The 72,089-nt window shown below is 43.4% G+C and overlaps 1 protein-coding gene across 1 annotated transcript; it reads right to left on the reverse strand.

The window, feature by feature from the left end:
• Positions 1 to 12,704: 12,704 nt before the first annotated feature.
• Positions 12,705 to 51,505, reverse strand: LOC311098752 (roquin-1-like). Its single transcript, XM_084139303.1, has 20 exons — positions 51,432 to 51,505; positions 44,784 to 45,168; positions 34,583 to 34,703; positions 31,299 to 31,538; positions 30,768 to 30,943; positions 30,250 to 30,450; positions 29,687 to 29,819; positions 27,704 to 27,822; positions 26,249 to 26,361; positions 25,697 to 25,939; positions 25,304 to 25,506; positions 24,718 to 25,100; positions 24,027 to 24,185; positions 23,512 to 23,667; positions 22,757 to 22,976; positions 22,004 to 22,097; positions 21,782 to 21,878; positions 21,389 to 21,535; positions 16,316 to 16,416; positions 12,705 to 16,196 (listed from the first exon to the last, which is right to left on the reverse strand). Exons 2-20 carry the CDS (start codon positions 45,012 to 45,014, stop codon positions 16,037 to 16,039), a joined length of 3,297 nt encoding a protein of 1,098 aa, XP_083995429.1. The 5' UTR covers positions 45,015 to 45,168; positions 51,432 to 51,505; the 3' UTR covers positions 12,705 to 16,036.
• Positions 51,506 to 72,089: the final 20,584 nt, after the last annotated feature.

Genomic DNA, 72,089 nt, shown 5'->3' on the forward strand with positions numbered 1-72,089 from the left:
GAAGGAAGTGACCCCACCACTCAACACACCCTGCAATTCCTTTGCAGTCAAGTCTAGTATCCCCAAATACTTCTCTGCAGCTGACACCACAACCTCTATTTTCTGGGACTTATGTTTTATCCCTGCAGTACAGTTGATAACCATTGCTATAAACCAGTGGAGGCAGCTGAGGGGTGGACGCCTCATAATAATGTCTGGAATGGAGCAAATGGAATGGCATCAAACACATGGAAACCATGTGTTTGATGTATTTGATACCATTCCACTAATTCTGCTCCAGCCATTACCACAAGCCCGTTCTCCCCAATTAAGGTGCCACCAACCTCCTGTGCTATGAACTCTAAGAAGCCAATCTTACTGAAGCATATATCACCCCTTGGCCTATCCCTCTGTGCTGGCACAGATCCACTACTCACACGGATCCTCACAGGATCCCTCCCCCTTGAACCCTCTTCCTCTACTTTCTTCACTGCTCAGCAAATGAAACCCCCTGCACTACTATAAGCCTGGTAACTGCAACCTGCATATCTCGTGCACAGGAGTTCCAGGGGAGAGGCTATAGGGACACACCTGGTGTCCAAAATGTATGACATATGTTGTGCTGTGAGAGTTGAGTTGGGGCGAACGTTATCAGTTCGGTCAGTCGTCCTGGGTGCCAAGCTCAAGGTCCTAAACGATATAATAACCGTGATCGTACTGTGCAGCCGTCTTCATTGACCTGGCCAAGGCTTTTGACTCCGCCATTCCTTCCAGTTCTCTGCTGCCAATGACTGGAATGAACTGCAAAAATCTCTGAAGCTGGAGACTCTTATCTCCCTCACTAACCTTAAGCATCAGTTGTCAGAGCACCTTACCGATCACTGCACCTGTACACAGCCCATCTGAAATTAGCCCACCCAACTACCTCATCCCCATATTGTTATTTATTTTGCTCATTTGCACCCCAGTATCTCTATTTGCACATCATCTTCTGCACATCTATCACTCCAGTGTTAATACTAAATTGTAATTATTTTGCACTATGGCCTATTAAATTGCCTTACCTCTATAACTTGCTACATTTGCACACACTGTATATATATTTTCTGTTGTATTTTTGACTTTATGTTTTGTTTACCCCATATGTAACTCTGTGTTGTTGTTTTTATCGCACTGCTTTGCTTTATCTTGGCCAGGTCGCAGTTGTAAATGAGAACTTGTTCTCAACTGGCTTACCTGGTTAAATAAAGGTGAAATAAAAATAAAAGTCAGTGAAAGTGACTCGAAGTGGAATCGTGTTGATTTTGTTGCGTTTCTGCCGTCCAGAGGGAGCGTGCGCTCCATTTTGAGGCAGAGCCATTACCAGAAAAAGTCAAGTTAGTTATCCCATGAGAGTGTTTATCCCGAACCCATTACCGTGTTTTAGGTGTCAAGCCTATGGTCATGTGGCAGCAGTGTGTAGGAGGGAGATTCCTAGATGTGAGAAGTGTGCAGGAGGACATGAGACAAAGGAATGTATAGTATCAGTGGAAGATGTTGTGTGTGTAAACTGTAGGGGTACCCATGGTGCTGGAGATCAGAGGTGTCCGGTGAGATAAAGGCAGGTTGAGGTTGCCAGGATTAGAGTAGTGCACAAGGTGTCATATGCTGAAGAGTGAAGAAAATAGTAGAGGAAGATGGGTCCAGGGTGAGGGATCCTAAGAGGATCCATGTGAGTAGGTCGAAGCCAATAGCGAGTGATAGGAATAACAATTGGGGGGAGTTCATGGCCATGGTTGTCAATTGTACCGCAGGAATGGAATGTAAATCACAGAGGATAGATGTTGTGGTGGCAACTGCAGAGAAGTACTTGGGTGTATGAGATTTTACTGAAGAAGAGTTACAAGATGTTTTGAACGGTACTGTCCCGTCCTCTCAGGCTGTTGGCCTAGAGTAGGATCAGAGAGTGCCGAAGTAGTGGAATAGTGGTGAGGTTATAATGGGTGCAGGGTTAGTTGGTACTTGGTATAGCAATTTTTTCACAAAGTGCAATGAATTCATACTACAGAATAGTAGGCTGATACACAGCCAATACATTAGGTGGCGGCATGCACCTATAACATTTGTTTGCAGACCACCATAATACCAAAGAAGAAGAAGAAGACGACGAAGAAGAGTTAGCTAGCTAGCTACACTGAACAAAAATATAAACGCAGCATGCAACAATTTCAAAGATTGTACTGAGTTACAGTTCATATAAGCAAATCAGTCAATTTAAATACATTCATTAGGCCGTGGATCAGAAAACCAGTCAGTATCTGGTGTGACCACCATTTTCCTCATGCAGCGCGACACTTCTCCTTTGCATAGAGTTGATCAGGCTGTTGATTGTGGAATGTTGTTCCACTCCCCTTCAATGGCTGTGCGAAGTTGCTGGATATTGGCGGGAACTGGACACGCTGTTGTACACGTCGATCCAGAGCATCCCAAACATGCTCAATGGGTGACATGTCTGGTGAGTATGCAGGCATTTTCATTTTCCAGGAATTGTGTACAGATCCTTGCGATATGGGGCCGTGCATTATCATGCTGAAACATGAGGTGATGGCGGTGGATGAATGGCATGACAATGGGCCTCAGGATCTTGTCACGGTATCTCTGTGCATTCAAATCGCCATCGATAAAATGCATTTGTCTGTATGAATGAAATTAGTGGGTCCTACCTTGATTACTATTTTTTTATTTTATTTTTTATTTCACCTTTATTTAACCAGGTAAGCCAGTTGAGAACAAGTTCTCATTTACAACTGCGACCTGGCCAAGATAAAGCAAGGCAGTGCGATAAAAACAACAACACAGAGTTACATATGGGGTAAACAAAACATAAAGTCAAAAATACAAACAGAAAATATATATACAGTGTGTGCGAATGTAGTAAGTTATGGAGGTAAGGCAATAAATAGGCCATAGTGCAAAATAGTTACAATTTCGTATTAACACTGGAGTGATAGATGTGCAGAAGATGATGTGCAAATAGAGATACTGGGGTGCAAATTAGCAAAATAAATAACAATATGGGGATGAGGTAGTTGGGTGGGCTAATTTCAGAATGGCTGTGTACAGGTGCAGTGATCGGTAAGCTGCTCTGACAACTGACGCTTAAAGTTAGTGAGGGAGTTAAAAGTCTCCAGCTTCAGAGATTTCTGCAGTTCGTTCCAGTCATTGGCAGCAGAGAACTGGAAGGAATGGCGGCCAAAGGAGGTGTTGGCTTTGGGGATGACCAGTGAGATATACCTGCTGGAGCGCAGACTACGGGTGGGTGTTGCTATGGTGACCAGTGAGCTAAGGTAAGACAGGGATTTGCCTAGCAGTGATTTATAGATGACCTGGAGCCAGTGGGTTTGGCAACGAATATGTAGTGAGGGCCAGCCAACAAGAGCGTACAGGTCACAATGGTGGGTAGTATATGGGGCTTTGGTGACAAATCGGATGGCACTGTGATAGACTACATCCAATTTGCTGAGTAGAGTGTTGGAGGCTATTTTGTAAATGACATCGCCGAAGTCAAGGATCGGTAGGATAGTCAGTTTTACGAGGGCATGTTTGGCAGCATGAGTGAAGGAGGCTTTGTTGCGAAATAGGAAGCCGATTCTAGATCTAACTTTTGATTGGAGATGCTTAATGTGAGTCTGGAAGGAGAGTTTACAGTCTAACCAGACACCTAGGTATTTGTAGTTGTCCACATACTCTAGGTCAGACCCGTCGAGAGTAGTGATTCTAGTCGGGTGGACGGGTGCAAGCAGCGTTCAGTTGAAGAGAATGCATTTAGTTTTACTAGTGTTTAAGAGCAATTGGAGGCTACGGAAGGAGTGTTGTATGGCGTTGACGCTCGTTTGGAGGTTTGTTAACACAGTGTCCAATGAAGGGCCAGATGTATACAATACTATAGATTTCTGTAGTCTGAAATTATTACTTGGAATAAACTGAAAGCTAAAACTCTCCTTGTCCTGGAATGACATGCTAGCTAGTGATAAAGGCAAGCTATCTACTTCTGCTAGCTAGCAGCATATCTACTTGTAACTACACTGAACAAAAATATAAACGCAACATGTAAGTGTTGGTCCTATGTTTAATGAGCTGAAATAAAAGATCCCAGACATTTCTTAGATGCACAAAAAGCTTATTTCTCTCAAATGTTGTGCACAAATTTGTTTACATCCCTGTTAGTGAGCATTTCTCCTTTGCCAAGACAATCCATCCACCTGACAGGTGTGGCATATCAAGAAGCTAATTAAACAGCATGATCATTACACAGGTGCACCTTAATAAAAGGCCACTCTAAAATGTGCTGTTTTGTCACACAACACAATGCCACAGATGTTTCAAGTTTTGAGGGAGCATGCAACTGACATGCTGACTGCAGGAATGTCCACTAGAGCTGTTGCCAGATAATTTAATGTTAATTTCTCTACATAAGATGCCTCCAACATCATTTTAGAGAATTTGGCAGTACGTCCAACCGGCCTCACAACCGCAGATCACGTGTAATCACGCCAGCCCAGGACCTCCACATCCGGCTTCTTCACCTGCGGGATTGTCTGAGACCAGCCACCCGGACAGCTGAGGAATTTCTGCACAAACTGTCAGGAAGCTCATCGTCCTCACCAGGGTCTTGACCTGACTGCAGATCAGCGTCGTAACCGACTTCAATGGGCAAACGCTCACCTTGGATGGCCACTGGCACGCTGGAGAAGTGTGCTCTTCACGGATGAATCCCAGTTTCAACTGTACCGGGCAGATGGCAGACAGTGTGCATGGCATCGCCCATGGTGGCAGTGGGGTTATGGTATGGGCAGGCATAAGCTACGGACAACGAACACAATTGCATTTTATCGATGGCAATTTGAATGCACAAAGAAACTGTGACGAGATCCTTAGGCCCATTGTCGTGCCATTCATCCGCTGCCATCACCTCATTTTTCAGCATGATAATGCACGGCCCCATGTCGCAAGGATCTGTGCACAATTCATGGAAAAGGAAAATGTCCCAATTTTTCCATAGCCTGCATACTCACTAGACAGGTCACCCATTGAGCATGTCTGGGATGCTCTGGATCGATGAGTACAACAGCGTGTTCGAGTTCTCAACCATACAACAGCGTGTTCCAGTATCTCAACTTTGCACAGCCATTGAAGATTAGTGGGACAACATTCCACAGGCCACAGTTAACAGCCTGATCAACTCTATGCGAAGGAGATGTGTTGCGCTGCATGAGGCAAATGGTGGTCACACCAGATACTGACCTTTATTTAAGGTATATGTAACCAACAGATGCATATCTGTATTCCCAGTCATGTAAAATCCATAGATTAGGGCCTAATTCATTTATTTAAATTGAGTGATTTCCTTATATAAACTGTAACAGTAAATTCTTTGAAATTGTCGCATGTTGCTTTTATATTTTTGTTCAGTGTAAATACTCACATTCACTGAACATTTAGTAGCCTATTTAAAACTCAAACATTCATTTCCCAAGTGATTTTTATATAATCCTACTACAGGCTCTATTCTTCATACCTTATACTCCAAAGCATCCAACATTATAAATGCCCACCGTAGCCAGCTCCTATTTGAGAAGAAATCGGGTTTAGAAATCAAACTCTGGTTATCTTATTGCAGAGCACATTGTACAGCTGTTTTTAAAGAAGACTGTATTGCAAGGTATCCTATGTGTAGGCTATGCCATATGTATTGGCCAATATGCATATGCAGTTGTCATTTTTAAACCTCCATTCTAGCATTCATGACACACACACATCTATCTACATGCTTTTATTTGGGTTTCTATGCAAAGTATATTCAATGTTTCTGTAAACCTGCAGCTAGGTACTTGAAATGAGTCATAATCATGACAAAACATGATTCAACAATTGAATTCACTGACAGAGAAATAGCTAATGAAACACAAATTGTCTGAGCGATGGAAGCAGGGAGAACAGTTCGTGGCTCGGGTCCCTGATGATCTTCTCGGCCTTCCTGCGACAGCTGGTGTTGTAGGTGTCCTGGAGGGCAGGCATTGTGCACCCAATGGTGCGTTCGGCTGAGCATACTACCCACTGTAGCACCTTGCGGTCAGCGGAGTTGCTGTACCAGGCTGGGATGCAGCCAGACAGTATGCTCTCGATGGTGCTCCTGTAGAACACTGTGAGGGCCCTCGGGAACATGCCACATTTCTTCAGCCTCCTGAGGTTGAAGAGTCGCTGTCGTGCCTTCTTCACCATGGTGTCCGTGTGGTTTGACCATTTCAGCTCCTTGGAGATGTGTACGGCAAGGAACATGAAGTTTTTGGATGTCTCCACGGCGACCAATACTACAAGTGACCAATACTACAAGTTATTTCTCCCTCGCCCATTGAAATAAACATCACTTTCTTTTAAACAAGTTTTAACTAGCGCCATGCTGTTGTTGCCTGCTAGCCAGCCAGCAGTGGCATAGTGGTGCCTGGAGAAGTGGGTATACTCTAATTTTGCCAAAAGTTCCCATCAGGAGACTACTTTTGAGGTCTGGGAAAATCTAAGGAATTTTGATTTTTTAGTGTAGTTACCCTTCAATTCAAGTGTGCAGGCACCTAGCACCGTTGTTTGGTTAGGGGTGTTTCTGTAGCACGAGTTGGAGTTTGCAAAGCAAATGGACACTGGATTGATGCAAATAATCATATCATTCTGCCAGGTAGGCGTAAGCTACTTTGTAGCTAGTTAACATTTAAGGTTTTTGGGAAAGCCTTTCCATCTACCAGAAGATATTAAGCCTGTAATAGGATCGCTGGACGTTTTACTTCATACACTGCTCAAAAAAATTAAGGGAACACTAAAATAACACATCCTAGATCTGAATGAATGAAATAATCTTATTAAATACTTTTTTCTTTACATAGTTGAATGTGCTGACAACAAAATCACACAAAAATTATCAATGGAAATCAAATATATCAACCCATGGAGGTCTGGATTTGGAGTCACCCTCAAAATTAAAATGGAAAACCACACTACAGGCTGATCCAACTTTGATGTAATGTCCTTAAAACAAGTCAAAATGAGGCTCAGTAGTGTGTGTGGCCTCCACGTGCCTGTATGACCTCCCTACAACGCCTAGGCATGCTCCTGATGAGGTAGCGGATGGTCTCCTGAGGGATTTCCTCCCAGACCTGGACTAAAAGCATCCGCCAACTCCTGGACAGTCTGTGGTGCAACGTGGCGTTGGTGGATGGAGCGAGACATGATGTCCCAGATGTGCTCAATTGGATTCAGGTCTGGGGAACGGACGGGCCAGTCCATAGCATCAATGCCTTCCTCTTGCAGGAACTGCTGACACACTCCAGCCACATGAGGTCTAGCATTGTCTTGCATTAGGAGGAACCCAGGGCCAACCGCACCAGCATATGGTCTCACAAGGGGTCTGAGGATCTCATCTCGGTACCTAATGGCAGTCAGGCTACCTCTGGCGAGCACATGGAGGGCTGTGCGGCCCCCCAAAGAAATGCCACCCCACACCATGACTGACCCACCGCCAAACCGGTCATGCTGGAGGATGTTGCAGGCAGTAGAACGTTCTCCACGGCGTCTCCAGACTCTGTCACGTCTGTCACGTGCTCAGTGTGAACCTGCTTTCATCTGTGAAGAGCACAGGGCGCCAGTGGCGAATTTGCCAATCTTGGTGTTCTCTAGCAAATGCCAAACGTCCTGCACGGTGTTGGGCTGTAAGCACAACCCCCACCTGTGGACGTCGGGCCCTCATACCACCCTCATGGAGTCTGTTTCTGACCGTTTGAGCAGACACATGCACATTTGTGGCCTGCTGGAGGTCATTTTGCAGGGCTCTGGCAGTCCTCCTCCTGCTCCTCCTTGCACAAAGGCGGAGGTAGCAGTCCTGCTGCTAGGTTGTTGCCCTCCTACGGCCTCCTCCACGTCTCCTGATGTACTGGCCTGTCTCCTGGTAGCGCCTCCATGCTCTGGACACTACGCTGACAGACACAGCAAACCTTCTTCCCACAGCTCGCATTGATGTGCCATCCTGGATGAGCTGCACTACCTGAGCCACTTGTGTGGGTTGTAGACTCCGTCTCATGCTACCACTAGAGTGAAAGCACCGCCAGCATTCAAAAGTGACCAAAACATCAGCCAGGAAGCATAGGAACTGAGAAGTGGTCTGTGGTCACCACCTGCAAAACCAGTCCTTTATTGGGGGTGTCTTGCTAATTGCCTATAATTTCCACCTGTTGTCTATTCCATTTGCACAACAGCATGTGAAATGTATTGTCAATCAGTGTTGCTTCCTAAGTGGACAGTTTGATTTCACAGAAGTGTGATTGACTTGGAGTTACATTGTGTTGTTTAAGTGTTCCCTTTTTTTTTTTCTTGCAGTGTATTATGAGCCATGTTTTACCTTGCTTCAAAGTAGCCTATAGCCAAAATCCCACCAGAGAACCGTGGAGACAAATATTTTATACAGACTTGCTCATATGCGTTCTCCTGTTCTATTTGTTTTCTTTCAATGTCTAGCAGCCAAAGGCATTATAGTAGTCATATTAGCACCCCATGATAGTTGTTGCATCTTTAGATCTCCCCTCTTTCTACATTAACGGATATTTCCATCTCTGTCCATGAAACCACTAGCATTTTAGAACAGTGTTTTCCGCAAATTGCATTTTGGGACATTCACACGTTGCTGCGCCTAAAATGTGAAGAAATAATAGCTTATCAACATTTGAAGCTAAACATTCTGATCTGTTCCATCAGCCTTATTCATTGATATGGTGTATACCTCCACTACACGACTTTGAGACACTTCATGGGGATTGAGTATACTCAATGCCCACTGAAAAATAAGTGGGTATACGGTGTATACCCTCCACTACACCACTGCCAGTCAGCATAAACTAGGTAGCAGGGAAGGGCTCATCGGGACGACTGAGTGAACGTCTCCACTCGACTCTCAGCTGCGCAAGTTGATATACGCCATCAATTTGGGCACCAGGTGTGGCCGTAAAGCCTATCCCTTCCCGTGTAACATTGCATTATGATTTCACCCCTGCCCTGTGTGTATCCTATCCTGGCATGCCTACTTACTAGTCAAGTCTCCCCTTGAGCATTCGCCAAAGAGAGCCACAGAGTTGGTTCTGATACTCCTTAATCCTCTCGATCATGTTCTGTTTTGATCCATTGAGTTGGTGGTGGGCAGAGTTCATCTCTCTGTCCTCCACAGTTTGGGTTGGATAAAGATGAGGGCTAACTGGCATGGCCAGAAAGAGAGAACGTGGTGTTATGCATGTTAATACTTCCACTCAAAAATGTCGACTAATTTCCCCATGGGAAAGTAAAACAAGACGCCAATAGCAGAGTTAGCAATATCATTTAATCCACCCCCCTCAGCATAGAATCACTGTTGTACATAAGTTAAATTTTAATTCTCAATTTCACAGGTTCATTTCTCTCAAAAACTTCCAGTTTGACCTCCCTCTTGTATCAAACAAAAAAAGCAGATTGTATTATACAAAAATGCAAACCAATTTTCACACAGTGAATTCTCTTACAAAGTCATAAAATGGTGTAATAACGGCTACATCCACATCGGAGGAAGATAATTCTAAACATTCCTTAATGGAGTATAATATACATATAAAAACGTATTTTCTTGCTGAAATCAAAACTGCACCTTAATTTAAGAGATATCTTACAAGGGAGTAATTATATAAAAAAAGCCATTGAGTTTTCCCAAAAGTTAGGAATTAAAATGTGAGCCCAAAACAGCAGCAAGAGTTCTGTGGTTTGGGGGAAGAGTTCATTGGCTGTGTGAACGAGGGGTAGGCAGCAGTTTCACTCAGAAACAAATGAAAGCATGAGACTGACATGAACATCATTGCTATTCCCATAGAAACCATATCATTGTTAATTCTACACACATATAGGCTTTAAAGGGACAGTTCACTCACAAATAAAATTTTGTTGCACGTTTTAGACCTCAAGTGGTTTAACGTTTATTCGAGGTCACGTCCCACAGCATCGATTGTGTGTGTATACACACGCACGTACGTACATATATACACACACACAAATACATATTCATACACAAACACACATCTATATATACACATATACACACACACTATTATGCATACCTACACACATATACATACATATATATGCATACATACGTATATATACACACATACGTATATACACACACATACATATATACACACATATATATGCATACATATACATACACACATATGCATACACATACATATACACACATATACATACACTCGTATATATACACACACACATATGCATACATATACGTATATATACATGCATACATACGTATATATACGTATATATGCACACACATACACACGTACGTATATATACACACGCACATATACACGTACGTATATATACACACGCACATATACACACACACTTATATATACACATACACACGCACATATACACACGCATACGCACGTACGTACACACGTACGTATACACACACGCACACGTACACACGCACACACACGCACGTACATATGCACACACATACGTATATATGCACACGTACGTATATACAGTGGGGGAAAAAAGTATTTAGTCAGCCACCAATTGTGCAAGTTCTCCCACTTAAAAAGATGAGAGAGGCCTGTAATTTTCATCATAGGTACACGTCAACTATGACAGACAAATTGAGAAGAAAAAAATCCAGAAAATCACATAGTATGATTTTTTATGAATTTATTTGCAAATTATGGTGGAAAATAAGTATTTGGTCACCTACAAACAAGCAAGATTTCAGGCTCTCACAGACCTGTAACTTCTTCTTTAAGAGGCTACTCTGTCCTCCACTCGTTACCTGTATTAATGGCACCTGTTTGAACTTATCAGTATAAAAGACACCTGTCCACAACCTCAAACAGTCACACTCCAAACTCCACTATGGCCAAGACCAAAGAGCTGCCAAAGGACACCAGAAACAAAATTGTAGACCTGCACCAGGCTGGGAAGACTGAATCTGCAATAGGTAAGCAGCTTGGTTTGAAGAAATCAACTGTGGGAGCAATTATTAGGAAATGGAAGACATTCAAGACCACTGATAATCTCCCTCGATCTGGGGCTCCACGCAAGATCTCACCCCGTGGGGTCAAAATGATCACAAGAACGGTGAGCAAAAATCCCAGAACCACACGGGTGGACCTAGTGAATGACCTGCAGAGAGCTGGGACCAAAGTAACAAAGCCTACCATCAGTAACACACTACGCCGCCAGGGACTCAAATCCTGCAGTGCCAGACGTGTCCCCCTGCTTAAGCCAGTACATGTCCAGGCCCGTCTGAAGTTTGCTAGAGTGCATTTGGATGATCCAGAAGAGGATTAGGAGAATGTCATATGGTCAGATGAAACCAAAATAGAACTTTTTGGTAAAAACTCAACTCGTCGTGTTTGGAGGACAAAGAATGCTGAGTTGCATCCAAAGAACACCATACCTACTGTGTAGCATGGGGGTGGAAACATCATGCTTTGGGGCTGTTTTTCTGCAAAGGGACCAGGACGACTGATCCGTGTAAAGGAAAGAATGAATGGGGCCATGTATCGTGAGATTTTGAGTAAAAACCTCCTTCCATCAGCAAGGGCATTGAAGATGAAACGTGGCTGGGTCTTTCAGCATGACAATGATCCCAAACACACCGCCCGGGCAACGAAGGAGTGGCTTCGTAAGAAGCATTTCAAGGTCCTGGAGTGGCCTAGCCAGTCTCCAGATCTCAACCCCATAGAAAATCTTTGGAGGGAGTTGAAAGTCCGTGTTGCCCAGCGACAGCCCCAAAACATCACTGCTCTAGAGGAGATCTGCATGGAGGAATGGGCCAAAATACCAGCAACAGTGTGTGAAAACCTTGTGAAGACTTACAGAAAACGTTTGACCTGTGTCATTGCCAACAAAGGGTATATAACAAAGTATTGAGAAACTTTTGTTATTGACCAAATACTTATTTTCCACCATAATTTGCAAATAAATTCATTAAAAATCCTACAATGTGATTTTCTGGAATTTTTTTTCTCATTTTGTCTGTCATAGTTGACGTGTACCTATGATGAAAATTACAGGCCTCGCTCATCTTTTTAAGTGGGAGAACTTGCACAATTGGTGGCTGACTAAATACTTTTTTTCCCCACTGTATACACACGTACGTATATATACACACATACGTATATATACACACAAGCAGTCAAAAGTTGGAACACCTACTCATTTACTACATTGTAGAATAATAGTGAAGACATCAAAACTATGAAATAACACATATGGAATCATGTAGTAACCAAGGAAAGGAAGACCCAGAGATACCTCTGCTGCAGAGGATAACTTCATTAGACTGTTGGAAAAGCATTCCAGGTGAAGCTGGTTGAGAGATTGCCAAGAGTGTGCAAAGCTGTCAAGGCAAAGGGTCGCTACTTTGAAGAATCTCAAATATAAAATATATTTTGACCTGTTTTAACACTTTCTTGGTTACTACATGATTCCATATGTGTTATTTCATAGTTTTGATGTCTTCACTATTATTCTACAATGTAAAAATAAAGAAAAACCCTTGTATGAGGTCTGTCCAAACTTTCGACTGGTAGTGTGTGTGAATATATATATATATATATATATATATATATATATATATATATATATACACATATACACACACACACACACACACACACAGGTATATCCCCTAAACTCAAAATAAGTGGAAAAGATGGGCACTGAATTATGTTCTGGAAACTAGACTGCGTCCATCTTTGCCATTGATTTGGGGATTGAGGCTTATAGCTGGATCTTCACAACAGATGGCATGGGATGTGGCCTCAAGTCAACATTAGACCACTTTTGAGATCTAAAATCATTAGACAAATTTGAAGTGAACTCTCTCTTTAAGGCTCAAGGATATTAAGAGTATTTCCCAAAGCAGAATTAACGTGTGTGGGCAAACTAATTTTCATGACTATTCTGAAACAAATGACAACCTGTGTGTGGATGAGTACCATGCCAAATTTGACAGTAGTTTCCCTGTGGATGGACAACATGATGCTTCGCCTTGTGATGCGATACATAGATCACTGTAAGACTTGGAAGTAAGTGATTTCACTCAACGACAGGAAGAAAAACAAACCCAACTAGTCAATTACATTTTCCCAGCAGAAACAAATGTTTTGTTTTAAATATGACAAAACATGTGTCTCTGCCTGTGTCATGTGATCAGTGATGTGGTGGTGACAAAACGAGTGTGCCAATTAAGATCACTTTCAATTTGGTTAGGGTGCTTCCAAATTATCTCATACTGTTGGAATGGATGGCCTAGGAGTATTCCTTGAGAATATGAAGCAAGCCTTTGACTAAATTAAAGGCTTACCCGGATTACCTCTTAAAAAGAGAAAACCCCAACACATTTCTAATATTTCCACACCGTCACCCAGTAAAGCACACTTCACTTTGAAAAAAAGACTGTGTACATTTTCTGCAATACAACCTAACAAACATTTTTTGTTGTAAATTTTCATCATTAAATGTGTCTTCTTTCGGAAGCATATTTCAATAGAGAAGTTATCTTTGTTTGAACACAAAAAGATCAAGTGAACACACGTCAATGCGCACAGATGTCCTTCAACTGGGAAAGGATAAAGTCTGTTGGCAACCAGTGGAGAAAAAAAACATTTAGCTGATTCTAAGTAGAGATCATTTAATATAAATGCTGAGCGAGTAGAAGAGGTGGCACGTTAATAGTGCTTAGTATATTAATGTATGTATACATACTCATATGTATAAGTGAGTTGTGTACCTAAACAATAAACTGTAGCAAAGAGCAGCCCAAGAGGCATGAAGTGTGGTTGGAAAAAAACGAAAACCTTAAAACTGACCCTGGCTCCCAACTTTAACTTCCATCAACACCCACCTACCACCTACCCAGACAAAAAGCTGAACGTTTTTTCCAATCCCAAATTTTGAAACCTGATCGCCACCTGTATCCATGCATTCTTAACCGTTTGAGCACTGGGACACACCTCTTTGCGTTTCAGCGCAGCTTTTTTCAATGGCCAATCATGACGATTGTTTACAAAAGGCAGAGAGCTCCTTAACGAGCATCAGCGATAAATAATTTCAATGACAGGGACAGCAATAATAATGATAATACCAGAAAACTAGATTGTGAAAAATATCAATAAAGGTCAAGACTTTGGGTAGAGGCTTTTTGAGGGGCAAGACACTCTGGCTGCTTGCTTTAAACCTAACACGTGTAGGCCAAGGTTCTGGGTTTTGAATGTACTAAGATACCCTCAATATGTGTCTTGATACAGACTTGTTCTAAAATGAACTAATAGTGTGCGGTTAAAAACACAAAAGGGATAGGAGGATTTTTTTTTAAGCCTGTAGAATTACTAAATTATTTAAGACACTTCGCTACTCTTTCATTGTTGATATTGATGCACAAACCATTGAAATTACTGTTTGGCAGACTACAGACAATTTTTACACATTAAGACCAAAAATTAGCATATTCAACAATTTTACTTCCCCTCCAATTACAGACTAGCGTTCAGGCAGGCCACAGCCCCTTAATCGTGATTTATGCAAGCGGAAAAAAAATAACAAGGGAACGCAACTTCATAGAAGTAAAGGAGAACCAATGACAAGATAATCCCAATGGGGAGGCCTTTTCAATGACCGGATGAGGAGCTCTGAGGAAGACGAGGAACAAAAACACCAATCACCCCATATGATTCAATTCACACTGGGAGGGGATTCAATCTCTCGCACCATGGAAAATGTCCTTCCTACAATGTGAAAATGCATGTTTTGTTACACTCCCTGGAATTTGCATTCCCACACTGCAAGTTTGATTGAATTCCAGCCCATCAAAGTGCAAACAAGACATTTCCGCAGCAAGTCACACCACATCCCACGAGAAGCACATAGTATGTTCCCTTATAGAAAACATGAGAAAAGCTCATTATCAAAAAGATTCATTTTGCAATCTTTAAAACAGAATGCTTTGGTTAATAAGATACTGCTTTTCAAGTATGAAACAGACATATGATGTATTCATAAAATGCACTAATAAAATCATACTTCTCATGGCGGGTTAAAAACGGCATGTGGTCTCGTGGCTTGAAGCGACACAGTCTTGTTTGGCTCTGAGGGTTGACTGAACGTTGGTGGAATGTTTTCGCTCTCCCTTTCCCCCCTCATCTGGTCAACGACATCTTACGATTCTGGGGGGTGGCATATTCCTGAACACTAGCGGTTACACCTTTATTACTGAACGCGAACAGAACGGTTACTACACTGACTAAATGTTAGTTAGAATGCCTACGTAAGCTGTCAAAGGTATCAGAAAGAAACAACGTGTCATATCAGGTTATAATGAAGTATAACAGACACTTACGTGATACTTATGACAGCTGACATAACTACGTCGTAAAACACCAAGACTTCTGATATTGTTATGTTGTACATAAGACCAAAACGACCATAACTTGAGTTAGGATCCGATACTAAGTTGGTTACGAAATTGAACGTTTACATTTCACAGGTCCCTGCAAGTTGCTTACCCTTAGGGTACCTGGTAATTGGCACAAAAATAGAGGGGGAGAATTGAGAAATACTCTACCCTTCGATCCACTACGAGTCTTGGTATGTGATTTCTATGTAGGGGGGATAGGCTTCTTTGAACAATTATCATCATTATCACTACTATCGTCATTATCATCTGCTTTCTTTGACAGATATACTTTGAGAGCCTTATTTTGTAGTCCCAGAAAAGAAAAACGACAAGAGAAAGAAATGTCATCAAATGCCCTGGTTTCCAGGCGATGAAAGTCACACCCAAAAAAAAAAAAAGAAGCTCATTCACAGAACAAAAAGAAAATTCATATCACGGCAGATACTGCTCATCTTCTAAATAAAACGAGTATGTGTGCATGCTTCAGACCAAAGGGTCTGAGAGTGTGTTTGTCGTGTGTGTCACAGTGTGTGTGGTCTAGGAGCAGGAATGGACCACACCGTTCTTCTGCAGCTCTGAGCCCCCGGGCCCTGGCTCAGAACACAGGCTAAGCGATGACGCCTTAGTGGTCAGTGACAGCATGGCTCCGCCCACACCGCCGCTCTGCCCTAGACCGCTGGAGCCATTCGACACCTCACTAGAGAGAGAGAAACAGAGAGGATTAAGATCATATTTATTATTACTACGTGGTATTATCCTTCACGTGTATAAAGACTGATGACATGCTGTTCTGCCAAGTTGTGTGTCTCCACTCACCCCAGGGCCAGCGCAATTTCCTCCAGCTGGGCCTTGTGGTCCTGCTGGCCATTCTCAGCAGTCTTCTTCTTGTACTGGACCTCATGAGGCACCTGGCTGTCCTGTTGAGACCACATCAATACACTGTCAACTAGGGCTGTGTCGGTCACGAAATTTCATCAGCCGGTGATTGTCAAGCAAATAACTGTCGGTCTCACGGTAATTGACCGTTAATTAACATAAACACATTTAGCATCTCCTGGCTTCCACACATAGCCTACAAGCCACTGATGCAGACCTTTGGAACATCTACATTTTAAAAAGTCTAATAAATCCATGTAATATAGCCTACACCTTCACAATAAAGGTCTGCATCATTATTTATTTTAAACGGGTCTAAAGAAGCATGATATGAAGAACATGTAGTCCATTTCAGAAGAACAGAATAGCATACTCTGAGTTGTCCTTATGTCAGGTCCTGATCTGGCTATGCCAAATGGCTTTGGGCTACACTAGTTTATTTAGCAGACAAAATGTGCTTAGAATTCCGTGGCATTATTTTATAGTATGAAGAATACAATTGAACAAAGCTGAATAAAATAGAAAGGATATTTTCTGTGCACACACGGCTATTCTGTGTTGAGCGGTTCACAAAGAAATACACTACCGGTCAAAAGTTTTAGAACACCTACTCATTCAAGGGTTTTTCTTTATTTTTACTATTTTCTACATTGTAGAATAATAGTGAAGACATCAAAACTATTAAATAACACATATGGAATCATGTAGTAACCAAAAAAGTGTTAAAGAAATTTATATTTTTGAGATTCTTCAAATAGCCACCCTTTGCCTTGATGACAACTTTGCACACTCTTGGCATTCTCTCAACCAGCTTCATGAGGTAGTCACCTGGAATGTACTTCAATTAACAGGTGTGCCTTCTTAAAGGTTAATTTGTGGAATTTCTTTCCTTCTTAATGCGTTTGAGACAATCAGTTGTGTTGTGACAAGGTAGGGGGGTATACTGAAGATAGCCCTATTTGGTAACAGACCAAGTCCATATTATGGCAAGAACAGCTCAAATAAGCGAAGAGAAACGACAGTCCATCATTACTTTAAGACATGAAGGTCAGTCAATACGGAACATTTCAAGAACTTTTAAAGTTTCTTCAAGCGCAGTTGCAAAATCCATCAAGCGCTATGATGAAACTGGCTCTCATGAGGACCGCCACAGGAACCACCCGAGCCGCTGCCTGTTGACCCCGCTATCGTCCAGAAGGCGAGGTCAGTACAGGTGCATCAAAGCTGGGACCAAGAGAATGAAAAACTGCTTCTATCTCAAGGCCATCAGACTGTTAAACAGCCATCACTATCACATTAGAGGCTGCTGCTGCCTATTGAAATCACTGGCCACTTTAAGAAATGGAACACCAGTCACTTTAATAATGTTTACATATCTTGTACTACTCATCTCATATGTATATACTGTATTCTATAATATTCTACTGTATCTTAGTCCATGCCGCTCTGTCATTGCTTGTCCATATAGAGTGGGGAGAACAAGTATTTGATACACTGCCGATTTTGCAGGTTTCCCTACTTACAAAGCATGTAGAGGTGAAAGCATGTATACAATGAGTGGAGAACAGGAGGGCTTCTTAAAGAAAAACTAACAGGTCTGTGAGAGCCGGAATTCTTACTGTTTGGTAGGTGATCAAATACTTATGTCATGCAATAAAAAGCAAATGAATTACTTAAAAATCATACAATGTGATTTTCTGGATTTTTGTTTTAGATTCCGTCTCTCACAGTTGAAGTGTACCTATGATAAAAATTACAGGCCTCTACATGCTTTTTAAGTAGGAAAACTTGCAAAATCGGCAGTGTATCAAATACTTGTTCTCCCCACTGTATGTATATATTCTTAAATTCCATTCCTTACTAGATTTGTGTCTATTGGGTATATGTTGTGAAATTGTTAGATATTACTTGTTAGATATTACTGCACTGTCGGAGCTAGAAGCACAAGCATTTCACTACACCCGCAATAACATCTGCTAAACAGGTGTATGTGACAAATAACATTTAATTTGATTTGGATGGAAGACCCAGAGTTACCTCTGCTGCAGAGGATAAGTTCAATAGAGTTACCAGGTACCATGCTTCAGAGTTCAAGTAACAGACATCTCAACATCAACTGTTCAGAAGAGACTGCGTGAATCAGGCCTTCATGGTCGAATTGCTGCAAAGAAACCAATACAAAAGGACACCAATAATAAGAAGAGACTTGCTTGGGCCAAGAAACACGAGCAATGGACATTAGACCGGTGGAAATGTGTCCTTTGGTCTGGAGTCCAAATTGGAGATTTTTGGTTCCAACCGCCGTCTTTGTGAGACACGGTGTGGGCGAACGGATGATCTCCGCATGTGTATTTCCCACCGTAAAGCATGGAGGAGGTGGTGTTATGGTGTGGGGGTGCTTTGCTGGTGACACTGATTTTTTTTTTTAATTCAAGGCACACTTAACCAGCATGGCTACCACAGCATTCTGCAGCGATACGCCATCCCATCTGGTTTGGGCTTAGTGGGACTATCATTTGTTTTTCAACAGGACAATGACCCAAAACACACCTCCAGGCTGTGTAAGGGCTATTTTACCAAGGAGGAGAGTGATGGGTGCTGCATCAGATGACCTGGCCTCCACAATCCCCCAACCTAAACCCAACTGAGATGGTTTGGGATGAGTCGGACCACAGAGTGAAGGAAAAGCAGCCAACACGTGCTTAGCATATGTGGGAATTCCACAAATTAACCTTTAAGAAGGCATACCTGTAAATTGAAATGCATTTAAACACTTTTTTGGTTACTACATGATTCCATATGTGTTATTTCATAGTTCTGATGTCTTCACTATTATTCTACAACGTATAAAATAGTAAAAATAAAGAAAAACCCTTGAATGAGTAGGTGTGTCCAAACTTTTGACTGGTAGTTTAGACTGCTTAATTTAGAGTTATTAATGTAACTTTAGTTGTTTTACAAACGTTGGGCTATATGTTTAGATTTTTAATACATTGTATTAAATTGTAAGGCTGCATGATGTGACTAATGATGATTTGAAAAAAGTCACTTGAAAGGCATGAGCTCTGCTTAGTTTTTTGTGCAGGCTGTACACACTTCATTAGTCTCTCATTCACAATTTGACAAGCACTTGATAATGCCTAGAATTTCACGGCGGTATCACCTTTGTGTGGCCGTAATGCCCCCTAAAGAAATCCATGCCTATTGCGGCCAGTGGCCGTTGTGCCCTTCTCCCTGAGTGCTGAGCGCTCCGAAGCACCTCTCACTCACATGGCTCTCCATCACGTGATCAGGTCTTTGTCACAGGCTACAAGTGAAGACAGACACATCGAGGATGCAACTGCGCACGTCCTTATCCAATTCCGAAGTGCATATTGAAGATATTGGAAGAACTGTCCATATTTACCTTTCGTCAGCCAACAAGATGAGTAGGCCTAACGAACAGCAAAAGCACTAGCCTATGTTTAATTTACTATCCCCCATAGTACAAAAGTCAACCTATTCTATTCTGTGGGGGAAATAAATATTCCAAACATAGTCTGGGACAGTTGTGGGATGCGAAAGATCCCAAATTAATACATCCACTAGCATCAAAAAACCTTTATCATACAATCTGGCTGGCGCAACAGATCAGAACATTTAGTTTAAAATGTTGATAAACTATTAGGGTATTTCTTCACATTATAAGCGCAGCAATGCACACACGGCAGTAGGCTATAAGCGCGAATGTTCCATTAGCGGGAAAACACCATTATCAAAAGTGACCGCAAATGTAATTATGCATGTAATGCTTTTATTATAAAGGTGCATTTTTATGGTGAAAATTATCTTCCCCAAACTTGAAACTCACGCGCTGCATATGTATGCCAGTTAGGCTCTACACCCCTTGTAAAGCAGATTAATGTGCTTAATTTTAAGAAGTTATTTGGCCACTTTAGTTGTGATACAAATCTTAGCAAAACATATAGGCCTATGGGCTAGGCTACATGAGGTGTGCGACTATGATTAGAATATATATATATATATATTTTTAAGGCGCTGTTTCTTATGCTGGGCATCATTCACAAGTGATAGGCTAATATTGTCAACCATCAGACTATTCTTGATTTAATCTTGTCTTTACATATACTAAATAATATATGTGTGAAATTTGTTTTGCTTTAGAATAGACCATTATCATGCACCTGTCTCGAAACAGGGGCAGCAGGAAAAAATACATGACATAGCGAATGGAGGACGCTTTCCCGTGGTTTATTTTCATGCCAGCCAGGTAGGCTATACTCCTGTTGTAAAGAGAAGCAATGTGCTTAATATTAGGAAAGTTGAGAAATAAATATAGTAGGCCTAGCCTATAGAAAGCTGACGGGATCCTCATCTTTTTAGTAGAGGCCATCACTGTTTTCTCCCGCAATTGTATAGCCTATAGAAATGTTGTGCAACATGAGCTCAAGGCTCTCATGAAGTGATTGATTCGATTTTCGGATTACATTTACATTGATGTCAGAGTGATTAGAGGGACAATATAGTGCTGAGTACCAGGCATTTAGCAAGTTTGGTTGGCTACTAATGACCATCAGCAGCATCAGAGCTTGGAGAAGCCTAATTACCGTGACTAAACGTCAAGTGGAATTTGACTGCCTTCATGACTCGTGACCGCCAGTGTTTTGCGGTAATACGGTCACCACAACAGCACTACTGTCAACTCACATGTCATGGGGCAGGTGTCTGTGCTGTGAAATCTGTTGTGAATGTATTGTTATGTTTTTAAAATTGTATAACTGCCTTAATGTTGCTGGACCCCAGGAAGAGTAGCTGCTGCCTTGGCAGCAGCTAATGGGGATCCATAATAAATACAAATACATGAACACAAACCAGCCATAATACCACACGACAAGGTGCACATAAGGCTAGAAATAACTCTTTAGGGCGTTGGGAGCAGAGCAGAATGATTCCCCATTGTAATACAGACAACCTACTATTCTCCCCTCATCCATCCATCCCCCTCTCCCTCACCATGGCTATCTCGCGGGTCCTCTTGCCAATCTCCCTCTCCACCTGGTGGAGCTCCATGCTGAGCTGTTCGCTGGACACTGAGGCAGCGCTGCTGGAACCAGGCCACTTCCCACCCTGCTGGCCCTGGTTCTGACCTGGCTGGGAGAGCTGGTGGAAGAAAAGGAGGGAGTCAAGGGTTAGTAAGGTCAGTCTTTTTCCTACTATTAACCCCTTCTCTACCATTACTTACAAGCTCCGATGCCCCGCACCCAAAACAAAATCTAGGTTTTTGCCTCAATTGATTTCAATACAAAATGATGTTGCCAGTCCTGGATTCTGGTTGAGGGTGTCTACATATGAGTATTACAAGTGTTTGTCCCATCTCTGTGTGTGTGTCTGTGTGTGTATACACACCTCCATGCCGTGGATCTGGGACTGTTGGTTGATCTGCTGGTTGACCTGTTGGAGCTCAGTCTTCAGCTGCTCTCTGTCCTGAGTTGGCATAGGCAGCCTGAGAGAGAGAAGGGAACCATCAGTATTACTGATAAATATGCATTAATAGATGGAAGGAGTGAATGAGTGATTGATGAGAAGATGGATAAATGGATGGATGAATAAGAGGAGTGTTTGCCGTACCTTTCACTGAAGTGTCCCTGAGAGGAGGAGCCAGTCTGGTGGGAGGGGTAGGAGGCTCCGCCCCAGCCTCCGTGGTTCCCATAGGAGTACTCCGCTGTTGGCGGGACAACGACACGTTAACCACCAATCATGTCTTAGAAACATGGTTAAACTCTGGGTCCTATCCATTGAGGCACGCAACGGAAAACATTTTGCAACTGAAAGCGAAATTAAGTGTTCTTTAAAGGGATAGGTCACCCACATTACAAAATGACTTGTGTCCTTAACCTGTTAGCAGCCTATGGACAGGGTAGCCAGCAATCCATGCTTTGGTTTAGGTTACCTGGCACAAGTCCCATTAAAGTCATGGGACCGATAATACAATTTTTTATGCATCATGTTCAAATCATTTTATAAGTGACTGATGAGCTTCACAGACAATGAGACTTTCGGATGATTTGGACATGATGTGCGAAAAATGCTAATATCGGTCCATGACATGAATAGGATTTGTGCCACAAATGCTAAAATGTTAGCATTTGGAAACAGTGCCAGGTAAATAAAACCAAAGCATGGCTGGCGGTCATACCTTGTCCATAGACTGCTTACAGGGTTAGGAAACCAATATGTCATATTGTAATTTGGGTGAACTATCCCTTTAAGTCCAGGTAGTCTATCCCTGTTTCCTTCTGTTTGGTGCTTAATGAACACGACCCTGATGAAGGTGTTGACAGTGAATTGCCAAAGTAAAGTTGAAAGTGCGAGTAACCTTACCGGCTATGGCCATGTGCTTGGGGTTGTGTCCCTGGGCGGAGGCCTGCATGGGGCCTGTCGTCTGGTAGCCTGTCTTGGAGGTGCGTGAGATGGCCCCGAAGCGCGACACAGTGGGCTGGGGGCCGAAGGGGATGATGGGGTCGTCGTCCTTCACCTCCGTCCCCCGCCTGACCTGGGCCTCCATGGAGGGCTCCCCCCGCCTACCTTTACCGTCCACATTCTAAAGACAGAGGGGGGAAGAGGGGACAATTTACAACGATCATTTAGCAGGCCCCTTATTTAGTCAGTAACAGGCCCTTAATTTAACAGAGAGTCATTCTACAAACAGATGAGGTAGAGAAATAAATAAAAGGGAGGGTTGAGAGAGACGGTTAGAGCACAGGGGCACATTCTAAAATGTAGCCATTTAACAGACGCTCTCATCCAGAGTGAAATACAACCATTAACAATGGAGAGGGAGAAAGCTGGGGAAGAAGAGAGGAAAATGAGAGCAAAAGGCAGAGGGGCAATGAACAATTTAGCCATTTAACAGACGCTCTCAACCAAAGCGAAGGACAATAAGTAATAGGGGAGAGAAAGGTGAAGAAATAAGAGATGAAAAGAGAGGAAGAGACGAGGAACAATAGAGCTCATGTAACTGACTGCTAAAATCCTCCTCAAGCACAACATTGTTCCTGTGACATCTGAACCAGTAACACTTTCAGACACATACCGTCTCACTAAGACCCACCGGCACTATTCCACCTGTCACTCACCATCATCTCCATGGCGCCGGGCGCCATGACGTCTTTGGGCTTGGAGTCCTTGGTGCCGATGTAGGAGACGATGGTGTCACAGGACCAGGGAGAGTACTGGCCCGCGTAGTCCGGCTCCCTGTACTTCCCAAAGGCTTTGGAGCTCTCCTCCCCATACTGTGGAGACAGACACAGGTGTGTTAGCAAGTTACTTGTATACCCATGCTAACTAGGAAACAGCATTTAAACGTGCTAAAACATAGGCATTTTAGAAAAGTGTATACAGGGCGGAATAATATAAAAGTTCGAATTTTACTGAAACAGGCTCATCGCTAACAGCATCAGAAGCCCTGTTTTTAAACTGTTATAAATAGACAGTAGTTTCACTTCCCAATTAGATAATGGCATGACATTAAAACTCCCAGTGGGGAGCTTTGAAGGCCAACACTTGTCACTTAACAGTTTGTTACTGGACCAGGCAAAACTGACTCTTGTGTGTTGACCCTGAATGACATACGGTGTGTGTGGGTCCTCACCTCTTGGGGGTAGTCGCTGGGGAAGGTGTGAGGGAGGGTGGGCGAAGCAGCGAAGGGTGGGGGAGAGATGACCTTCCTCTCCTCCAGCTGGGCCATCAGCTCCTTACGGCGGTGGTGCAGGTAGTCTAGGCTGGGCTGGGAGGAGCGCCCGTACTGCTCCTAACAAACCACAGGACAACATTTATAATGATTAGTTACAATGACATTTAAAGTACAGGTAGTCCAGGGTGGGCTGGGAGGAGCGGCCTCGTTAACTCACCTCGGGACACAGTTCATGAGACAACTACTCAATATTTCCATAATGACACTAAACTATATACAGTATATCTTTTTTTTCTTGATTAGTGCCACACATATAAAAATGCACACCATCATCATCTTCTGGACAACTTCTAACGACATAAATGTATAACTCGAGGGAGATGCAGCTCATAGCTTATGAGTCATAAGACAATAACTGCATAGTAGTCAGTGTGTATGTTCACCAATGGTCACCAACCTGGAGTGTTAAATGGTTTGCTAGCTTTTTGCTGAGCCCAGTGCTAACACACCCAGATTCAAGTGATCAACTGCTCATCAAGACCTTGGACTGGTTGAATAAGGTTTTACTGCTGGCCTGGACCAAAAGCCTATTTACCTTGTAACTCTCCGGGACCAGTGTTGCTGACCACTGTGAAGGAACCAAACTTACCCTGACGTAGGTCCTCATGGTTTGGGGCTGGGCCACCGGTGGGTAGTATCCCTCTGGGGGGAACCTCTCCCTGGCAGCCTGCTCCTGGTGGTAGGGGGGCCCTTCCAGGGGCGCGGGGCTCATCCGGACCATGTCGTCCCTCTGCGAGGGGTAGGGCTGGGGGGGAGGAGGGGGGCCGGGGTAAGGGCCGTGGCGGCCCCGGGTGTCATAGTGGGGTGGGGGAGGGTAGGAAAAGGGAGGGCCCGAGTGGGGGGCCGGGTAAGGGCGATCGGGTGGGCCGTAGCCGTGGTCCTGGTAGGGGGGTCCAGCGGGGTCGCCGGGGGGAGGGGGGTTGCGGATGTAGCGCTGGGGGGCGTACTGGGGGGGCTGCTGGTAGGGGTAACCTGTGGGGCGAGGGGGAAATGTTGACATGTTGATTTTCTTCACACTTTTGTTTGATATTGGTCATTGAGCAATATCATATGTTCAAAACGCAATCATCATTGAACGCACTCATAACTTTCAGAGGCATTTGATTGAAAGTAAAAACACGACATAGAAACATCAAATGTTTCAACAGTAGAAAACAAGCGTTTAGCAGCCTCACCTTGGGGATACTGCGAGGGCTCGTACTGCGAAGCAGAGGGCGGGGGGCGAGAGTCGGAGTAGTACATCTCAGGTACCTGCTGCTGGGGGTACATCTGGGGCACCACGCTACCGGGCATCTGTTTGGGCATGGACATGTGGTCGCCTGGCCCCCTGGAGTAGCCCATGGCATGGGGGTACCCTTGTTTGGGCCCAGAGTCCAGACTGAGGATAGAAAAACAGAGTGAGAGTGCTGGATACAATGCTACATGAATGAATCAAGTTTTTGCGTCAATTAAAACAGATGTTTATTTAACTTTTTTTGTTGTTGCTAAAAACACACATTTTCTTCTGTTACAAAACAGATTAACCAAATAGATATAAGGTTGGCTGAAAGGAGGGGTTTCCCACTTACGAGTCAGGGGGCGATCCCGGGGCGCTGTTGCTCCCACCGTCCATCTTGGGCTTGCGCAACAGGTTGTAGGTCACGAGGTCAGTGCCACGAGCGATGAGCTGGGGCATGGAGGGTACGGCTGAGCCGTTGGTGAGGGGCGAGGGTTTCCGGGTCACCCCCACGTCCAGAGAGAGTCCGTCGTCAGACAGCAGGCCAGATGAGCCGGGGAGGCGAGCTACCAAACGCTTGTTCATTTTACGGTACCTACGAACAGAAAATAGTTATACTTCTGGCCTTGGTGGCTTGCTATAAACACAAAATACAGTAATTTTACAGTAGCTATAAAACAGAAAAGTTATCCTACTGTATTTAAAAATCTACAAATATCTACACCAAGGGGAAGAAGTTTTAAAACCGTGGCATACAAATGATAACTATCAAACTCAGAATGAGGTTATCAGAGCAGAATATGTTTAGGTGTGTTGATTTAAATGGGAAAGAGGGCAGAGTTTGTGCCATTCCATTTCAATCAAAAGGGTGGTGGTTGTGTTTATATTTCTGAAGGAGACTTACTTCTCCAGCTCCTCCTGAGAGTGGGCGAAGGTACAGCTGGCTCCTCGGGGGCAGCCTCCCTTCTGCTTCATATCCCGACACATGTAAGTCTTGTACTTACTGTGCTGGGGGGGCTGAAGAGAGAGAAAAATGTGTTAGAGTAACCACGTTTCCAGTCACAGTTTTTATGCGACAGCTGTGATGGAAACAGGAAGTTTCCGTAGAATTTTATACATGCCACAGATCATTTGTTTGTTCGACATGGTGGGATCTTTTTGTGAGAAATGGCAGTGGAAATGCATTTAATGCGCATATATTGTTATAATAACCATCATATCGAAGTAAACTTGGAGTCACGCGATAATATGGTGTGTGGTCCTCACACTACGACTCGGGAAACCATGTCGTTTATTAGGCTGCAGATTAAATAAGTTATGAACTTCCAATAAATAGAGAGTTTTATTCTGGTGACATGATGATCGATGCTTAACTGCCGTTTGACAAATAAAATATTCTCACTCTTACCCATTTTGGAACCTTGCACCTAAAAGCGACATTTCTATTACTCTATACAGTGCCTTCAGAAAGTAGTCACACCCCTTGACTTTTTCCACATTCTGTTGTGTTACAGCCTGAATGTTATATTGATTAAATTTAGATTTTGTTACTGGCCTACACACAACGTCAAAGGAATTATGGAATTATGTTCCTCCATTTTTACAAATTACTTACAAATGAAAAGCTGAAATGTCTTGAGTCAATAAGTATTCAACCCCTGTGTTATGGCAAGCCTAAATAAGTTCAGAAGTAAAAATGTGCATAACATGTCACATAATAAGTTGCATAGTGTTTAATATGATTTTTGAATGACTACCTCATCTCCGTACCCCACACATACAGATAATTGTAAGGTCCCTCAGTCGAGCAGTGAATTCCAAACAGATTTAACCACAAAGACCTGGGAGGTTTTCCAATGAAGGGCACACCAATTAGTAGAAAGGACATCGAATATCCCTTTGAGCATGGTGAGGTTATTAATTACACTTTAGATATATATTCCAAAACATGCATCCAGTTTGCAACAAAGCACTAAAGTAATACTGCAAAAAATGTGGCAACGATATTCACTTTTTGTCCTAAATACAAAGTATTATGTTTGGGGCATATCCAATAAAACACATTATTGAGTACCACTCTCCATATTTTCAAGCGTGGTGGTGGTTGAGTCATGTTATGGGTATGCTTGTAATCGATAAGGACTGGGGAGTGTTTTAGGATAAAAAAGGTTCCTATCACTCAGAAGTTCAAAATCTGTAACACAACAAAATATGGAATAAGTCAAGGGGTATGAATATTTTCTGAAGGCAATGTATATATATTATTTTCTCTGGCATGTCGCACTTTGGGTCGTGAGTCATACTTTAAGGCTGCTGTAGAGTGATCAGCCATAGTGAGCCGGAGGGTGAGCTATGGTACCTGCTGTGGGTCAGCTCCCTTCTTGCTGTGGTTCTGGATGAAGTCCACCAGGCCGTGGACCACCGTCTTCACCGCCACCAGACCCTTCTCCAGCTGCTCCCACGTGGGAGGGGGGGCATCTAGAGACCCAGAGGGTGCAAATTAATTACTTAAAAGTCATACAGTGATTTTCTGGATTTTTGTTTTAGATTCCGTCTCTCACAGTTGAAGTGTACCTATGATAAAAAATTACAGACCTCTACATGCTTTGTAAGTAGGAAAACCTGCAAAATCGGCAGTGTATCAAATACTTGTTCTCCCCACTGTGTGTGTGTGTGTGTATATATATATATATATATATATATTTCATAGCTGGTCAATTAAATCGCACAAAGTCAAAGAACTACGAACACTGCCTCGCTGGCAGCTATGCACACGTTTAGAGCTGAGCAAAAGATTCATTTTTATTTATTTTATTTTATTTATATTGTTTTGTTCACAAGCCAAGTTATTTTTCTATGTTTGAGTTTCAACTGTTAGGGAAGGGAAGACAACCCTTCTACTAGTCAGATTCAATCTCACAGGCACAAACATGAGGAGCCGCGTTACCACGGTAACCTTCTGCCCTTAAAGGGGCAGGTGAACATTTGTCTCATCTGTCATATTTTGGTTAAAAGACTTAGGTCACATTTTTTTATTAATCAATATACCACATTACTTCTTACTAGTAATACATGTATTGTTTTAGAAACATTACAAAGCTTGCTCATCCGCCATCTTTTTGTGTTGGTGTAATTTTAGTGGGAAAATATCTGGTTAAAAATCTGAGTGGCTGGTAGATTTTTTAAATCTACCTGCCACAGCAGCTTGTGGACCAAAAAGTAAATGTTATGCCCTTATATAGACCCCACCTGATAGAACACAGGTCTTCTCTCTATCAGTACTAGCCTAGTTAAAGTAATAAGAAAGCTGACTGAAAAAAGAGGGGTCACACACACATATGACAATACGGCTGTGTTTACACAGCCACTAAGAACCCAAATCTGATTTTCTTTCCATATCCAATCTTTTTTTCTGACTGTCCACACTCAGATTTACATGTGACCCATATCAGATTTGCACATTCACACTGATGTATCCTCTGAAGTAGCACACCGATGCAAATCTCATTTCCTGTCACTGTTGTCATGGTAACGACAGGTCATGTGCAAAGAACAACAAAAACACTTCAGAGCAAAATGATCTTATCTGAGCGTGCAGACAGAGGTCGCAAATGGAGGATCGGGTTTGTATCAGGATTTAGATCCACATATGCAGGTGGAATAAATCATGTGGTTAAACATGAGGAAAAATATCAGATAGGTACCAGATATGCAAATAATTGGCAAAAGATCTGAATTGTGCTGCCTACACTCCCTATCTTTCATACATAGGTTACTGCTTAAAGGGCTCTTAAACAAAAGTGAGTCAATGAAATGGTACTTAACCATGATTGGAATGACAGATAGTCAAAACCCATGTTTGAGATGAGTCATAAGGGCCAATGAGTCATGCCTATTTGAATCAATATGATAACATTGGACAACTTCTCCTTCTCCCTGACTATATCCACGTGCAGCTCACAAACACAACCAACCTGTTCTACACTGATTGATTGATTCTTTACCACTTAACTAATGGAAAGTACTGGGCTGCATTTAATTCGAGAACGTTTGAGATAACTCCCTCCCCTATGCCCTTGTTCCCTGCCCTTCGAGGATTTGATGGGACCGAAAAGGGGAATGCAATAGCTCGGCCAAGTTCCTGGTAATGCTTTCAGCCATTTAGTCCCATAATGCGGACAACACAAAAACAGAAGAGTTAGAGAACAATTTTGAATGCAGAAAGGCAGCCCTGGTGCGTCTGTGGTTCGAATACCATCTTCTGTTGCATGCATAATTCTCAAGCTTTAGCCCTGATTGGGGTGTGTAAATGTGCATGCGAGCCAGCGTGTGTCTCTCTCACCGGGGCTAGGGTCGATGTTGGCCAGGAGCTCCAGGTGTGGTCGAAGGCGGTTAAGGTTGGCGGGGTCGCCCGTCCTCTGCAGGGCGATGGTCAACTCCTGGACGCTCTGGGCAAACGAAGCCGGCGTCTGCAACTAGGGGGGGGGAGACACGGGATATTAATGTAAATCCTATCAGCATTTGAGTGCCTGAACCTGGATTTTCTACCAGTTTTTGAGTGGATATGATCATTCCTGTTCTGCTTTATCTTATCAGCATTGTTTGAAATAACATGTTTTCTATTGTGAAGGATCAGAGTGGTGCTCCTTTAGTGGAAGATTATTACAATGGCTATTTTGTGGTTTCATGTGTGCACACAGACGGTTATATAGACAAATACACAAACTGATAAGTAGATGTTTACATGAGTGAATGTGGGATTTTTGTGAATGTGTAACTGACTCAAACACCTTGTTGATAATGGACTGTACGACGTATGTGACAGCTACTTCTAGGACTAGTAACATATAGACGCAAACAGACGCAGACACCTTGTCGAAGACACACATAGAGACACACAGATACCTTGTCGATGATGGACTGCATGTGGGACTTGTGTGACTGGTCCCCGTAGAGCAGGGAGGACCACTGGTCAGGGGCGATGCGGAGGCCGCCCTCCATGGCGATCTGGACAATCTGGGAGTCGTGTTCGCGCCGCAGTGCCTCGTACGTCCGGAACTCCTCCTTCAGCTGCATCAGCGACGAGTCCTCGTCACGCTTGGTCACCTAGGTTAGAGTTCCCGAAAAATATTGGGTCAGGATCTACTGATTGGTTACAGAATTTTAGGGAGGTCATAGCCCAAAACATGTTTGTGAACCACGTGTCCTATGCTGGGTCATATTCATTGGAGCACACTGAAGCAAACGTTCCAAAACACTATGCAACGGAAAACAAAAGTGTTTCTTATTGGAGAACTTTAGATGGTACCTCTCCATTTCACTCCGTTTTGTGACCGCTTTCTTCCGCTTTGCGCCAAATGAACAAGAACCAGCTCTTAGAACGGTGTATGTGTGTTTGGGTGTGTAGGTAGAGTCAGACCTACCTTAAAGCAGGAGGCCCTGTAAAGGAGTTGCACCACGTGGCCTATGCTGGTTTTGGAGGCCTGGGGGAAGCGTGGCTCCAGCCGCTGGACCACAAACAGTACCAGGACCTTCCTGGACAGGGCTGAGCCTTCCTCCAGAGCCAGCAGCACCAGCTTCAAAGCCTCCTCCTGCATGGCTGGGAGGGAGAACACGAGTGGGTTTAGACCACAAGCACACCCACAGCATTTGAGAAGACATTTATGCAAGTTTGACAACATACAAACATTTAAACTAGTAAATGTCATTGTATAAGACAACGTTTCTCTAACCTATCCTTGGGGACCCCCAGATGTTTCACACATTTGCTGTCGTCCTGAACTAGCAGTGATTCAACTAGTCAAGAGCTTGAGGATTAGTTCTGGATGATCTGGGAGTTTGCTACGGAGTAGATGAACTGGAAAATGGAATGGCTAGGGGTCTCCGAGGAGAGGTTTGAGAAATGCTGGTATAGTCAAGGCGGGTGTGTGTGTGTAAACTTAATCTCATCCTACCTGGGCCCAAGAACTGGCAGCCCCTGGCCCGGACGGCGGCCCACAAATTGGACGACAATTGCTGGGGGTTCTGGTGCTGCAGGATGAGCTCTGTGACCGTGCGCTCCCCCAGAGACCTGGCTGCCCTCATGGCCCGCACCCGGCCCTCCTCCTCCACCAGCTGACAGTGGACCAGGGTCACCAGCTTCCTCTGCATGGGTCGACTCAGCATACTCAGGGTCGTGCTGCTCAGACCCACCCCTGGTGAGAGACGGAGGGAGGAAGGGAAGGAGGTTGGGGGGGGGGAAGAGAGAGAGACACCATGAAATGTTTTTAATTAAATGTTTTATTGCAGATAGATTGTAGCTTCCATCAATGTAATTGTCCGCATCATTTCCAATACCGCATTTATTTTGTTAAAAAAATAATAATCATATAATCTCTTTTAAATATATTTTCCTTTATTATTTTCCCTAAACCTACAACTCCTCCCCTAATTGGAGTAAACTAATGGACAACAACACTTGGGCTTCTACTTCCAGCTTAGACATACTAAGTAGACATGGAAAGTGTTCAGACCCCTTGACTTTTTCCACATTTTGTTACGTTACAGCCTTATTCAGAAATTGAATGAATAGTTTTTTCACCCTCATCATCAATCTACACACAATGACAAAGCAAAAAAACTGGTTTTTAGAAATATGACATTTACATAAGTATTCAGACCCTTTACTCAATACTTTGTTGAAGCACCTTTGGCAGTGATTACAGCCTCAAGTTTCCTTGAGTATGATGCTACAAGCTTAGCACACCTGTATTTGGGGAGTTTTTCCCATTATTCTCTGCAGAGCCTCCCAAGCTCTATCAGGTTGGATGTGGAGCATTGCTGCACAGATAACTTCAGGTCTCTCCAGAGATGTTCAAATCGGGTTTAAGTCCAGGCTCTGGCTGGGCCACTCAAGGACATTCAGAGACTTGCCCCGAAGCCACTCCTGCGTTGTCTGGGCTGTGTGCTTAGGGTCGTTGTCCTTTTGGAAGGTGAACCTTCACCCCAGTCTGAGGTCCTAAGCGCTCTGGAGAAGGTTTTCAATCAAAGATCTCTATTTTGCTCCGTTCATTTTCCTTCGAACCTGACTAGTCTCCCAGTCCCTGCCGCTGAAAAACATCCCCACAGCATGCTGCCACCACCATGCTTCACTGTAGGATTGGTGCCAGGTTTCTTCCAGACGTGACACTTGGCATTCAGGCCAAAGAGTTCAATCTTGGTTTCATCAGACCAGAGAATCTTGTTTCTCATGGTCTGAGTCCTTTAGGTGCCTTTAGGCAAACTCCAAGCAGGCTGTCAGGTGCCTTTTACTGAGGAGTGGCTTCCGTCTGGCCACTCCACCATAAAGGCCTGATTGGTGGAGTGCTGCAGAGATGGTTGTCCTTCTGGAAGGTTCTCCCATCTCCACAGAGGAACTCTAGAGCTCTGTCAGAGTGACCATAGGGTTCTTTGTCAACTCCTTGATCAAGGCACTTCTCCCCCAATTGCTCAGTTCGGCCGGGCGGCCAGCTCTAGGAAGAGTCTTGGTGGTTCCAAACTTCTTCCATTTAAGAATGATGGAGGCCACTGTGTTCTTGGGGACCTTCAATGCTGCAGAATTATTTTGCCACCCTTCCCCAGAGCTGTGCCTCAACACAGTCCTGTCTCGGAGCTCTACGGAAAATTCCTTCGACCTCATGGCTTGGTTTTTGCTCTGACATACACAGTCAACTGTGGGACCTTACATAGAAAACATATGCTTAAAGTACTTTGCTTCCTCTTTCAAAATATTGTTTGGTGAATCATGGGTGGCATTTGTAACAAGTTTCAGTAAATTATTTTTGGTAGCTTTTCTATGTTGAAGATTTAAAAAATAATTTGGTGCATTTGTATTAAATTGCATGACCTCTAAAGGCACATTTAAACACGTCCCATACAATAAGGAGATCTGCATTATCTTTGTTATGTCGGAAAAAGTCAGTTATAAATTATTCTGTCAAAGTTATCATCCAATAGGCTTTGATTGAATTTCCAATACCCTCGCCCATGTGGAAATTCTGTAAGAGTAATGTATATGCCAATTATTTGATGGTCCGAAACGCGTTCTGTCCCCATCAACACTTTTTTTTTTACTTTTGGTTCCAGCGAGAATGACATACGGAAGTAGTCAAGACGACTAGCTTGACTGAGCCTCCGCCATGTATATCTCACTAGGTCAGGATATTTAAGCTTCCATATATCCACTAGTTACAATATATCCATGATATTTGTGATTTCCTTAAGTGCATGAGGGTGATATTTTGTAGTGTGATTTGCTTTACTGTCCATTGAGGTATTCAAAACCGTATAATTATCTCCCATCATAATAGAGTATTGTATTGCTTGTAGGTTTGATAAATTACTATATACATTTTCAAAGAAGCGTGGATCATTATTTGGACCGTATAGATTAATGAGCACAATCTGTTTATGGCCAAATAATATATTTAAAATAATAAATTTACCTTGCAGATCTGTTTGGACAATTAGCACATTCGGATCAAAATTACTGTTAATATCATCACCCCTTTTCAATTTCTTTGCCAATCGGAGAAATATATTTCAACATAAATTGTTGAATGAGTTTAATGTAAACAATAGATATTATATTCCTTCTCTTTTAGCCAGGTAAATACTTTTATCATCTGCTAAGGCATTACATTATTTCACCATAATGAGATACAAGTTCCAATTCTATTATCATAATATATGTTTGTAAACTTACTATTAAAATGTACCATAATGATTGAATGTCCATATAGCTGTACCATGATATTCACATTGCTACTAAGTAAATCTCCAATTGTTCTCCACTATTCCACCTGCTAAAACCCCATCCCAAGTTGGGTTGTCCTCCCAGTGACCCGGCAGACCACCCCGTCCCCCCAGAACCCCGAGAGACCGGGACCAATCCTTAAAAAAAGAGCACAGAGTGCCACCCACAGAACAGATGCAGATAAACCGCCAAAAGCATTTCCATCACCCTCACCTCGATCGTATTACATAGTTATGAAAAATGTGTATCTTAAATTCCACAATTAACAAATAATATGTGTAATAATGTAGGCAGTTCATGCTTAGGATTGTTACCTATAACCAGGATTGCCATTACAAAAATATTTGGCAAGCAAGTAATATTTTAGCAAACAGTTATTGTGATTCATGAATTGGTAATTATTTATAATATTGTCATCATTGTCCAGAGTCAGAGTTGGTTCAACACTCTGTGTGCGCGTGTTACCTCTGGTGTTGCTGAGGGGTTTGAGGTAGAGGGCCAGCTCCTCCACACACTGCCTGGCCTCCTCATAGTGCTGCGAGTCCTCTGGGCTGGTGATCAGGGCCACCGGCTGGACATTGGGAACCTGGAATTGACGGGACACACAAGTAGCACAATAGAATATTAATATATGAAAATAAACAATTAAACACGCGTCATCTTTTATAGGATGCTGGGCTGGTACAGTGAGGGAAAAAAGGTATTTGATCCCCTGCTGATTTTGTACGTTTGCCCACTGACAAAGAAATGATCAGTCTATAATTTTAATGGTAGGTTAATTTGAACAGTGAGAGACAGAATAACAACAAAAAAATCCAGAATAACGCATGTCATTAATGTTAATGTTTAGTCAGCCACCAATTGTGCAAGTTCTCCCACTTAAAAAGATGAGAGGCCTGTAATTTTCATCATAGGTACACGTCAACTATGACAGACAAATTGAGGGAAAAAAATTCCAGAAAATCACATTGTAGGATTTTTAATGAATTTCTTTGCTAATTATGGTGGAAAATAAGTATTTGGTCACCTACAAACAAGCAAGATTTCTGGCTCTCACAGACCTGTAACTTCTTCTTTAAGAGGCTCCTCCGTCTTCCACTCGTTACCTGTATTAATGGCACCCGTTTTAACTTATCAGTATAAAAGACACCTGTCCACAACCTCAAACAGTCACACTCCAAACTCCACTATGGCCAAGACCAAAGAGCTGTCAAAGGACACCAGAAACAAAATTGTAGACCTGCACCAGGCTGGGAAGACTGAATCTGCAATAGGTAAGCAGCTTGGTTTGAAGAAATCAACTGTGGGAGCAATTATTAGGAAATGGAAGACATACAAGACCACTGATAATCTCCCTCGATCTGGGGCTCCACGCAAGATCTCACCCCGTGGGGTCAAAATGATCACAAGAACGGTGAGCAAAAATCCCAGAACCACACGGGGGGACCTAGTGAATGACCTGCAGAGAGCTGGGACCAAAGTAACAAAGCCTACCATCAGTAACACACTACGTCGCCAGGGACTCAAATCCTGCAGTGCCAGACGTGTCCCCCTGCTTAAGCCAGTACATGTCCAGGCCCATCTGAAGTTTGCTAGAGTGCATTTGGATGATCCAGAAGAGGATTGGGAGAATGTCATATGGTCAGATGAAACCAAAATATAACTTTTTGGTAAAAACTCAACTCGTCGTGTTTGGAGGACAAAGAATGCTGAGTTGCATCCAAAGAACACCATACCTACTGTGAAGCATGGGGGTGGAAACATCATGCTTTGGGGCTGTTTTTCTGCAAAGGGACCAAGACGACTGATCCGTGTAAAGGAAAGAATGAATGGGGCCATGTATTGTGAGATTTTTAGTGAAAACCTCCTTCCATCAGCAAGGGCATTGAAGATGAAACGTGGCTGGGTCTTTCAGTATGACAATGATCCCAAACACACTGCCCGGGCAACAAAGGAGTGGCTTCGTAAGAAGCATTTCAAGGTCCTGGAGTGGCCTAGCCAGTCTCCAGATCTCAACCCCATAGAAAATCTTTGGAGGGAGTTGAAAGTCTGTGTTGCCCAGCGACAGCCCCAAAACATCACTGCTCTAGAGGAGATCTGCATGGAGGAATGGGCCAAAATACCAGCAAGTGTGTGAAAACCTTGTGAAGACTTACAGAAAACGTTTGACCTGTGTCATTGCCTACAAAGGGTATATAACAAAGTATTGAGAAACGTTTGTTATTGACCAAATACTTATTTTCCACCATAATTTGCTAATAAATTCATTAAAAATCCTACAATGTGATTTTCTGGAGAAAAAAATTCCTCATTTTTTCTGTCATAGTTGACGTGTACCTATGATGAAAATTACAGGCCTCGGGCGGCAGGTAGCTTAGTGGTTAAGAGCGTTGTGCCAGTAACCGAAAGGTTGCTGGTTCTAATCCCCGAGCCGACTAGGTGAAAAACCTGTCGATGTGCCCTTGAGCAAGGCGTTAACCCTAATTGCTCCTGTAAGTCGCTCTGGATAAGAGCGTCTGCTAAATGACCAATTTATTTATATTTATATATTTTTAAGTGGGAGAACTTGCACAATTGGTGGCTGACTAAATACTTTTTTCCCCCACTAAATTTATTTGCATTTTAATGAGGGAAATAAGTATTTGACCCCCTCTCAATCAGAAAGATTTCTGGCTCCCAGGTGTCTTTTATACAGGTAACGAGCTGAGATTAGGAGCACACTCTTAAAGGAAGTGCTCATAATCTCAGCTTGTTACCTGAAAAGACACCTGTCCACAGAAGCAATCAATCAGATTCCAAACTCTCCACCATGGCCAAGACCAAAGAGCTCTCCGAGGATATTAGGGACAAGACCATCGCCAAGCAGCTTGGTGAGAAGGTGACAACAGTTGGTGCGATTATTCGCAAATGGAAGAAACACAAAAGAACTGTCAATCTCCCTCGGCCTCCATGCAAGATCTCACCTTGTGGAGTTGCAATGATCATGAGAACGGTGAGGAATCAGCCCAGAACTACACCGGAGGATCTTGTCTATGATCTCAAGGCAGCTGGGACCATAGTCACCAAGAAAACAATTGGTAACACACTACGCCGTGAAGGACTGAAATCCTGCAGCGCCCGCAAGGTCCCCCTGCTCAAGAAAGCACATATACACACCCGTCTGAAGTTTGCCAATGAACATCTGAATGATTCAGAGGAGAACTGGGTGAAAGTGTTGTGGTCAGATGAGACCAAAATCGAGCTCTTTGGCATCAACTCAACTGGCCGTGTTTGGAGGAGGAGGAATGCTGCCTATGACCCCAAGAACACCATCCCCACTGTCAAACATGGAGGTGGAAACATTATGCTTTGGGGGTGTTTTTCTGCTAAGGGGACAGGACAGCTTCACCGCATCAAAGGGACGATGGACGGGGCCATGTACCGTCAAATCTTGGGTGAGAACCTCCTTCCCTCAGCCAGGGCATTGAAAATGGGTAGTGGATGGGTATTCCAGCATGACAATGACTGGCAACAAAGGAGTGGCTCAAGAAGAAGCACATTAAGGTCCTGGAGTGGCCTAGCCAGTCTCCAGACCTTAATCCCATAGAAAATCTGTGGAGGGAGCTGAAGGTTCGAGTTGCCAAACGTCAGCCTCGAAACCTTAATGACTTGGAGAAGATCTGCAAAGAGGAGTGGGACAAAATCCCTCCTGAGATGTGTGCAAACCTGGTGGACAACTACAAGAAACGTCTGACCTCTGTTTTGCCACCAAGTACTAAGTCATGTTTTGCACAAGGGTCAAATACTTATTTCCCTCATTAAAATGTAAATCAATTTATAACATTTTTGACATGCGTTTTTCTGATTTTTGTTGTTATTCTGTCTCTCACTGTTCAAATAAACCTACCATTAAAATTATAGACTGATCATGTCTTTGTCAGTGGGCAAACGTACAAAATCAGCAGGGGATCAAATACTTTTTTCCCCCTCACTGTAAGTGTGTAAATGGGTTAATTTACACAGTCAAATAATCTAAAAGACCTTTATTGTTGGTTTATAATATAATGAGATTACTTAATAATCAATAGTTATGTGTTGGAGCATTGAGTGTGCAGGCTCTACTTTCCCTATATGCAGTGACGTTTACTGAAAAAATATATAAACGCAACATGCAACAATTTCAAAAGGTGTTACTGAGTTAGTGTTCATATAAGGAAATCAGTCAATTGCAATAAATTCATTAGGCCCTAATCTATGGATTTCACATGACTGGGCAGGGGTGCAGCCATGGGTGGACCTGGGAGGGCATAGGCCCACCCACTTGGAAGCCTGGCCCACGCAGTGATCGTGAGGGGATATAGAGAGCAGCTGTTGCATCCAGAGGTATCTCTGCATGAAAATACATGATCTAAGTGATTGATAGTTGGTATTAAGCAGTCATAAAAAAGTATGACATACTTACTTTGAAGAATTACAAAAGAGTGATTTTGTCAGACAGCATAGGCAGCAGCTATATAGAGATGAGATTACTTAGAATGAAATAATAAAGTAATCAAATAAAACAAATGTAATATACACAACTGCACTGACCACACTAATTACCACACCCGCCACCTAAGCCCCTTTTTGAGCCTGGAAAACCCCTGTAGCTCTTAGAACTATATGTCAATGGACATAGACACACACTGAGCAGAGAGAATTGACCAAACTTAACAGCTATAGCATCTTTGACTCACTTGGCTGGCTATGTGTTGACACTTCCAGTCAAATTTTAAATCACAGATTCTCACTCTTAACAGAGGAAACAGTGTGTTGACAGCACGTCTTGGCAGTAATAGTAATGTTACCTGACAGACCATCTGGCAACTTCACAAATAAATGTAGTATCAATATCTGCCACACCCCTATGCATCAGGGCTATGCAGGGCTATATTAGTGATCCCACAACACTACCATCACCACGCCCAAAAAAACAATCCAATAAATAGAGACGCCCTGGTGAGTAACATCTCAAACAGAAACTGCCCTTTGTGATTTAATATAGTCAGGTTTCCATTGACCCAGGTTTATTTGACAAAAGCAATAGTGTAATGGAAACGGCAGATATAGAAATGTGTTAGACGGGGGTGGATTTGTTTTTTGTTAAACTTTATTTGCAACAGAAGATCAACATTTATTAGAAAGAAACAGTTTATTGCCAAATAAGTTTGAAAGCTCCACTCCACATTTAATTATAAATGCCCACTGCTTGCAAAATCAATTTTTTCAACTATATAAAAAAAAAAAATGTTTCTTTGCAGGACAAGGATTGTCCTGACTTTCAAGAACGCCTGAATTGCTTCAGCTTGCTTTTCTGGTTGGCTAGCAAGTTTCACCATCCAATTTTTTCAGAACTACAGGAGTGCAAGTTTCATCAATGCACGGACCGTGGCGATACGTTGGCACACAATTATTAGAATACGGCAAATATTAGTCAATTATTGCATTCTATCCATGCTGGATTTCGCGGGCTACCTGAGGTGGGAGTGCATATAGGCTGTTGGCAATTTATTAATGCACAATTTGCCTAAATGGGTAATGGAAACACTTCAACCACTATTTTTATTTGACACAAGTTTTTTTTTAACGTAATTTTTATAGGTGTGACGTCATTACATCTAGCAGTTTTTATCAACAAGATAGTTAAATGGTAACGCACACTTGCGGGCAATTGTCGCATGTATTTTCTTTGCGAACTTCCTAAATGTCGACAACAACAAAAATCGCTGGACAAGTTAATGGAAACATAGCTAGTGGTGATAAATGAATAGGCTACTACTCTCAGACCATCTCTGACACACCTTTAAGTAGGGATGGGCATTTGAAATCTTTTGACTGTTCTGAATACACATGATTTTTTTTCTGAGTACTTGAACGAAAAAAAGAATTCTATTTTTAGAACATACGGTCCGCACTGTGGGAAAAAATGGCATGCATTTATCTATATACCAACAGTGCGCAACAATGCCTAATTTATCATAACCATTACAGATAACAAATCCTAATAGCGAAATTTCCCCATAAATCATTTCTATGCTCACTTTGAGGCAAGCAACACTGAAGCATGCATGAGAGCATCAGCTGTTCCAGATGGCTATGTGATCACGCTCTCCGTAGCCGATGTGAGTAACTTCTAAGCAGGTCAACATTCACAAGGCCGCAGGGCCAGACGGATTACCAGGACGTGTACTCTGAGTATGCACTGACCAACTGGCAAGTGTCTTCACTGACATTTTCAACATGTTCTTGACTCAGTCTAATACCAACATGTTTCAAGCAGACCACTATAGTCCCTGTGCCCAAGAACACTAAGATAACCTGCCTAAATGACTACCGACCTGTAGCACTCACTTCTGTAGCCATGAAGTGCTTTGAAAGGCTGGTCATGGCTCACAACACCATTATCCCAGAAACCCTAGACCCACTCCAATTTGCATCCCACCTCAACAGATCCACAGATGATGCAATCTCTATTGTACGCCACACTGCCCTTTCCCACCTGGACGAAAGGAACACCTATGTGAGAATGCTATTCATTGACTACAGCTCAGCGTTCAATACCATAGTGCCCTCAAAGCTCATCACTAAGCTAAGGATCCTGGGACTAATCACCTCCCTCTGCAACTGGATCCTGGACTTCCTGAGGGGTGCATGCGCAGTCCCCTCCTGTACTCCCTGTTCACCCATGACTGCATGGCCAGGCACGACTCCAACACTATCATGAAGTTTGCAGATGACAACAGTGGTAAGCCTGAACACCGACAACGATGAGACAGCCTATAGGGAGGAGGTCAGAGACCTGGCCGTGTGGTGCCAGGATAACAACCTCTCCCTCAGCGTGATCAAGACAAAGGAGATGATTGTGGACTACAGGGGGGAAAAAAAGAGTACTGAGCACACCCCCATTCTCATCGACGGGGCTGTAGTGGAACAGGTTGAGAGCTTCAAGTTCCTTGGTGTCCACATCACCCACAAACTATCATGGTCCAAACACACCAAGACAGTCGTGAAGAGGGCACGACAAAGCCTATTCCCCCTCAGGAGACTGAAAAGATTTGGCATGGGTCCTCAGATCCTCAAAAAGTTCTACAGCTGCACCATCGAGAGCATCCTGACTGGTTGCGTCACCGCCTGGTATTGCAACTGCTCGGCCTCCGACTGCAAGGCACTACAGAGGGTAGTGCGTACGGCCCAGGACATCACTGGGGCCAAGCTTCCTGCCATCCAGGACCTCTATACCAGGCAGTGTCAGAGGAAGGCCCTAAAAATTGTCAAAGATTCCAGCCACCCTAGTCATAGACTGTTCGCTCTGCTACCGCACAGCAAGCGGTACTGGAGCGCCAAGTCTAGGTCTAAAAGGCTTCTTAACAGCTTCTACCCCCAAGCAATAAGACTCATGAACAGCTAATCATGGCTACACGGACTATTTGCATTATTATACAACTTTTTTTTAAACGTATCTATTTTTTACTTAACACTTTTTTTTATTAAAACTGCATTGTTGGTTAAGGGCTTGTAAGTAAGCATGTCACTGTAAGGTCTACACCTGTTGTATTCGGCACGTGGCAAATAAAATTATTTGATATATGTAGCCAATAAATAAACAAGTGCCATTTAAGATGAATTTACTAAAACCATAATATCAACTGGTTATATTATATCGTGGAACACAATCTTCAAAGGCAGTAACCTCAGCAGTCGCACTTGCTTGTAGAAGCCTTATATTAGGAATCAAAAGGACTACGTAATGGTAACTTAGGTAATTAAATATAATCTGAAATCAAATTGTCCCATACATATTCAGTCAATAAAAACAAGTACCATTTGAGAATAATTAATTGAAACCGTAATGAACTGTGTTATCTGCTTGGCTCTGGCAGGGTCACGGCAGTGCTTTGCAGTGGCAAAAGATGTGATGCGAGATTTCTGCTGCTTGTCCCCCTCAGAACGTTTCTTTGTGCTTGATAAGTATTTGACTTCTTATGGAACTAGCTGATCTGTGATAGGAGAGCTTGATATTGCATAGTTTGCATTGCACATGGGTTTCATCAGTTTGATCAAAATACCTTTCTTCCAAACCTCACTGCGTTTGGCCACCACGCTGCTAGTGCCCACTTCCCACTATGCGCCTGAAACAGACCCTCCATAGCCAATCAGAAGCACTTGACATAAAATATTTGTCATTTACAATATCACGTGCACAAGTAAGGTGAAATGCCTTTCTTACAAGCTCTAAATCCAACAATGCAGTAATTAATATCAATGTAGTTCTAAAAATAACAAGGTAGAACAAAAACACAATAAATAAAATAAGAAATTATTACACGAGAAGTAAGTAAGCTATATACAGGGACAGTTCCAGGGTCAGAAGATATATACAGGGTCAGTTCCAAAACCATATTTACAATGTGCAGGAATACTGGAATGATAGAGGTATATACAGTGGGGGGGAAAAGTATTTAGTCAGCCACCAATTGTGAAAGTTGTCCCACTTAAAAAGATGAGAGAGGCCTGTAATTTTCATCATAGGTACACGTCAACTATGACAGACAAATTGAGAAAATAAAATCCAGAAAATCACATTTTAGGATTTTTAATGAATTTATTTGCAAATTATGGTGGAAAATAAGTATTTGGTCACCTACAAACAAGATTTCTGGCTCTCACAGACCTGTAACAACTTCTTTAAGAGGCTCCTCTGTCCTCCACTCGTTACCTGTATTAATGGCACCTGTTTGAACTTGTTATCAGTATAAAAGACACCTGTCCACAACCTCAAACAGTCACACTCCAAACTCCACTATGGCCAAGACCAAAGAGCTGTCAAAGGACACCAGAAACAAAATTGTAGACCTGCACCAGGCTGGGAAGACTGAACCTGCAATAGGTAAGCAGCTTGGTTTGAAGAAATCAACTGTGGGATCAATTATTAGGAAATGGAAGACATACAAGACCACTGATAATCTCCCTCGATCTGGGGCTCCACGCAAGATCTCACCCCGTGGGGTCAAAATGATCACAAGAACGGTGAGCAAAAATCCCAGAACCACACGGGGGGACCTAGTGAATGACCTGCAGAGAGCTGGGACCAAAGTAACAAAGCCTACCATCAGTAACACACTACGCCGCCAGGGACTCAAATCCTGCAGTGCCAGACGTGTCCCCCTGCTTAAGCCAGTACATGTCCAGGCCCGTCTGAAGTTTGCTAGAGTGCATTTGGATGATCCAGAAGAGGATTGGGAGAATGTCATACGGTCAGATGAAACCAAAATATAACTTTTTGGTAAAAACTCAACTCGTCGTGTTTGGAGGACAAAGAATGCTGAGTTGCATCCATAGAACACCATACCTACTGTGTAGCATGGGGGTGGAAACATCATGCTTTGGGGCTGTTTTTCTGCAAAGGGACCAGGACGACTGATCCGTGTAAAGGAAAGAATGAATGGGGCCATGTATCGTGACATTTTGAGTGAAAACCTCCTTCCAGGGCATTGAAGATGAAACGTGGCTGGGTCTTTCAGCATGACAATGATCCCAAACACACCGCCCGGGCAACGAAGGAGTGGCTTCGTAAGAAGCATTTCAAGGTCCTGGAGTGGCCTAGCCAGTCTCCAGATCTCAACCCCATAGAAAATCTTTGGAGGGAGTTGAAAGTCCGTGTTGCCCAGCGACAGCCCCAAAACATCACTGCTCTAGAGGAGATCTGCATGGAGGAATGGGCCAAAATACCAGCAAGTGTGTGAAAACCTTGTGAAGACTTACAGAAAACATTTGACCTGTGTCATTGCCAACAAAGGGTATATAACAAAGTATTGAGAAACTTTTGTTATTGACCAAATACTTATTTTCCACCATAATTTGCAAATTAATTCATAAAAAGTGATTTTCTGGATTTTTTTCCCTCATTTTGTCTGTCATAGTTGACGTGTACCTATGATGAAAATTACAGGCCTCTCATCTTTTTAAGTGGGAGAACTTGCACAATTGGTGGCTGACTAAATACTTTTTTCCCCCACTGTATGTATAGGGGTAAGGTGACTAGGCATCAGGGTGTATGATAAATAAAGTGTAGCAGTAGCGTAAATGAAGATTATACGTGAGTGTCTGTGCAAAGTCAGTATAAATGTGTGTGCATATTATGTGTGTGTTGGAGTGTTAGTGTGTGGGAATGTGTATTGGGTAGAGCAAGAGTTATGAAATAAATCGGACAAATAGTATTACAGTATTTAAAGAAAAATATGATCTCTGGTTAAAGATTGAGTTTTGACATCCGTTCGAGTACTCATGCTCATCCCTACCTTTAGGCTACCAGGTACATGCACCACAACTACTGACCAGAAAGGTCTCTGAACACAGATCCCAAGTAACTCCCTATTAGCTAGGTCTTCCTCTTATCATTCCCTACTCGGTTTCATCACCCTAAATATCCCCAATCAGCTCCTAACTATCACATGATGGATTAATCTCCAATAGTATTCTGTTGGTAGAACTGCCATCATCCTGTATCCCTAACCCTATAGACCTTGTTACCACATCTGAAATACAAAAGGGGGAACCCTGTGGTGGGACAGCGCAAAGAACAGATTCTAACTGGATTGAGCCACCCCCCTCCACCCATGATGCCCCTCTCCCGGGTCTCACGACTCACCTGTCCCCCCACCAGCTGCAGCAGGGCTGTGTTGACAGGCAGCTGCTCGATGTCGGTGGCGATGGCCGTCTGGTCGAAGGGGCAGGCCTTGCGGTGCAGCTTGTTCAGGCACATCTTGCAGACTGTGTGACCACAGCCCAGCGAGATGGGCCGCCGCACCGTCTCCTCGAACGTCTGAGTGCAGATGGGACACAGCAGGAACTCTGTCCATTGTGGAGCTTGCACGGGCATGGCTGGGCAGTGTGTGTAGGGGTTGGGTGTGTGCAAGTGTTTTTTTAACAAAGAAAAAAAATATTGGAAGATTCCACTGGAATCAAGATTTTTCTTCCGAACTCAATTGTTCTTCAAATGTCACACATCGTGGATGCGTGTCAAGTTACAAATCCTGAAAGAGAAGGAAAACAATCACAGCGGGTTAAAAGCAATGATTTATATATACACTAAATGACTGACAGGTGGCGTTGTGTTGAAGTCACCATGTCTCCATCTTGGCACTCCCCCAGCATTGTAAAAAATATTTTGGAAGCTATATAAATGCATTTATTATTCATGTCTCAAATCAAATGTTATTTGCCAATGCGCCAAATACAACAGGTGTAGACATTACAGTGAAATGCTTACTTACAAGACCTTAACCAACAATGCAAAGTAAAACCAATAAAATAAAAGCAAATAACTAAAGAGCAGCAGTAAAATAAAATAACAGTAGAGAGGCTATATACAGGGGGGTACCGGTAGAGAGTCAATGTGCTGGGGCACCGGCTAGTCGAGGTAATATGTACATGTGGGTAGAGTTAAAGTGACTATGCATAAATAATAAACAGAGTAGCAGCAGAGTAAAAAAGGGGGACGGGGTGGTGGGGCAGTGAAAATTTTCCGGGTAGCCATGATTAGCTGTCCAGGAGTCTTATGGCTTATGGTAGAAGCGGTTGAGAAGCCTTTTGGACCTAGACTTGGCGCTCCGGTACCGATTGCCGTTCAGTAGCAGAGAGAACAGCCAGGGTGACTGGAGTCTTTGACAATTTTGAGGGCCTTCCTCTGACACCACCTGGTATAGAGGTCCTGGATGGCAGGAAGCTTGGCCCCAGTGATGTACTGGGCCGTACACATTACCATTTGCTCAGTCCTCTTTTTTTCCCTGTAGTCCACAATCATCTCCTTTGTCTTGATCACGTTGAGGGAGAGGTTGTTATCCTGGCACCACACGGCCAGGTCTCTGACCTCCTCCCTATAGGCTGTCTCATCGTTGTCGGTGTTCAGGCCTACCACTGTTGTGTCGTCGGCAAACTTAATGATGGTGTTGGAGTCGTGTCTGGCCATGCAGTCATGGGTGAACAGGGAGTACAGGAGGGGACTGAGCACGCACCCCTGAGGGGCCCCCGTGTTGAGGATCAGCGTGGCAGATGTGTTGTTACCTACCCTTACCACCTGGGGGCAGCCCATCAGGAAGTCCAGGATCCAGTTGCAGAGGGAGGTGTTTAGTCCCAGGATCCTTAGCTTAGTGATGAGCTGAGGGCACTATGGTGTTGAACGCTGAGCTGTAGTCAATGAATAGCATTCTCACGTACAGTTGAAGTCGGAAGTTTACATACACCTTAGCCAAATACATTTAAATAAATGTTTTCACAATTCCTGACATTTAATCCTAGTAAAAATTCCCTGTCTTAGGTCAGTTAGGATCACCACTTTATTTTAAGAATGTGAAATGTCAGAATAATAGTAGAGAGAATTATTTCTTTCAGCTTTTATTTTAAGAATGTGAAATGTCAGAATAATAGTAGAGAGAATTATTTCTTTCAGCTTTTATTTCTTTCATCACATTCCCAGTGGGTCAAAAGTTTACATACACTCAATTAGTATTTGGTAGCATTGCCTTTAAATTGTTTAACTTGGGTCAAATGTTTCGGGTAGCCTTCCACAAGATTCCCACAATAAGTTGGGTGAATTTTGGCCCATTCCTCCTGACAGAGCTGGTGTAACTGAGTCAGGTTTGTAGGCCTCCTAGCTCGCACACACTTTTTCAGTTCTGCCCACACATTTTCTATAGGTTTGAGGTCAGGGCTTTGTGATGGCCACTCCAATACCTTGACTTTGTTGTCCTTAAGCCATTTTGCAACAACTTTGGAAGTATGCTTGGGGGTCATTGTTCATTTGGAAGACCCATTTGCGACCAAGCTTTAACTTCCTGACTGATGTCTTGAGATGTTGCTTCAATATATCCACAGTTTTCCTTCCTCATGATGCCATCTATTTTGTGAAGTGCACCAGTCCCTCCTGCAGCAAAGCACCCCCACAGCATGATGCTGCCACCCCCGTGCTTCACGGTTGGGATGGTGTTCTTCGGCTTGCAAGCTTGCCACCTTTTTCCTCCAAACATAACGATGGTCATTATGGCCAAACAGTTCTATTTTTGTTTCATCAGACCAGAGGACATTTCTCCAAAAAGTACAATCTTTGTCCCCATGTGCAGTTGCAAACCGTACTCTGGCTTTTTTATGGCAGTTTTGGAGCAGTGGCTTCTTCCTTGCTAAGCGGCCTTTCAGGTTATGTCGATATAGGACTTGTTTTACTGTGGATATAGATACTTTTGTAACTGTTTCCCCCAGCATCTTCACAAGGTCCTTTGCTGTTGTTCTGGGATTGATTTGCACTTTTCGCACCAAAGTACGTTCATCTCTAGGAGACAGAATGTGTCTCCTTCCTGAGCGGTATGATGGCTGCGTGGTCCCATGGTGTTTATACTTGCGTACTATTGTTTGTACAGATGAACGTGGTACCTTCAGGTGTTTGGAAATTGCTCCCAAGGATGAATCAGACTTGTGGAGGTCTACAAATGTTTTTTGAGGTCTTGGCTGATTTCTTTTGATTTTCCCATGATGTCAAGCAAAGAGGCACTGAGTTTGAAGGTAGGCCTTGAAATACATCCACAGGTACACCTCCAATTGACTCAAATTATGTCAATTATCCTATCAGAAGCTTCTAAAGCCATGACATCATTTTCTGGAATTTTCCAAGCTGTTTAAAGGCACAGTCAACTTAGCGTATGTAAACATCTGACCCACTGGAATTGTGATAGTGAATTATAAGTGAAATAATATGTCTGTAAACAATTGTTGGAAAAATTACTTGTGTCATTCACAAAGTAGATGTCCTAACCGACTTGCCAAAACTATAGTTTGTCAACAAGAAATTTGTGGAGTGGTTAAAAATGGAGTTTTAATGACACCAACCTAAGTGTATGTAAACTTCCGACTTCAACTGTAGGTGTTCCTCTTGTCCAGGTGGGAAAGGGCAGTGTGGAGTGCAATAGAGATTGCATCATCTGTGGATCTGTTGGGGCAGTATGCAAATTGGAGTGGGTCTAGGGTTTCTGGGATAATGGTGTTGATGTGAGCCATGACCAGCCTTTCAAAGCACTTCATGGCTACAGATGTGAGTGCTACGGGTCAGTAGTCATTTAGGCAGGCTATCTTAGTGTCCTTGGGCACGGGGACTATGGTGGTCTGTTTGAAACATGTTGGTATTACAGACTCAGTAAAGGGATATGTTGAAAATGTCAGTGAAGACACTTGCCAGTTGGTCAGCACATGCTCGGAGTACACGTCCTGGTAATGTGTCTGGCCCTGCGGCCTTGTGAATGTTGACCTGCTTAAAAGTTTTACTCACATCGGCTACGGAGAGCGTGATCACATAGTCATTCGGAACAGCTGGTGCTCTCATGCATGCTTCAGTGTTGCTTGCCTCAAAGCGAGCATAGAAGTGATTTAGCTCGTCTGGTAGGCTTGTGTCACTGGGCAGCTCGCGGCTGTGCTTCCCTTTGTAGTCTGTAATAGTTTTCAAGCCCTGCCACATCCGACGAGCGTCAGAGCCGGTGTATTACGATTCAGTCTTAGTCCTGTATTGACTATTTGCCTGTTTGATGGTTTGTCGGAGGAATAGCGGGATTTCTTATACGCGTCCGGGTTAGAGTCCCGCTCCTTGAAAGCGGCAGCTCTACCCTTTAGCTCAGTGCGGATGTTGCCTGTAATCCATGGCTTCTGGTTGGGGTATGTACGTACGGTCACAGTGGGGCAACGTCATCGATGCACTTATTGATGAAGCCAGTGACTGATGTGGTGTACTCCTCAATGCTATCTGAAGAATCCCAGAACATATTCCAGTCTGTGCTAGCAAAACAGTTCTGTAGACATCTGTGTCATCTGACCACTTTTTTATTAACCGAGTCACTGGTGCTTCCTGCTTTAGTTTTTGCTTATAAGCAGGAATCAGGAGGATATAGTTATGGTCATATTTGCCAAATGGAGGGCGAGTTAGAGGGCTGTAAAACGGCAGCCATCTTCTCCGGCGCCATTATCTACATTTGTTTTTGCCACATTTATTATATTACAGACACCTTAATGAATACTTGATATGTGAACTAAACATAAAAATACAAAATGAAAACATTTGAGGCTGCTAATGTTACTGTCCCCACTACAACAAAAAATACTTAAATACATGTCATTTTCTCCTTTAAACATTTAATTGAAATACTGTAGAATTCCATTAATTCCTATGGAGGACCGCTCCTACTGGGGGAGTGCCAATATGGCCGACCGGTGGCTTCACAGCCTATCCATTGCCAATACATAGCATCAGCAATCCTGGGTTTATAGAGGGAAATGGTAATGGCGTCTTTTTGTAGGCACTAATGCCGCCATAGTTCGTTGGACAAAGCCTATGAGGAAAATGAATGCCGTTTTTGGATAAACGCCGAAAATAAGGTATGTGGTAAACACATGCTTAGGAGATCTTTAAAACGTTTGAATCTATGAGAATCTTTATCAGCTAACGTCACTTGTGAATTTTGAAGAATATGTTTTAAGAAAAAACACAAAGCCTTCATAATTCATAAAGGTCATGACTGCTATTATGTCATAGAACAAAACGTATAAGATCTCGTAAACCTGTGTTAACCTCAGACCTTATTTTCGGCGTTTAGTCCAAATCCCTATTATTTTCCCCCATAGGGATGGTTAAACGAACCAGTGGTAACTCATTTCCGGATTTTAGGACTACAAACTGGCGAACTCTATATACATCATTGGTTAAACGTCTGTGGATTATTTTGTGTTGACAGTGACTCTTGCACAATGTAACATTAGCTGAGCCAATTACCTTCATACAACAGATGACTCAACCCAACATTGTTTACATTTATGGCTGGCAACAAATTGCATAGCTACACTCCTCAAAACATAAACAGCCCAGTTACAGGAGCTGACAAAGTGGATCTAGTTTCTCTTCTTGGCACAGGTCAAGCAATAATTATGTTACATTTAACTAACTAACGTTAGCTACAACAAAATAACGTTGGACAAATCCATTGGCCAGTGTCATGTTAGCCAACTAACGACACTTAGCTGACAGAGAAACGTTAACGTCTAGCTAACTATACTATAATATATACTTTCATTAAAATAATACCAGCACAATATGATTAACTTAAACGAACACGCCTACAGAATGTATTATAGTTAGCTGCACCAAGCAAGTCAGTTCAATACCGCCGCCATACAAATTCAAAATGGCTAGCTAAAAAGACAATTCACCACCGGCAAGCTGAATAGTTAGTTAGTAACGTTAGCATGATTACCATCCAGTGTCGTCTTTAGTTAACCAACCAACTACCTGATTAAACCTGTTCTAGCTGGTTCAATCATGTTCATAGCGTCAGAAAAGTCAGCCTTCAGATACATAATAAATGGCTGGCAACCCAGACGGCCAAATAACAGATCAAAACAACTGACGTTGTTAGCCTACTATGGCCTGTCTAGCTAGTGGACAAAGACGAAGAGGCGACGTAGCTAGCTACTAGCTACTTATGCTGCTTGAACTAACGTAGCTAGTTAGCCAATTTATGCTGCGCAGAATTAGCTAACTAACAATTTGATCCTGCAAGATATAACTACAGATTCTATATATATTATATATTTACACACACATGCGTTTTATTTCAAATACCAATTAGTTAAACACGCAACACGTCTCGCTAGGTATATGGCAAGTCGCTAAATAGTTAGGTGTTAAATTCGAGCGACAAGCAGCTAAAGTTAGCTAACTGGCTACTATATATGGTAAACGTTAGAAATTAGCGTTAGACGCTTTCATGACTGACAAAAACGCATGAAACGAATTTAGTTGAAGCTTGGTAGGTAGCTGTTAGCAAACTAGCTAGCTACGTTAACGTTACAAGTAAAACAAATAACTAACTACACGGGAAATCGTACTAACTAGATAACCAATCAGCTACTACTAGCTAGATAACGTAAAACCATTTCATGTAGTAATAATAGCTAAAACGATGTAGTTAATTAACGTTAGCGGCTAGCTAGATTTACCACTACCGCTTCACTATTTTAGACGTCTAGTTGACTGAATATCAAAGATTTAGCTAACTATCATTATGTGGCAATCACATTACTAAACCAGGTTGCAGAATGTTGTTGGCAAATAAATTGCGGTTAGCCACTTAACATACTGCTACGTACTTAGCTAGCTCTCAGTTATGCCAGCTGGCTAGGCTAGCTCAGAGACTAGGCGTCGTTAACTAACATGTATTGTTTACTGTTCATAACATTTTAGCGTTAACATGCACAAATTACTCACTCATTCCAGAATACTTTTATCTGTCTTTAGGAAAATCTTGTGTTATTTTATCGGTCGCCATGTCGACTATGCAGCTTGGCTGCTGCCGAAGTTTGAGGGTGTCAACTGAGTGTCTGGCTTGTTAGCTAACATTGGAGTTGAGCGAGAGTACCCTCTGTTGGTGAGAGAATGCCAGTGCACAGCAAAAAGTTCGGCCAGCATCTGTCACGTCTAGTGGATATGGCCAGAGAGGCCCATCTCCGCGGAAAATCAGTGTCCCTCAAAGCAGGTGGCGTTTTTCGCCCACCAAGCAAGGATTTTTTGTATGGAGATCAATTAGTGTCGAATTTGGTCAACAAAAAAATGAATGGCTTATTTGCTACATGAGGTTTATTTGATTTAATATACGTTTCTTAATGCTGAGGTTGTTAGGAGTCTACTGATATAAGTAGTAGGACACGTGACATCCCCGCAACTTTGAGAAAAACATATTTATATCAGAGTTGTCACGACATGGCTATGCATATTCATGATTGACTAGTAGCATAGCATCTCTCCCTCTCTCTCCATTGAATACAGGCGGTTGACGTCAACAATCCTCATCGAATATTCAAATAGATAATGGAAGTTGTTGTCCACAAACGGCACCGCAGGCTGTCTAGCTCCCGCCTATCCTTTCTTTGGATTGGTGGATGCATCTAATTATTTTATTGTTAGGGCGGAGAGACAAGTATCTTGTCAGTATATCCATAATCTTTGATATGGCAAGCCACATTTCCCCATCATCAATCAGGCGCACAGCTAGATGACTAAACATCACTCCACGGGGAACGAAGTTTATGAGTGGAGTTTAGTCCACTTCATTAAAGCCGTTAGATGCACATAGCGCTTTATTACGGGCGACAATTTTAGTACTCATTACTGCATTCTCTACCAGAAAGTTGGTTGTCCCTCTTTGATTTCACGTAGGGTGATACATTGCTATGTTTTCATTTATAAATCCCTTTACAAAAAGTATCACTGTACCTAACGTCTTTACTAAACTTTAGACATACGAGTTTCCACACCCGGTCTCAGGGATGGTTAACTCTTGAAATTCCTTTGGTCTCTACAGAGTTAGGTAAATCAGCTTTTAGTTTTCTTGCACCTTATGTGTTGAACAATTTTCTAAATGTTCTTACATTTGATGTTTTGATGCCTCTAGGGCAATTCAGAAGGCAGATTGAGGACCTTATTATATTTTAGTCATTTAGCAGACGCTCTTATCCAGAGCGACTTACAGTTAGTGAGTGCATACATTATTTAAAAAAAATTCATACTGGTCCCCCGTGGGAAACGAACCCACAACCCTGGCGTTGAAAACGCCATGCTCTACCAGCTGAGCTACATATTACTGCTGAATGTTTTGGTTTTTTATGACCATGTTTTTCTTTCTACTTGCGTTTTGTATTTATATTGATGTGTGTATTTTATGTAATTTATGTAATTCAGGGCTCATCTGTAAAAGATATCTTGGTCTCAGTATGACTCCCTGATAAAATAAAGGTTAAAAAACCTTTAATGACAACATTCAATTTTGTTTGCAAGCTTGGATAGCATACTAAAAAACGTGATGACAGCCTATAATAGGCTATAATGTTTGGTGAGGTCCCACCAAAGATGATCCTACGCAGGTTTTTAAGTGTGATTGCCCACACAGAGGCTGCAGTGTTTGTGTGGTGTGTAGCCTATTGCATCCACTTACGCAACAGAAAGCTTCAGTCAGCCAGGGTGAAATTAAAGAACGTATTTTGTATTTCCATTTTTGTCTAATCCGTCTGATTTCTGAAGGGATTAAATGGACCAATCATGAATATTGAGACCGCCTGTTCGCTCAGTGCTTGTGCACTCAGTCTAAACAACCCGTCAGACCATAGCAGTGCAGAATAAACGGAGTGAAACACAGGGGAAAGTTACTTTAATTTATTTATATGACAAATGTTTGCCTCAGTCGGGTCAGAGGATGGGCTCAAGACTGTGACACAGAGCGCAGGTTTTTGTGGATTGTTATGTCCTCGCAAATTTGAGTCGGTGTGGCACCTGAGTTTCTTCAAGGGTGGTGGATTGCATCTGTTCAAGTAGGTAATTGACCTTGTTCAAATATTTGAAATTATTTTGTGATAGTGTATTTTTATCCTCTTTGGTACACTTGAAACTCAATGTCAGGGGAATTATTTCAATTGCAAATAGGTCATTCATTCATGTGTGATATCCTACTGTTGGATGCTTAGTAGATAATTGTTGTCCTTATACTATTTATTTTTATTAACACAACTGGACAAATCCAGTGCCTAATCATATTCTGCAACTGATCATAAAGTACAAGTAATGAACTTTTTTATATTTTAATGTCTTCATCCAATGTCTTTTATGACAACAACACTTTTTTAAATGGTCAGTACAATGCCAGCTATCACACATATGTTTCTTATGCACTGGTGGCTTATTTCCATTCTAAAGGATTATCCATTATCCTATGCAGTAATCATTTGATAAAGGGTAGACATTGAATTGAATCCACTACTTTAGATATCCTAGTTCTAGTAAGTCTATTTTACCAGCTGCCTACAACAATTAGTTCATTAGGTTCCAATCAAACTTGTCTTTTTTGCCTTGCCAGCCAATGGAGGAGGAAAAGGTCCAAATCACACAACTATCGCCTCCTGCCAGCTCTTCGCATCGGACAAGAGCCTTTGATGACCAGGGCCACCTCCTGAGCCTTGTTCCCGAGCCTGGCACACTCTCTCCCTCCTCTCCCTTACCTTCCCCCTCCTCCCCCTCTCCTCCAGGCTCTGCCGTCCATGCCCTGCAGTCCAAGGTGAAGGCTCTCTCCCAGAGATCCGGCGGGAGAGAGAGAAAGAGGGATTGGGAGGACAAGAGGGCCTTAGAGCTCCAGGCAGGGGGGCCTGTCTCGTCCCAGGCCCGGCCCAGGCAGAAGGCCCGCAGCAGGGTGGAGGTGCCACAGCCTGTGCCCTTCCAGTGCTTTGACCAAAGGAGGAGGTCCAGCAGTAGTGAAGATGATGTGGAGGAGGAGGTGGTGGCCAGGGTACAGCTCCACACCGACCTGACTGAACCACAGAGGGAGCAGGAGAGCTGGGGTGCCATGGGGAAGGGGACAGAGAAGGGGGAGAGGGAAGGCCTGGCTGGAAGTGTGCCGGGGCAGCCTCATGGGTTTGGGGAGGGGGCCAGCTTGGAGAGCTTGGACAACATCCAGTCGGACAGCACCGGCGGAAACAAGGAGGACCCCCCTCCTTCTCCAAAACCTGCTCCTTCATTCTCCTCTACCTCTTCTTCTTCCTCGTCTCCCTCCTCTCACAGACACTGGGCGCCCCCTAAAGGCTTCTGGAGGGTGGCACGCCCAGAGACTCCATTTCTGAACGGAGTGGGCACTCAGACTACGATGCCCATAGCCTCGTCATTTGTATCTCTGAAGGACGAACCCCCTGCTAATGCCACCCTGTCAGGGTTTCAGAGGAAGTCGAGACTGGCTTCTGTGGATTCTGTAGTAGAGGACAAGGACGAGAACAAGGGCTGTTGGGACATGCTGCGTTCAGACAGCCTGGACTGCTACCTGGAGAGGTGTGATAAGAGGGAAGTGAAGGAGAGGACGGACTGCGTGGGGGGGCTGTGGAGGGCGGAGAGCTGGGAGAGCGTGTGCTCGCAGGAAGGGACGCTTTCGCTGTGGGAGACCGTGGAGGCCAACCAGAGAGCCAGAGGGCGGTCGGTGAACAGACGAAGGAACGCCAACAGAGAGGAGGAGAAAGGCAGTGTGGACATCCCGTACCTCTGTGTCGACCAGATAGACAAGAGAGATGGTATGATTATGAAGTTCCAGTGAAGTTAAAAAATGTTGGTACAGCTTGTTGTATGACAAGTCTGGGTGCTTGGAGAAGTTAACTGAAAAAGATCGATACAAAATTCCCCTTGCTGACCTCTCATGGTTGAAGAACATCCATCAAGAGTGTGGGAGGTACATAAATAGGTCCTGCTTTGGAACACAAATCACTTGCTCAATAATAATATGGTTGGGGAGGAGGGCTTAGTTGCACCTTTTTAGATGCACTTCCTTTTCAAGTGAATGTCAATTGTTTTGTAAGCAAACCAGGCATCGTTGATTAAGTAAATCCATTCATTATAAAGTGTGCTTACAACTGTTCATTCTGGGGACCAGTCTCGGATCATGTGTCAGATGATCAGAGCTCTATGGGTTCTATTGCCTGTGAGTACCTCCCACCATCAGGAGCACTTAGAGGAACAGATGTGTTGGTGTTGTGTAGCTATTATTAGCACTCTGTGGAGGGGTGAGTCTGTTTATGTCCTTTGCATGTTTGATTGTGTCTGCACATTTGTGCGTTTGTTTGTTTGTGTGTGCGTGTGTGATTGTGAGGGGGGGGGTGAAAATTGAACCACAGTGCACTGAGTGCATGGCATGATCAGATGGCAATGTTTTAATACCGATCTGTTCCTGTCGTTATGGTGTTATGTAAGGCTTATCTGACAGGCATTAGGATCAGAGACAAGCTTGGGGACGGTCCATGGGCCTGATGTGATGTGTGGCTTACGACAACCTTTATGGTTGAGTAAAGCCCTTCGCAGTTTAGTACCTGCATAAATGCTTTAACAATGCACTTCTGCTGCTATATTTGCATTAGAGCTAAATTGTGAACAACATATCTCAAATAAAATGTATTTGAAGCATCTTCACCCTAAACGTCAACCATGTGAATTGAAATTGGCTTTGTATAACAATGTAATAGCATTGTGTAATACTAAGCTTGTTGAGTTGAACTGTTCCTTTGGATTTGTTGCAACTGATGTGTGAGGCGCCATTTGCATGGCATGGAATTAGGTTTGGAAAGCTTTATTTTCATGGTGAAATTTCTGTTTTGTTTTCAGTGTCTCTAGACGCATCTGCCTTCTGGGACCATGAGTGGGATTCAACCATTCCACAACAAGAGCTGCTTGAACTGCCTGGGTAAGGAATATCACACTAGTGTCTGTCTGCATAGAAAAGAGGGGTGGTGTGTGTGCAAAGATAGATGGGGGTTCAACTACCTTTTGGGGGATAGTTTTGCCCCCTATATATTATTTGTTTTGGGCCCCCCACTTTTTAAATGGTATCTACACCAAAAATAACATTTTGTCCCAACTAGCATCATGCACACCTGAACATTGCATTGCCACGAGGGACATGGCTGAAGCGTAAATCCTTTTTAATGAAGCAATGAAAGCAGGCTTGCCAATGCTGGAAAACCATGTCAAAAATAATTTTTGTCAGAGCTACAGATTAAAACATAAGCTACGTAAAGATGCTAAGAAAGCATATGACATCAGATCACACCTCTCCCATGAGAGGAAGTAGTGGATAAATACGAACATTACAAAGCTAAGCTACAGACACAACATCTTCCTCCATCTTCCTTAAATACAGGAGTGGATGAGTATGCAGATGACAGGGATAAGCCATGGGCGTGTCATGCTCTCCTGGCCACTAAAGCAGATAGAGCAGAGGATCAAGTGGAATACAATGGATAAAGTACAATACAGGGGCTAAGCTAAGCTATTGGGCGTATGATGCTCCTTTCCTATTGCTCGCCACCATGCTCCAGTCCAATCTGATATTATATAAGAAGGCTTAACATAGAAGACTCGGGCGTTCATAGCTCCATTCTCTATAAGTCTATCCGTAGGGCATATGATATTCTCTGGATATGTAACTGTGCAGGATCAGCTCGGTTCAACTGAAGGCCCCAGATGTGTGGTGCAGGCAAATGAGTCAAGAAAAAAATACATTTCAAATGATTTCAGGGCTACACAAAATGTGGAATTTGACCTTAGTGATTACTGTAGGCCTGAAAAATGAATATGAACCTCATCAATCACATCAGCAATATGCTAATAGATCTTTAATTCAGCAAGCCATGAATATTACAGCAATATTGGACCACTGTCTTGTTGCCCCCCACCTCCACCCCCCTCCTTTTACCCCCTCCAGTAATTTCAATAATGTGGGTTCGGATCTCACTGCTGTCATCAATTGTGGAAGGCGAGGATTTAGTAAAGGGTAGGGCAACTTCTTTCTTCAATGGTGATGTAACAATATCATAGAGGTAGATAGACGGCGCACTTGGACCAAAAGCCTGCTTTAGCATGGGCAGCGCCATTGAGGACTTTCACCATTTCGAAGTAGTCAACTAGGTGGAACTTGTTATGGGTTAAGGAAGAATCACAGAATTCCATCCAGGTCAGCAGCTTTAAACCTGTTCAGACTATACATACTCCAGCACAGTAGGTGGTGATATGCACCTTTTTAGTTTATTTACAAATCGCTAATACACTCATAGAAGAAGAAGAAATGGACTACTTTAAAATGGAGCTAGCCCCCAATGGTGCTGCCCATGCTGTCACAGAAGACACCTTTACAAAGATAAAACGCGTGCTATCTTTCCATGTCTATGATCAATCAATAAACAAACATGTTACCACTTCAATCACTAGCTCAAAGACAACCCTAAACCCAAATCATCCCAACAAACTATTCAAGTATCCCACAGGGTGATTACGCCCTCTCATGGCAAGGATTGGTAAGACATTTCTATCACATATATATATATATATATATATATATATATATATATATATATTTCTATATCTCCCTCTCCCATTTACCCTCTGTCTCTGTGTGATTGACAGGTCACACTTCAACCCTGACAAAATTCCCCTGAGCCCCAGACACGAGCGGGCCATGCTACTGCTGGAGAGGGCTCGGTTAAAAGCCTGCTTCAATCAACCCAAAGGGGATCGCCCCCCAACTCGCCGTGCCCATTCCGCCCAGAGATACAACCCGTAAGTCAGCTGTGCCCTGCTGTCAATCAACTGTATTTGCTCCTTTGTCGATCTCTATCAATACCCCCCTCTGTTCATCTGACTACCTGTCTGACTACCTGTACCTTTTGAGAAGTGTAACGTGGTCCCCAAAAAACGTTTGATTTCACCACATTTTTACATTCTGTCATAAAGAGCACATGTTCAACTTCATAAAAAATACGTTTTCCCATCTCAAGAGGTTAATTAAAAAAATTACTATAGTAAGTGCTTATTAAGTACCAAACAAAGTAACAGGGTTGACCGTAACAGGGTTGACGATTTAATCTTAAATCAGCCATAAATCCCCTTGTGACAGTGGGAATGGAAGCTTATTGTGTGCAACAGAGAGTGGCAATTGAAGGCAAGCTTCACAAAAAATATATATATAGTTGCTAAAACATTTCTAACCTGTCTATCTATGGGTAACAGGGTTGACATGTTATGCTCGACCCACTCAGTTTTCCACCACAAAACACCAAAAAAGGTGCCTTTTTTTTAACCAGCTCACCTGTTTTTACACTATGATTTGACTATCAGGTGTTTAATGTTTCTTTAGAAAAAAATATTTAAAAAAGGAATAGTTTCACCATATTAAAAGTTTGTTCACGTAACAGGGTTGACCTTGGAATGAGGGACAGAGGTACATTAATCACTAATCACAATAAATAAATAATAATCTTCAGAAATGACTTTGTCAAAGCAACAAAATAACTAGGGCTTTACAATGATGGTGAAACTTGGGGACATTTTTGGATTAGAATTGGCACAGTGTTGACGGAGGTAGGCTGCCCATAATGGCTGAAACAGAGCAGTACCTAGCCAGTTGTTTTGCTCTACCCTTAGGCACACACACACACACACACACACACACACACACACACACACACACACACACACACACACACACACACACACACACACAACATGATTACTCATGTCCTTTCAAGTATTTGTGTCAGCAGAAATTATGATTTGTGTCTATGTACATATTTACAGACTGCCAGTAAGTGTGTATAGTCATGATTGCATTATCTACGAAGTTTGCTTCCTTGTTCTATCCAGCAGGAGGCAGCAGTCTGGGAGTGGTTCACCACCGCTCCAAAAGGCTGTGGCTGTACAACCAAAAGAAGAGCTGACAGACCCTCCCTCACCCGGCCCACTCCTCATCCCACAAAGGAAAGACCCCTTCCCTGGGGGGCGTAATTTTCGGAATGGTAACTCGCCCACACGGGTGCGGTTTGAGGACGAATCAGAGAAGGAAGTGGAGTCTCGCTACCTGGATCGGGTGAGGGAGCGTGGGCGGGCCACGGGTCAGAAATCCAAGGGCATTCTGGAAAAGAAGACAGTGCGTAGCATCAGCATTACAGGCCCTACTCCAACACTGGAGGATGTCAGTTTCACGAACGCTGCTTCTACCCAGATGACGGCGGTAGTGGTGGTGGTGAGGAAATGTGAAGCTTGTGGATCTATTCTTAGGGATCCTCCGGTGCCCGAACCAGAGACTGCTATGGCCCAGCCCGGCAACGTGGAGGAGAATCAGGGGAAGAAGGTCCCTCGCTGGGTTCCCCCAGCTCAATCAGATGGGATCCCCCAACTAGACCAGCCCAGCAGTGTCCGCCCCAAAGTGGCAGCGGTCACCTTCGGGGAGGTCCTGATTCTGGGAGAGAACACAGAGGGCGGGGCCGGGGGTGGAGAGGGGGAGAAGGCCTCAGGTTTTGGGAAGCTGAGGAGACGCAGCAAGAAGGGAGAGAGCCGGCTGAAACTCGTCGGATCGGGTCACGGCCCCTATGGTGCCTCGTGGGCCCACCGTCGGAATTCCAACCCCAGAAACAGGGTCAATGTGTGCAGGCGAGCCGTCACCTTTGCTCTGGGCAGCCCTGTAGCTCTGGACCGCCCTCTGGTGGGAGCCTCCGGAAACAGCATCCCCAAGGACAGGGACGCCCCCACTCCGCCGCTGCCCATTAAGTCAGCTCTGAAGTCAGGCTCCAAGAGCAGGGCAAGTGGGCAGCGTGTGGTCAAGCTCCTGCCTTCGGTTCAGTATCGACTCATCAATCTGGATGAGACCGGGGGGCACCATGACCTCATCACCGCAGAGCAGCATGGAGAGGGTCCTATCTCTGCCCCCCCAGGGTCTCCCCCTAGCTCCGCCTTGGTCCCCTGCATCCGGTCATCCTCCCTCAGGTACTCCCCTGCCAGGATCACCCCTGACCTCCCTCCTGCGGAACTCTGGGATACTGCTGCAGATGGAGCTGGTGAGTTAATATGTATTGCACTGAAAGGAAGTAAACTTGATGTGATGTGCACATTACTCTTGTGAATCTCAAAAAGATTTTGTCCACTGAATGTGTCTTTCATTCACATCTAAAATCGCTCTCTCTTCCAGGTCTGGTGCTGAGTGGAGATGTGTGTCGAGATCTGTCGGTGGCTCTTCCAGAGTGCCGCCCTGCGCTGCGCTGCTTGGGTGTGTCCCGAGCTGAGGACCTGAGGGCGGAGCTACTGAGAGCAGAGCACCTGAAGGCGGAGGCTCAGTGGGACGACGGCCTAGAGGGGGCTCGGTCAGTGTAGATCCCACTGCTGACAACAAATTCAAGTCACCCATATACAGGGGTCCTGTGTGTCTCAGTCGGCATAGCATGGTGTTTGCAATGCCAAAGGTTGTGGGTTCTATTCCCGCTGGGTTCACCCATACGTAAAAATGTATGCGTACATGACTGTAAGTCGCTTTGGATAAAAGCGTCTACTAAATGGCATATATACTGAACAAAAATATAAATGCAACACATAAGAATTTGAAAGATTTTACTGAGTTACAGTTCATATAAGGAAATCAGTCAATTTAAATAAATTCATTAGGCCCTAATCTATGGATTTCACATGACTGGGAATACAGATATGCATCTGTTGGTCACAGATACCTTTTTAAAAAAGGTGACATGTCTGGTGAATATGCAGGCCATGGGGCCATGCGTTATCATGCTGAAACATGAGTTGATGGCGGCGGATGAATGGCACGACAATGGGTATCAGGATCCCATTGTGAGAAATAAGCTTTTTGTGTGTATGGAACATTTCTGGGATCTTTTATTTCAGCTCATGAAACATGTTGCGCTTTATTTTTGTTCAGTGTATATATATATATATATATACTGTATGTATGTATAATGTATGGTTCATGTAAATGGTGTGTTGTTGTTTGTCTATCTGACAGTGAGTCAACACTGCCCCCTCCTGAGAGTAAAGCAAAGCTTCATGCTCTACAGCTTGTTTTGGCAGTGAGCTTCAAGAACTCTCTGATGGGGTGGATAATTGCAACACTATTACCAACTCTGTGATTGCATTAGTACAGCTGGCACCATACAGTTTATTTGCTTTATTGTAATATATTTTGCAGGAATTTCACTGTAACAGCATGATTCAATAGAACATAAACCAATGTTCAGCCTGGTTTTTCACATACAACATACAGTGAGGGAAAAAAGTATTTGATCCCCTGCTGATTTTGTACGTTTGCCCACTGACAAAGAAATGATCAGTCTATCATTTTAATGGCAGGTTTATTTGAACAGTGAGAGACAGAATAACAACAAAAAAATCCATAAAAACGCATGTTAAACATTTTATAAATTGATTTGCATTTTAATGAGGGAAATAAGTATTTGACCCCTCTGCAAAACATGACTTAGTACTTGGTGGCAAAACCCTTTGTTGTCAATCACAGAGGTCAGATGTTTCTTGTAGTTGGCCACCAGGTTTGCACACATCTCAGGAGGGATTTTGTCCCACTCCTCTTTGCAGATCTTCTCCAAGTCATTAAGGTTTCGAGGCTGATGTTTGGCAACTCGAACCTTCAGCTCCCTTCACAGATTTTCTATGGGATTAAGGTCTGGAGACTGGCTAGGCCACTCCAGGACCTTAATGGGCTTCTTCTTGAGCCACTCCTTTGTTGCCTTGGCCGTGTGTTTTGGGTCATTGTCATGCTGGAATACCCATCCACGACCCATTTTCAATGCCCTGGCTGAGGGAAGGAGGTTCTCACCCAAGATTTGACGGTACATAGCCCGGTCCATCGTCCCTTTGATGCGGTGAAGTTGTCCTGTCCCCTTAGCAGAAAAACACCCCCAAAGCATAATGTTTCCAGCTCCATGTTTGACGGTGGGGATGGTGTTCTTGGGGTCATAGGCAGCATTCCTCCTCCTCCAAACACGGCGAGTTGAGTTGAAGCCAAAGAGCTCGATTTTGGTCTCATCTGACCACAACACTTTCACCCAGTTCTCCTCTGAATCATTCAGATGTTCATTGGCAAACTTCAGACGGGCATGTATATGTGCTTTCTTGAGCAAGGGGACCTTGCGGGCGCTGCAGGATTTCAGTCCTTTATGGCGTAGTGTGTTACCAATTATTTTCTTGGTGACTATGGTCCCAGCTGCCTTGAGATCATTGACAAGATCCTCCCGTGTAGTTCTGGACTGATTCCTCACCGTTCTCATGATCATTGCAACTCCACGAGGTGAGATCTTGCATGGAGCCCCAGGCCGAGGGAGATTGACAGTTCTTTTGTGTTTCTTCCATTAGCGAATTTGCACCAACTCTGGTCATCTTCTCACCAAACTGCTTGGTGATGGTCTTGTAGCCCATTCCAGCCTTGTGTAAGTCTACAATCTTGTCCCTGACATTCTTGGAGAGCTCTTTGGTCTTGGCCATGGTGGAGAGTTTGTAATCTGATTGATTGATTGCTTCTGTGGACAGGTGTCTTTTATACAGGTAACAAACTGAGATTAGGACCACTCCCTTTAAGAGTGTGCTCCTAATCTCAGCTCGTTACCTGTATAAAAGACACCTGGGAGCCAGAAATCGTTCTGATTGAGAGGGGGTCAAATACTTATTTCCCTCATTAAAATGCAAATTGATTTATAACATTTTTGACATGCGTTTTTCTGGATTTTTTTAGTTGTTATTCTGTCTCTCACTGTTCAAATAAACCTACCATTAAAATTATAGACTGATCATTTCTTCGTCAGTGGGCAAACGTACAAAATCAGCAGGGGATCAAATACTTTTTTCCCTCACTGTATATGTTTTGCTCTGTCTGTATGCGTTGGTAACATGTGTAGGAGGTCTATGGCAGAGCGGGACAGTAGACCCAAGCTCTCACTGCGACGGTTCTTCTCCTCCATTGGGCTGCACAGTGTGGGCAGGCTGGTGAAGGGAGGGCGCTCCAGCAGCATGGAACAGCTCAGTATCTCAGCGCCCCGGGCCAGCTCCACCTCACCCAGCCCCACCCACAGGCTTCACCCCAACGCCCGCCTGCAGAGGACCCCCTCGCTACAGGCCCTGCGCACAGTAAGCACCACACATTCAATTCAGCTCAGTTGCGTTCTATTCAATCTAGTTCAGTTCAATTCAATGTAGTGTTTTCACTAACTCATTTGTCAAGCAACAGAAAGGACTATGCCACTTTACTTTTATGCCATTCTTTAACATTTTCATGTTGAGATGCAATTTTCATGGCTGACATACAAGAGACTGTCTGTGACTGTCAGGACTCAGGAGACAACATCAACTGCATGGATGATGACACCCTGTTGCAATGTTCTTCTCTGTCACCAGCTGTCCCCACTGGCCCAGCTTCGGAAAGCATCCTCTGTGCAGAGTCTGGAGAGGAGAGTGGAGCGTTCAACCATTCTGGGAGGGGTGCCCGTGCCTTACAGCCTGGCACCCAGGTACAGAGTGTGTGTGTGTGTGTGTGTGTGTGTGTGTGTGTGTGTGTGTGTGTGTGTGTGTGTGTGTGTGTGTGTGTGTGTGTGTGTGTGTGTGTGTGGAGAGAGAGAGAGAGAGAAGGACAAAATAGATGTATCATTGTGTCTAGGCTCTAAATCAACCAGCTCTGCCAATAGTACTCTGAACTTTCCAATCTTTCAAACTGTAAAAAAAAACTATCATGAAACAGAAATTCTATTCCAATCAAGACATTTCAGGAGAACATAAGGAACATAAATACTAGGAACGTGAATACTGTAATCCTTTTTGACACAACACTACAAACACAGGCAGTTCTCCATCATCTACACTGAACAAAAATATAAAAGCAATATGTAATGTGTTGGTCCCATATTTCATGAGCTGAAATAAAAGATCCCAGAAATTTTCCATATGCACAAAAAGCTTATTTCTCACAAATGTTGTGCACAAATTTGTTTACATCCCTGTTAGTGAGCATTTCTCATTTGCCAAGAGAATCCATCTACCTGACAGGTGTGGCATATCAAAAAGCTGATTAAACAGCATATTCATTACACAGGTGCACCTTGTGCTGGGGACAATAAAAGGCCACTCTAAAATATGCCGTTTTGTCACACAACAAAATGCCACAGATGTTTCAAGTTTTGAGGGAGTGTGCAATTGCCATGCTGACTGCAGGAATGTCCACCAGAGCTGTTGCCAGATAATTGAATGTTCATTTCTCTACCATAAGCTGCCTCCAATGTCGTTTTAGAGAATTTGGCAGTAGGTCCAACCGGCCTCACAACCACAGACCACGTGTAACCATGCCTGGCCAGGACCTCCACATCCGGCTTCTTCACCTGCAGGATCGTCTGAGACCAGTCATCCTGACAGTTTATAAAACTTTGGGTTTGCACAACCAAATCATTTTTGCACAAACTGTCAGAAACCGGAAGCTCATCTGCATGCTCGTCGTCCTCACTAGGGTCTTGAACTGACTGCAGTTCGGCGTCGTAGCCGACTTCAGTGGGCAAATGCTTACCTTCGATGGCCACTAGCACACTGGAGAAGTGTGCTCTTCACAGATTAATCCAGGTTTCAATCGTACTGGGCAGATGGCAGACAGCGTGTATGGCGTTGTGTGGGCGAGTGGTTTGCTGATGTCAACGTTGTGAACAGAGTGCCCCATGGTGGTGGTGGGGTTATGGTATGGGCAGGCATAAGCTACGGAAAACGAACACGATTGCATTTTATCGATGGCAATTTGAATGCGCAGAGATACCGTGATGAGATCCTGAGGCCCATTGTCGTGCCATTCATCCGCCACCAATACCCCATGTTTCAGCGTCCGTAATGGGTCCGCGGTCAAACGACCACCCCTCATCACTGTCAAACGGTCCCTAAAACACTTTAGCGAGCAGGCTTTTCTAATTGACCTGGCCTGGGTATCCTGGATGGATATTGACCTCATTTCGTCAGTAGAGGATGCCTGGTTGTTCTTTAAAAGTGCTTTCCTCTCAATCTTAAATAAGCATGCCGCATTCAAAAAATTCAGAACTAAGAACAGATATAGCCCCTGGTTCTCCTCAGACTTGACTGCCCTTGACCAGCACAAAAACATCCTGTGGGGTACTGCATTAGCATCGAACAGCCCCCGCGATATGCAACTTTTCAGGGAAGTCAGGAACCAATATACACAATCAGATAGGAAACCAAAGGCTAGCTTTTTCAAACAGAAATTTGCATCCTGTAGCACTAACTCCAAAAAGTTTTGGGACACTGTAAAGTCCATGGAAAATAAGAGCACCCCCCCCCGCTTCTCCTTCACACAAATTCAGACAGCTGATGTTCTGAAAAAAAAATCTGGACCCCTACAAATCAGCTGGGCTAGAAAATCTGGACCCTTTCTTTCTAAAATTAGCTGCCGAAATTGTTGCAACCCCTATTACTAGCCTGTTCAACCTCTCTTTCGTAACGTCTGAGATCCCCAGAGATTGGAAAGCTGCCGCGGTCATCCCCCTCTTCAAAGTGGGTGACACTCTAGATCCAAACTGTTACAGACCTATATCCATCCTGCCCTGCCTTTTGAAAGTATTTGAAAGCCAAGTTAACAAACAGATCACTGACCATTTCGAATCCCACCGTACCTTCTCCGCTATGCAATCCGGTTTCCGAGCTTGTCATGGGTGCACCTCAGCCACACTCAAGGTCCTAAATGATAATATAACCGCGATCGATAAAAGACAGTACTGCGCAGCCGTCTTCATCGACCTGGCCAAGGCTTTCGACTCTGAAAACCACCGCATTCTTATTAGCAGACTAAATAGCCTTGGTTTCTCTAATGACTGCCTCGCCTGGTTCACCAACTACTTCTCAGATAGAGTTCAATGTGTCAAATCGGAGGGCCTGTTGTCTGGACCTCTGGCTGTCTCTATGGGGGTGCCACAGGGTTCAATTCTCGGGCCGACTCTATTCTCAGTGTATATCAATGATGTCGCTCTTGCTGCTGGTGACGCTCGGATCCACCTCTATGCGGACGACACCATTTTGTATACATCTGGCCCTTCATTGGACACTGTGTTAACAAACCTCCAAACGAGCTTCAATGCCATACAACACTCCTTCCGTAGCCTCCAACTGCTCTTAAACACTAGTAAAACTAAATGCATGCTCTTCAACCGAACGCTGCTTGCACCCGCCCACCCGACTAGAATCACTACTCTCGGTGGGTCTGACCTAGAGTATGTGGACAACTACAAATACCTAGGTGTCTGGTTAGACTGTAAACTCTCCTTCCAGACTCACATTAAGCATCTCCAATCAAAAGTTAGATCTAGAATCGGCTTCCTATTTCGCAACAAAGCCTCCTTCACTCATGCTGCCAAACATGCCCTCGTAAAACTGACTATCCTACCGATCCTTGACTTCGGCGATGTCATTTACAAAATAGCCTCCAACACTCTACTCAGCAAATTGGATGTAGTCTATCACAGTGCCATCCATTTTGTCACCAAAGCCCCATATGCTACCCACCATTGTGACCTGTACGCTCTTGTTGGCTGGCCCTCACTACATATTCGTCGCCAAACCCACTGGCTCCAGGTCATCTATAAATCACTGCTAGGCAAATCCCTGTCTTATCTTATCTCACTGGTCACCATAGCAACACCCACCCGTAGTCTGCGCTCCAGCAGGTATATCTCACTGGTCATCCCCAAAGCCAACACCTCCTTTGGCCGCCATTCCTTCCAGTTCTCTGCTGCCAATGACTGGAACGAACTGCAAAAATCTCTGAAGCTGGAGACTCTTATCTCCCTCACTAACTTTAACCGTCAGTTGTCAGAGCAGCTTACCGATCACTGGACGTGTACACAGCCATTCTGAAATTAGCCCACCCAACTACCTCATCCCCATATTGTTATTTATTTTGCTAATTTGCACCCCAGTATCTCTATTTGCGCATCATCTTTTGCACATCTATCATTCCAGTGTTAATTACGAAATTGTAACTATTTTTGCACTATGGCCTATTTATTTATTGCCTTACCTCCATAACTTACTACATTCGCACACACTGTATATATATTTTCTGTTGTATTTTTGACTTTATGTTTTGTTTACCCCATATGTAACTCTGTGTTGTTGTTTTTATTGCACTGCTTTGCTTTATCTTGGCCAGGTCGCAGTTGTAAATGAGAACTTGTTCTCAACTGGCTTACCTGGTTAAATAAAGGTGAAATAAAATAAATAACTAATGCAAGGCCCCTTGTCGCAAGGATCTGTACACAATTTCTGGAAGCTGAAAATGGCCCAGTTCTTCCATGGCCTGCATACTCGCCAAACATGTCACCCATTGAGCGTGTTTGTGTACGACAGCGTGTTCCAGTTCCCGCCAATATCCAGCAACTTCGTACAGCCATTGAAGAGGAGTGTGACAACATTCCCCAGACCACAATCAACAGCCTTATGAACTCTATGTGAAGGAGATGTGTCGCGCTGCATGAGGCAAATGGTGGTCACACCAGATACTGACTGGTTTTCTGATCCACGACCCTACCCTTTTTTTTTTTAAGGTATATGTGACCAATGCATATCTGTATTCCCAGTCATGTGAAATGCATAGATTAGGGCCTAATGAATTTATTTCAATTGACTGATTTCCTTATATAAACAGTAACTCAGGAAAATATTTTAAAATTGTTGCTTGTTGCGGTTATATTTTTGTTCAGTGTAGATTGTAGACCTTATTCACACTAGGCGATGTTTGACTTGGCAAAATGCCTTGTGTTCATAAATATGAACTAGCTAGATTATTGTAAGAACCCAATTTCCAATAGGAAACTGATTTTGACAAACTGCCACCAATTTCTCATGAAGGTAAATATACCCCCACTACATTTCACCGAGATGTCTGTATCCTACTATTTCTACAGAGTGATCCAGAGAGCCCTGAGCGTGGAAGAGGTGTTAGCCCCTCGGGTGTTGCGTCCCATGGGGCGGGTCGTCCAGGCCTTCCCTGATGGGACCCTTCTCCTAGAGCTCACCAGACCCCCCAATGGCCCCTTTGGTTTTGTCATCTCAAGAGGCAAAGGTCGACCGGTCACAGGTATATTAAAGCACCTTTACGGTATAACTGGGTTCCATTAGATGTTCATGTTAGAGTGTGGATGCGAGGGTGCATATTCATGGAACACCTAATTGAAGTGATTTTAGATGGGTGCTTGGGAGGGCATTTTACCTGAGTGTGTAATGACATACAATATCATGATTGTGAATGTACATATTCTGGTGTTTGTGTACCAATGCCATTACCTATTGTGCATATTCTTAGGCTTTGTGGAGAAAGTAATTGGTCCTCCATTCTCTCTCTTTCTCTCTCTACCTCCTTCCCCATTTATCTCCATCCCTCTCCATCTCTCTATCGCTCTATCTCCCTTCCTCTCCATCTCTCTATCGCTCTATCTCCCTTCCTCTCCATCTCTCGCTCTCTCCCTCCCTCTCCATCTCTCTCTATCTCCATCCCTTTCCATCTCTATCTCTCTATCTCCTTCCCTCTCCATCTCTCTATCTCCTTCCCTCTCCATCTCTCTATCTCCCTCCCTCTCCATCTCTATCTCCCTCCCTCTCCATCTTTATCTCCCTCCCTCCCTCTCCATCTCTCTCTCTCTCTCCCTCCCTCTCCATCTCTCTCTCTCCCTCCCTCTCCATCTCTCTATCTCCCTCCCTCCCTCTCGTCTCTCTATCTCCCTCCCTCTCCATCTCTCTCCCTCCCTCCCTCCCTCTCATCTCTCTATCTCCCTCCCTCTCATCTCTCTATCTCCATCTCACTATCTCCATCCCTCTCCATCTCTCTATCTCCATCTCTCTATCTCCATCTCTCTATCTCCCTCCCTCTCCATTGCTCTATCTCCATCTCTCTATCGCTCTATCTCCATCCCTCTCCATCTCTCTATCTCCATCTCTCTATCCCCATCTCTCTATCTCTCTATCTCCATCCCTCTCCATCTCTCTATCTCCCTCCCTCTCCATCTCTCTATCTCCCTCCCTCTCCATCTCTCTATCACCCTCCCTCTCCATCTCTCTATCTCCATCTCTCTATCTCTCTATCTCCCTCCCTCTTCATCTCTCTATCTCCATCTCTCTATCTCTCTATCTCCATCCCTCTCCATCTCTCTATCTCCATCTCTCTATCTCCCTCCCTCTCCATCTCTCTATCTCCCTCCCTCTCCATCTCTCTATCTCCATCTCTCTATCTCTCTATCTCCATCCCTCCACCCGTGCCTTCCTTCCACCTCCCTCTCTCATCTCAGGTGTGTATGTGGAGCAGGTAGGGGACGGTACTGAGGACGGCCTGTACTCTGGGTTCCTGGGTGCTGGGGATGAGATCCTGGAGGTGAACGGGGAGGCGGTGGCTGGACTGACCCTGGATCAGGTGACACGCCTCATGACCAGCAACAGCACTGCCTCTATCCATATATCCTGCCACAATGTCGGAACCAGCGCAGAGCAATGCAACACTGGAATATTTCATTATCCATTTCAATGAAATAACACACTGGACACTGCCCCATGATGATGTCATGACGAAAACATGAGAATGGAAATAGGCAAGCATAAAGAGAGATTTTTTTACTCAGGGAGAACCAAAGGAAGGACATAATCAATCTAATTATGCTTGTCCATTATTAGGTCTAGTCTTTGAAGATTCAGGCAAATGTAAGTACTGGTAAATCACTGAAAAACTGATGTCAGATAAAACAGAGAAAGAAGATGCTGCACCTAATGGTCATTTTGCATTTCACAATAAATAACATATTGTGTCAAAGGTGATAATGAAATCTGTTTATTAATTAGGCTACCTGTTTAACCTGCACTTACTAGTCCAATGCAATATTTGGTAACTTGCTAAATTACAGTGCAACCAACTAGTTTACATTTTTCCAAACACAGCCTACCTTGCGAATCTAATTGCAAGCTTTGTTGAAATAGCTCATTCATAACATAGGTCTACTACCAAGGTAGCAAACTACAAACTCCACTCCAAGGTGAAGGAAGTTTCTTATGAACTTTACCAACAGCTTGGAACCGAGACCAAGCTTTGTGGAATATAGCTCCAACTACATTGATTCAACCAAGGTCAATACTTTAAAAAAAATATATATATATATATATATATATATATATATATATATATATATATGAAACGCTCACCTTCTACCTATGTTTGTACTGTGTAGTTGCGTGCCTTTCTTTGTTTGCTGAAATCCATACTTTTTCAATAAAAGTTGTAGGCTATTTGATTAACGTTTATTGAAAACGTATGGATTTCAGCAAACAAAGAAAGGCAGGCAACTACAGAGGGCAAACAGGTACAAGGTTGGCGTTTCATAATTTACATATTTTTTTTGTATTTACATTAGGCGAATCGATGTAGCCTGGCCTCAGCTCTACGCCGTTGGTGAAGTTAATCAGAAACTTAATTCACAATGGGAGTGAAGTTTAGTCCCCTACTACCAAGGTGGTTCATTTCTTTCTCAAAAGTTATTCAACAACACTATAGACCTATCGTATGTTATTCTTCTTTTTTTGTGTGGCAGTGTCTCCTTCTGCACTCATTTTATTGACTAACGAAGGTTGGGAAATAGGCTAGTGTTTGTGTTTCTCTTTTTGTATAGCCGACAGCTTGCCCAGTCTGCTTTAACAGGATGTAGGATGATGCTTGTCGTAACCAGCAATCCAAAGCACGTGATATGTCAACCGTAGTGACAGTCAACTTTACAAGGCGCGAAAACAGAGAGCTCGTGAATGAGGAGACATTGGTGGGGATATTAGTGCAAGTGGCTCAAATGTAGCCATGTGTTCCGTTTAGCCGATGACGTTTTCTCCGCAGTTTGAAATTTATATATGTCAGTAAATATGTCTCAACATGTCTTTGTAGAATAGGCTACATATATTTGGCCAAGTAAGTCTTATTATACATTATACTAAATTTAAGAATAGGCCTTGCCAGCTCTGATGGTCGGACAAAGTAGGTTAGGCTATAGACACAGATTGTAGGCCAGGGGCTATATTCCTAATCGTAGCCTACTAGGCTATAGCCTATCCTTATCGAACATGGTGTAAGATATTCCAATAAGACTTAATTATGATAGGCTAGTTGCGCCCTTCATTTTAATCAACAAAAAAAGCATGGAAAATACCTGACCATTTAGCCTATAGCCTATGCTGTATGTCCTCCAGTGATAGTGCGTCACTGCTGATTTCTCCCTCCGCTTATCCGATGAAAGGGAGCTGATATGGGTTTATCTCTCTCAGCCATGTCACCCCGGGGGACTCCCGCTAAATTTGCCATGAATCCCAGGCATGGCCACCCCATAGATAAGCTACATAAAAACAATGACAGTGAACAATTCCTTCCAGCATCAGAAGTCCTTTGATATTGGGTCCATTTGTGTATTCAACTTAGACAAAAAATTACACATTGGTCATCTCCAAAGTACTGATGTTGAAATTAATAGAATAGAATAGTAGAGATTGACCTAGATTCAACTG

This window comes from Coregonus lavaretus, assembly GCF_964263955.1.
Source record: "Coregonus lavaretus genome assembly, chromosome: 23".
NCBI lineage: Eukaryota > Metazoa > Chordata > Actinopteri > Salmoniformes > Salmonidae > Coregonus > Coregonus lavaretus.

Excerpts from the sequence above, each read along its gene's own strand:
- LOC311098752 (XM_084139303.1), bottom strand. The coding sequence starts at position 45,014 with ATGCCCGTGCAAGCTCCACAATGGACAGAGTTCCTGCTGTGTCCCATC. Across the intron at positions 25,507-25,696 it reads CCGGGATCGCCCCCTGACTC|TCTGGACTCTGGGCCCAAAC; the intron begins GTAAGTGGGAAA and ends TTCTATCCTCAG. Across the intron at positions 25,101-25,303 it reads GCCCTCGCAGTATCCCCAAG|GTTACCCCTACCAGCAGCCC; the intron begins GTGAGGCTGCTA and ends CTCGCCCCACAG.